The following is a 52500-nucleotide window of genomic DNA, read 5'->3' on the forward strand; positions in this document are numbered from 1 at the left end:
ATAAGAATACGTATAAATTGACGCGAATAGCAAATATACGCATCACAATCTCTTTCACCATTTAATAAAAAAGACGAAGCAGAAAAAACTCGAGAAAAGGACAAGAGCAAGAAGACACACAAAGAGAAAGATAAGAAAAAGATAAAGAATACAGTACATAACAAAAAAAGAGAAATATAAAAAGAAAAACCAAGAAGAATAAAGGGAAAAAGGACACGAAGAACATAACAACAAAAAAAAAAACAGACATACAAAAAGAAAGATAAGAAAAACATTAAGAATACAGTACATAACGACAAAAAAAAAAAGAGAAATATCAAAAAGACTACAAAGAATAAGGAAAAAAAAGAAAACGAAAAATATAATAACCTAAAATGAGGAAGAACCAGGAACCGGAGCAGCGTCTCAGCACAATTTCTTTCTCTCAAGCTCGTCCCCAAGTAAGCAAAACTGAATTATGAAAATGATACATCGTTGCATTTCGGGATTAATTTTTCGACATTAGTTTAGGGAAGTTGTTGTATAAAGTGAAGAGATAAATAATTAGTTTTTGAAAAGTTGATTCCGTCCCCAAACTTGCCACAGAGAGAGAGAGAGAGAGAGAGAGAGAGAGAGAGAGAGAGAGAGAGTAAATCACAAATCAAAATATATCGATAGAAATCAATATGCAAGTCGCTTCTTCATCGTAGCAAAGGAATCTTGTTAAAGGAAGAAGGGAGGAAGCGAGGGAAGGAAGGAAAGGGAGGAAGGGAAAGGGGAAAGGGAGTGAAGGATAAATGAATGCATAGAGGCAGGAAGGAGGGGGAGAGTAAAAGAAGAGAGAGATAGGAAGCAATAGAGAGAGAGAGAGAGAGAGAAAGAGAGAGAGAGAGAGAGAGAGAGAGAGAGAGAGAGAGAGAGAGAGAGAGAGAGAGAGAGAGAGACTTGTGGAATTTTACAATCCAAAAAATGGAAAATACGAGAAGAAAGAAGAAGGAAGAAAGAAATTCACTGTATAGGGAAGAGAGAAGGAAATGTAGGTCAAAAGAAAAGGAGATGAAATCTAAACTTAAAAAGAAAAGAAAATGGAAAATAAGTGATAAATAAGGAGAAAACAGTCAAATAAATTCAGGAAATAGAAAAAAATAAAATAGGAACTAGAGAGAGAGAGAGAGAGAGAGAGAGAGAGAGAGAGAGAGAGAGAGAGAGAGAAGAGGAAAAGGGGAAGGAGGGAAAAGTCATTTATTTCACGGGCGGCCTTGGTATTCATGTATTCCCAGAGGCCCTTTTGCTCCCATCACAGCCTTCATCTGTCTCACTCCAGGAGGCGAGTGTTTAGCCCCGACCATTGGCTGAGGCCCCGCTGACGTCACGCCGCTCCTCCACCAATCCATCACCTCCTTTGCTTCGTATTAGTGACGATCATGATCTTGTTACGCTGATTTGTTTTGAATGTTTATATTAGGTTTGATTTTTTTTTTTTCTTTTTTCTTCTTCGACTTCTTCTTTTTCTTCTTCTTCTCAGGTATTATGTTTTTACTAAGGAATCCGAGTTTTTTGTCTTTTTTCCTTACTTCTTTTTTCCTTTCTTCTTTTTTTTTATAAGTCTTTTTGGTTTTGATAAATTCCAAAGATGGTTTTCTACGATTAGTTTTATTATTCTTGTTGGGGAAATTGGGGAGTGCATTTTTATTTCTTTGGATTTCTTACAATTTTTTTCCCTTCTTTTTCTTTGTTTCACTTTAAGAATGCTCTGTATTAGGGGACCATTTTGTTTTTCGATGTGAACTTTTACTTTTCTCCTTCCTCTTCTTACTGAGTGCTTTTGCCTGGATGATCTGCTTTTCTTTTCCTTTCTTTCGTATTTTTTTCGTATTAATGGATTTTTCCCCCTTTTTATAGAGTCGTTCGTAAGGGATTGATTACTTAGTGTGGAATCTTTGCTTTTTCTTCACTTTTCCTTATTTTTTCATGTTATTCTGATATTTTTTCTTTTTTTTTTCGTTGATGGTGTTTTGATTTCATCCATTATTGATTAAATGAGGGTTAAATGCACACACACACACACACACACACACACACACACACACACATGAACCATTCCCTTTGTGTGTGTGTGTGTGTGTGTGTGTGTGTGTGTGTGTGTGTGTGTTAGCGAGGTGGACCATTACAAGGACCGGGACACAGGGTTCTCTTTTGACCATAAAAGGAGACGCCATTTTTGCCATGGTCCCAAGAGCCAATAGGAATGAAGAACAGCCACTTCCTGCTATTTCATTGGTTAAAGGAAGGTACGTTGCTGATTGCTTGTTATGTGTTTGTTTTTCCTCCTCCTCCTCCTCCTCTTCAACTTTTTCTTCCTTTCATCCTCTCCTCGTATGTTTCGTTCTATTTTTTCCCTTCCTTCTCTACCTTTTCTCACCTTTCGTTCCCCTCCTCCTCCTATTCCTCTTCTTCGTTCTTGTTCCCCTTCTCTTCCGTATCGTCCTTTCGTTTTTTTTATCTTCCTCCTTTTTGTTCTCCTTTCCTTCCTCCTTATTTTCCTCATTTGCTTCACTCCTGTTCTTTTCCTCCCGTTCCTTCTCATTCCTTTCCTTTTCCTCATAATTCTTTTCATTTTCCTCCTCTTCTTCCTTTTGGTTCTCCTCCTTTTTTCATCGTCCTCATTTCCTTTACTTTCTCCTTTTCCCTTTCCTTTTCCTCATCACCATTTTCGTTCCCCTTCTCCCCCCTCTTTCTCCTTTTCGTCCTCCTCCTCCTTATCTTCCTCATTTACATCACTCCCACCTTTCTCCTCTTGTTCGTCCTCCTCCTCTTGCTCCCCTTCTTGTAATTATCATCATCATCTCATTATCCTCGTGGTCCTGCTTCTATTTTGATTTTTATATGTTCCCATACAAATTACCCTGAAGAGGCGAGCAATTAGTCTAAATCCGTACGACCCAACAGCCCAACTCTTCCCTGCACACTGCTGGTTACCTTCTTCCCCGCGTCACTCGGCTGCACCTTGTCATTTCACGGGATAAAGAACACGTACGGCTCTTCAGAGGGGTGTTAACTATAGCTATTGTGCAACTTAGAGCTTCAGAATCAGTAATGAGGTGTTTTTTGTTATGAATATTCTGCTGATTTCTGTGATTATCTTAAGTTTAGTTTAGTTTTAGGTCTTACTTGGCTCTTCTCATACGTATTGTTTGTTTTGGTCTCTTTTCTTCCTCATTCTTCCACATTCCCGAGATAGTCTATGGAGTGTTCTTTGGTAAATGTTCTTAGTTTTCAATATGTTAAGTTTATCATCTCATTATTTCAAGTTAAGCTATCCTCTTTTTGGAAGTTATTCTTCTCTTTTATTCCATATTGGTTAACTTTGAATTTCTCTGGTGCTTACGAGGTGCTCTTGGGTAAATATTCTAAGACAGTTTTCATTATGTTTAGTTTACGATCTCATTCTATGAAGTTAAAGCCTCTTCTTGTATTTTTGTTTGTTTATTTGTTTTTTGTTTTTTTTCTGGTAGGTACATCTCCTTGCCTCTTTTCTTCCACAGTCAGTAGCATTATATATTTATCTGGTACTTATGAGGTGTCCTTGGGTAAATGTTCTCAAATACTCGTCATTATGTTCACCTTACCATCTCATTATGTTAAGTTTAGCTATCCTCTTTCTGTGTTTTTAGTTTAGTTCATGTCTTTCTCTCTCCTCTTTTCTTTTTGAACGGAGGACTTCACTAAAGCTATTCACCAACTTGTGCTGTAATGAGGAGCTATTAGTAAATATTCCAGTTCTGTGTGAAGGAAGGGAGTTGCCTATCTCATTCTGTTGATTTAAAGCCTCCCCATGTATTTTTTTTTTTTTCCACATTCAGTAACTATATGTTTCTCTGGCACTTATGAGGTGTTCCTGGATGAATGTTCTCAGATACTCGTTCACTATGTTCACTTTACCATCTAATTATGTCAAGTTAAGCTCTCGTTTTCTTGAATTTTTAGTTTAGTTCACGTCTTTGCCTCTCCTTCTCTTTTTCTTTTTAAACGGAGGACTTCACTAAAGCTATTCACTAACTCTTGTAGTAATGAGGAACTGATGGTGAATATTCTGTTGATTTCTGGTCTCCTTGTCTCCTTTTTTCGTTCAAAGAGAGAATTAACTAGAGCCACTGAGCAACTTGTGCATTTTTGAGGCAGTGATGAGGCGTTCTCGATAAGTCTTCTCAGTTTAGTTATTAAGTTGAATTCAAATATCTCTCTCCTCATCTTCTTCCCCAGACGCCCTCCTATGTTCTCAGTCTTCAGTCTCCCCACCTTCTTAATGAGGTCGCTACACTCAGCCATCTCCCTTCATTCTATTCTAAATATAATCATCTTTTTAGTTTTTTTTTTTTTTTTTTTTTTTCTACCATAGCTTATTTCATATACTCAATCCACAGTTTTTTTTTCTTTTTTTCTGCCTATTTCTTTCTTCTCCTTTTTTTCTCTCTTTTCTCTTCCTGTTCCTTTTTCCGTATTCTCTTTTCTTTTTCCTCTTTCCTCTTTCTCTGTTCCTGTGTTCCTCTTTCTCTCAGTTCCTGTCCTCTTCCTTTCCCCTTTTCCTCATCATTTTCTTTTTTACTTTTCCTCTTTCACTATACTCCTTTTCTCCCCCTTTCCTCTTTTCCTTATTATTTTCCTTTTTTCCTCTTCCTCTTTTCTCTTCCTATTCTTTCTCTTGTCTCTTTTCCTCATAATTTTCCTCTTTTCACCTTCCTCTTTCCCTGCAGCCATCTACCATGTTAGCACTTCGTAAATCTTGCTTTAACTTTCACCTCACTCGTCTGGTCCTCTTCTTAATCCTTGTCTCCCTCCTTCATCCCCTTCCCATCACTCGCATTCATAATCCTCCTCCTCCTCCTCCTCCTTCTTCAGGTGTCCCTCCTACAGGTGCAGCCTCGGTAATTAACGTGATTTACCTGGTCATAGCAAAGGCATTACCCTCATTTCCCTTTCATCTCTTTTTTTCACCTCATTATCCCCTTCAGTCTCTCTCTCTCTCTCTCTCTCTCTCTCTCTCTCTCTCTCTCTCTCTCTCTCTCTCTCTCTCTCTCTCTCGTTCGTTCGTTCGTTCGTTCGTTCGTTCTTGCTCTTTTCCCCTTCTTCTTTATCTTCCCATCTTCTTTCTCCTTGCATTCACTCCTACGTAATTCTCTGCTCCAATCCCTCATCTCATTGTTGTATCCTTCTCTTATTTTTCCAACTGTTTATTCATTTCATTCTTTCATCCTTATTCTTCTTTCCTTTATCCCTTCATCTACTTCTTTCGTCTTCCTCTAATCCTCTTTCCCTCTTATCTCCCTCCCGCTCATTATCCATCTCTTTATGCTCCTTTTATCCTGTCTCCCCTTTATCTCATCTTCTCGCCCTTGTACGAGCCTCAGAATACCTCACTCCTCTTTTCATCTTCCCGGTATCACTTATAAAAACGTCTCATTTTTTATATTTTTGAAAATGAAAACCGTTGGGAAAGTCGTAACGGTCCCTCCCTCCCTCGCGGCCAACCGTCCATTTTTCGTTTTGAATTCACCTCAAAAAAGAAGGAAGAATATAAGTGGGTATAATTTTCAGTCACTCTCTTCGTAGTAGTAGTAGTACTAGTAGTAGTAGTAGTAGTAGTAGTAATAGTAGTAGTAGTAGTAGTAGTAGAAGGTACAACGAAGAACCTTTTCCATAATCTTTGGTAGACGTAGTAGTAGTCGTAGTAGTAGTAGTAGTAGTAGTAGTAGTAGTAGTAGTAGTAGTAGTAGTAGTTGTTGTTGTTGTTGTTGTTGTTGTTGTTGTTGTTGTTGTTGTTGTTGTTGTTGTTGTTGTTGTTGTTGTTGTTGTAGCAGCATAATTAAAAGTAGAAATACTGAAAATAACAACGAAAACCATAAAAAAAAAACATCATAAACCCAAAAACCGCTAAAGAACTGGAAAAAAAAGAACGAGAGAAAAAAACACTCAAATCTATATTCCCAGTAACAAATAAATTAAAAAAAGAATCAGATAACCATACATCCAAAGATCGCAAAAGAACGAAATATGAAAAAAAAGAGAGAAAGGAAAGAGAAAAGAACATAATCTCACGAGAATACTCAAGAGCAAACATTTCTTATTCAGTAATCAAGACTGTCACAGTGAGACTCCCGCAGCAACCTGACTGACTCAGAGGCCGCACCCTGTCTCCTGCAGCGTCACAGATCCGTCCGTCACTTGTCACAGGGAGAGAGAGAGAGAGAGAGAGAGAGAGAGAGAGAGAGAGAGAGAGAGAGAGAGAGAGAGAGAGAGAGAGAGAGAGAGAGAGAGAGTCCGTGTTTTGAATCATTTGGCTTCTTGCAAGGAGTATTTCTAAGGCCACAGATAATCAGTCGGGTTTTATGAGTGTTTTTAGTGTTAATCCAGAATCTTTGTTAAACTTTCAACAGCATCATAAAAACATCCTTGAAAACCTTAATAACATTCAGTATTGCGTATAAGTGGTTGAGAATCGATTAAATGCTTGAAAATACTAATAGAGAGAGAGAGAGAGAGAGAGAGAGAGAGAGAGAGAGAGAGAGAGAGAGAGAGAGAGAGAGAGAGAGAGAGGAAAGGAGGTTACCAAGTGCAAAATAATAACAAAAGAATACAGTTTTACGAATTCCAATCACGTGTGTCAACTATCACTGGAACGTGCTGGAAAAGAGGGTGGGGGAGGACTGGGTAGATAAGGAGAGAGAGAGAGAGAGAGAGAGAGAGAGAGAGAGAGAGAGAGAGACGCGCGCCTTCACTATCAAAACGGCGTAGGTAACATGGAGGGTGGGAGGATGGAAGAGAAAAAAATGTTAAATGTCAGATACAGCAGTTGGCAAGATATATCACGTATTTCCACCACCATCACTACCATTATCAGCGACATTACTCTTACTGTCTATACATCACCGAGTAAAATTATGCTCTGTGTATATAGTAATAGAACTGTTCATTTGACGCATTACTGCCACAATGGAAACCCCAGTAGTCTTCACTATTTATTTATTCATTTATTTATCTATTTATTTATCTATTTACTTATTTTTTTATTTTTTTATTCTATTTCTTTAGTCTTTTTTCTCATTTCTTGGTCTTTTCTTCCAGTCATATGCTCCGTATTGAAAAATAATCCTGGTGCATTACTCGAGAAAATTGCTACAGGTGGCTGGGTTCCTTTCCCAGCAAGTGTGCCTTCAGTGCAGTTGTGAAAAGTTCAAAGGAAAGCAATTTCATGGAATAAGGAAATAAATGAAAAAGTAATCCCACATCAAAACCTTCAATAACGGAACTTTATTTTATGTTCCAGGAAGGTTTATTGTTGCTCTTCATGTATTTTTATATTGTGCCATCCTTCACGTGTGACTGTTCTGTCCCGTGTATAAATTTGTCCATGTACTTGAATCACCTTTTTATGAGTAACTCTCTATCTTTACTTCAGATCTGACACTATTCTCTTCTTCAGATAAGTTGATTATTTCTCCTTCTATGAATCACCTTAATAATTACGCAGCTATTCACTCATTATTAACTTCAGTTGACTCAGTTCTCCACTTCATGAAACTTAACTTGCCTTCCTTCTATTATTCATCTCAGTTTCATCTGACTATCCACTACCTCAAATTACTGTACGTACTTAAATCATCTTTTTTTTTTCTTTTTTCAGGTAACTTCATCTCAGACCTGACATTGGAGGACTTCCAGGGCTATGAGACTTCCCTGCAGACACTTGTGTTGGCTGAGAACTCCCTCACGCTGATCCCAGAGGGCATCTTTCGCACCCTGGACAACCTTCGCACTCTGAACCTGAGAGGCAACAACATTCTCACCATCAACGCCCAGGCTTTCCAGGTGAGACAGTGTGTACCAATAGGTAACAAATGCAGTGCTAGGGATGACTTCAAGGGGAACTCAATAACTGTTTGAGAGACTGATGTTTGAGGATTCAGATTAAGAATGTTTGAGAGTAGAATTTTCCAGGGTTTAGTTAAGAGCTCAGCAGTGTTCTTAAGATCATTCATAGGCAGCTGAGAGCACTTGATGAGGTCCAGGAAGTTTAATGATATTTAGAAGTTTCATTGAGTGCAAGAACTGTTTTTTTTTTAAGAAAGTAACAATTAAGATAGCTTTTTTAATAGTTCTTGGCCAGCATCCTTCATACATAATAAATAGAATAAAAGAAAAAGAGACCTGGGAGATGTTGATGTCTTTATATTCCTATTGACCTTCCATTGAGACAAACTTCTCCTTTCCCCTCCCCAGGGTGTCTCCAACCAGCTGGCCCACATCAACCTGGCCAACAACCTGCTGACCAACATCCCCTTCAAGGCCATCTCAGCTGTGCCCAACCTGCAGACACTCAACCTGGCCAGGAACCGCATCACCCTCATCTTTGATGTGCTCTATACCAGCTCAGTCTCTATGGATACCCTTGTCCTGGACTTCAACCAGATTGAGATGCTGCCACCATATGCCTTCCAGAACTTTGGGACCGTCAACCGCACATCACTGAGAGGCAACCCGCTCACTCACATCAGCGACGATGCCTTCAAGGATGCCAAGATCAAGGAGCTTTACCTGCATGACTCTGACTTGTGGAGCATTACTGACAATGCCTTCCGTGGCCTGGAGTCCACCCTGCAGACACTGGACCTCAGCTACAACAACCTCTCCTTCATCCCTGCCCAGGCCATCGACCACCTGGAGTCACTGCGTTCACTCTCCATCAGCAACAACAAGCTGTCTTTGGACCCAACTGAGGCCTTCAATGGCTTCCGCTATACCCTGCAGTACCTCAACCTCCTAGGAGACAACATGGGCTCAATTCCTATGGACAAACTGAAAGAGATGCGTAACGTGCGCACCCTTGGCCTCAGCACCCTCCCAGACACCTCGCTCTCTAAGAAAGACTTCAAGGGCTTCGGCCCAGCTGTGGAGAAGCTCTACCTTATGAAGAATGGCATCACTGGAGTGTCTGCCAATGCCTTTGAACATGTCCCTGGAGTAAAGATTCTGGACCTCTCCAACAACAGGATTAGTTCTATTGACAACGAGGCATTTGCTAACATTGGCGGTGGCCTTGAGGAGCTGCGACTGAGCTCTGGCCTGTCCATGAGTCAGCTTCCTCCTCAACCCATGCAGTACCTCATTAACCTGCGTGAGCTGGACCTGAGTAACAATGCCCTCACCACGGTCAGTGGGGAATGCTTCCGGTACATGCGCAGACTACGGACCCTCAACATGCAGGACAATAAGATTGACCGCCTGACTCGCAACCACTTCCAGGGCAACTACCATCCCTACCTTGAGTCCATCCAGCTCTCCTTCAACTCCATCACCAAGATCGAGCCCACTACTTTCCACGATTACAAGAACCTCAAGTATTTGTACCTTGATGACAACCAGATCACCAACATCGAGAGGTCTGGATTCTCAAACCTGGAGAAACTGGAACACCTGGACCTGGAGGGAAATAACATCCGTACGCTGGGCTATGAGGCATTCCAGAATATGCCAAAACTGCGCTATCTAGATCTGTCCTTCAATGAGATGGAGAATTTAAACCTGGATGCCTTTGATCAGGTAGGGACACTCACCACCCTCACCATTGATGCCAGCCACAACCGCATTCCCTTCCTCAAGCTTAACGGGTCCATGTGGAATTCCTACGCCAGTATTAAGATGATTGACTTCAGCCACAACAACATCTCTTGGATCTCCCGTGACTACTTTGAGTCTGTCCGCTCATCCATCATCCACCTCTGGTTCCATCACAACAACCTCAGGAATATCAGTGCCAGTGTGTTCTCCAACTTCCCTCAATTGCAGCTTCTTGATTTCTCCCATAATATTATTAATGAGATTGATCATGAGGCATTCAGAGAGACGCGCCGCCTCCACTATGTCAACTTCCGCCACAATAATCTTGCTGACCTCCCTCCCTCGCTGTTTGAGAACCACAATCGTCTCCGCCACTTCGATGTTTCCTTCAATGAGCTCCGAGGCATTCCCGATGGACTCTTCAAGGCTTCACCGTTAGAAATTTTCCATGCACGCAACAACCGCTTCTCCAAATTCCCGGATTCCAGCCTGGAGAGATGTGCTGACTCCATCCGCGTCATCGATGTGGCGTACAATGAGATCGACTCCCTCACTGATGCAATGATGGGCCGCTTTGACAACCTGGTGTCCCTTGACGTCTCCCACAACCACATCAAGACCATTGAGTCCCGCTCCTTCCGTGGCACTTGGCATCTTCTGGTTCTTGATGTCTCCCATAATCCAGTTAAGGTATGATGTCTTTGTCTCTTGTTTATCCTTACTTTTCTCTTTGTTATGTTTTTTTTTTCCACAAGAGTTCTGCTTTCTCCAATCTTTTTAATCTTTATATTTTAATCCACAACTGAGTCTTTCCTCATTATTTTTTGTGGCTATATTCTCATTGTTTTCTCAACAATGATATACTAGTTCTAATCTTCTTTATCTTTTCTGCTAATGCTTTATCTTCTGATTTTCCTATCCATTCATCTTCTACTGAATCTAATCTTCTTAGTCTTTTTACACTAACCTACTCATTGATCCTCTAACCACTCTATTTTTGTAGTCTAATCCTTTACCTTCTCATTCTCCTCTACTTTGACACTTTACTTCCTCTAACCTTCCTAATCTTACTTTCTAATCCTTTATCTTCACATTCTCATCTCCATTAACACTCTACTTCCTCTAATCTTCCTAATCTTACATTCTAATCCTTTATCTATGCATTCCTCTTTCTACTGATGTTGTACTTCCTTTAATCCTCCTAATATAACACTCTAATCCTTTATCTTCTCATACTTCTTTCCACTGATGCTCTACTTCCTCTAATCTTCCTAATCTTACGCTCTAATCCTTTATCTTCATATTCTTCTTTCCATTGATGCTCTACTTCCTTTAATCCTCCTAATATAACACTCTAATCTACCTCACTACTTGCAGGATCTCCAGAGCTACACCTTTGATGGACTGCAGGACTCCCTCATGAACCTCAGTGTGGCCAACACCTCACTCAGTGCTGTGCCAGACTTTGACCTTCCCCGGCTCATGTACCTCAATGTCTCCCATAACATCATCTCTTTCCTGCCCTCCATCACCATGGCAAATCTCACCTCCATCAGGTAACTTTCTTCCAGTGAATTCTTTTTAAGATCTTTAATTTGATGACCTTTGCTTCTGGTTCTTTGTTTACTTCATTGTCTCTCCTTCCAGTTTTTTTTGTGATGTCTTGTTTTGCTTCTTAACACATTTTTTTCCTAATTTTGAACTTGTGATCTTTCTTCTCTCTTTTGTGCTAGCCTTGTCATTCCATTTTCCTACTAATCAATCACTATTTACCTTCTTTTATCTACAAAGTAATATGCATGCTCATACATCTACTTTTTTCTCTTCATATATCTTTAATCTACTCCTGCACACATACATTTCCATCACTTATTGTTTCCTCTCATTGTCATTATCTAACAATCAGAAATAGAATCACTTTTCATTTCTCTTCCTCCCATAATAGAAATCATATTACCTTTTTATTCTCCTGTCATCCCTATCACCACAGCAGCTAACATTGAGTTGTACCACTTATTGCAACTTTTCCTTATTATTATTTAGCAACCAGGAATAGGATCCCTCCTCATCCTTCTTTCCATACCAGAAAATTTACTACCTTTCTGTCCAACTCTCATCCCTGCTATCATCCCTTATCTTCAGTATATCCATTCATAAAAAGCTAAAGAAGGAAATTAAAAGTATCATTATTAATTCCCACTTTCCTCTCTCTCAGGGTCCTAGACATCTCCTACAATGAGCTCCCAGTGCCCTCAAACAGTGCTTGGCAGATGCTTCCCCGCCTCAGAGAGCTGTACATGCAGAAGAACCCCATCCGCTCCCTCACCAATGACTCCTTCATGGGGCTGGAGAGGCTGGAGGTTCTGGACATCCGTGACTTCCCTCTGCAAGGCTTTGAGGTGAGAGAGAGAGAGAGAGAGATAGAGAGAGAGAGAGAGAGAGAGAGAGAGAGAGAGAGAGAGAGAGAGAGAGAGAGAGAGAGAGAGAGAGAGAGAGAGAGAGAGAGAGAGCATTAATTAGGTCTTGCATGAATAGACAAAAGATATTGATTAATTCCTTAAGTCTATTGGGAAATGAAGAAGGAAGAAAGGCAGAAAAGCAAAGAAGGAAGAGAAAATGGAAATCTTTAGTGTTTGAAAAATCTATAAGAATTTGACAAATATTCATAGAGACACCTATGAACTCTTTTCCCATCATTATAATTTTATACAGATCTCTGTTTCTTCCTTTACTACCTCCTTGTCTTTATCCTGTTCATATCATTTACTTTTCTTCATTTCCGTTACCTTTCCTTGATTTGGTATACATTTGTTTGTGTCCTCCCTTCTCTCTCTTAATTTATCACCTAACTCTTCAAGTACTTTTCTCATCCTTTTTCATTCCCCTCTTTTCCTTTTACAATATTTATACTCCATCACCCTTTACCTCCCCACCAATATTTATACCCAATAGTCTCCTTTCTTTTCCCTGCATGACTTTCTTATCCTTACTTTCCAACTATGTTCTTTATCACCACTCTTATATCTTTCCAATCTCAGACTGGGTATGTAGCCTCTATTCTCTCCATGTTATCATTCACTTAAGCATTTTTTTTTTTTTTCATCTTATGATTAACTTCCTCACCATTGTTCCTTTTCAACTCATGTCTTTTTAATGTGTCTCCTGCCTTAGGATGGGCATCTGGCCTATTTTTCCTTACACATAATCTGCACTCTTTTATAACTCTTTCAGCCTGTGATTAACTCTCTTCCCAACCACTGTTCCTTCTCCGTTCTTAGGGTTTTTCAGTGTTGTAATGTATTTTGTTCCCTCAGGCTGGGTGTCTGGCATCCATGCCCTCACTGCAGCGCCTCTACATAACAACACATCCCACCATTGCCAAGTTCAACCTAGCCAAGGCACTCCATAATGTGCCTTCACTCCAGCAGCTCAACCTTGAGGTCAGTCCTGCATTCCTCATAGGATGACTTCCCTTGCATTGTTTCCTTACTTTGAGCATAGCCCTGCTGATTAATCTTTCCAAGTTGTTAGAAAAATGTTTATTTATGTGTGAGATTAAAACCTAGTTACTTGAGTTTAAATCTTTTAAGATGATAGTGCTTTTCCAGTGGTTTTCCTGTGTGTGCCTGAGTGAATTCAAACTTTCAGGTCGATGGAACACTTGGCAAGGAGCTCCTGAAGTACAAGTTGCCTTACCGCCTCACCAACATCACACTCATGGGGCCTCGCATGCGTCAAATCAACCCCACAGCTCTCCAGGTGAGTCTGAAACCTACATCTTTTCTTCTAGCATCTCCAACACTTGAACATTTTCTGTTCTGTCTAAACTTCCCATTTCTGTACAGAAGTCCTCTACTGTCCCAGCATCCAAACTCTCCCTCTCCTACCAGCATCCCTGCACTCAAACTCTTCACTTTGTTCAAACTTTCTTCAAACTGTCTCTGTTCTGTCAATATCCCCAGCATCCATACTGGTATATACTATTGGGAGAAGATATCAAGTTGGAATAAGTAATATACAATAATGACAATTATCTGAATTGATTAATATACTGCAGGAAATGTAGAATTCCATATTTGATACAATACTTTAGGTGTGCTCTGAAGCTGGAAGATAAAAAGATTAACAAATAAATAGTTGGACAAAAATATTTGATGTCAGTCATAGAAATTCACCTGGTGAAGGTAATAAATCTGCCCCTAACAGGAACTGAGGGCCAGGGAACTGCAGCTGACCTTCTACCACACCAGGATGGAGGAGGTGCCCCGGGATGTCTTCAAGAACCTGGGTCGTGTCAAGTGAGTCTGCCCTCCAGTCTCCCTTGGTCTGAATAGCCTGTGTTAAATGGACTCAGGCCGGCATCAGCCCTTATTCCTTGCATAGCTGTAGTCTACACTCTTTTATAACTTTCTCAGACTTTGATTAACTTTCTTTTCTAGCACTTGCATTTTGAGTCTCCTAAGCTAAAAATTCCATTTCATTTCACCTAAGATGCTTTAATTTTTCATCACTCAGCAACATTTAAACACAGCCTGTGTTATACTACATAGATAAGTAAATTTCATCCTTTCCTGCAGAGTATCATAAACTTAGATTCTATTGCATCACTTGAAACATTTGAATTTTCCATCATTTAACTTACAAAGCCATCTATTTGCTATACACTTTCTTGATTACTTTATCCCTAATAGTTTATTCTCCAAATCACCCCTACTCTAATTACTCTCCTTCAGGTATGTGTCAGTGGCCGCAGTCAACAACAGCATGAAGAAGCTGGGTGAGCCATCCACCACTGGCTACCCTGGCACTCCCAACTCTGTCTTCCTCACAGACCTGCGGATGCACAACAATGACTGGAGCTGTGACTGTGGCATTGGGTGAGTCCTGGTGTAGTAGGAGGACTGGGAGAGTGACTTGTTTAGAGAGTGAAAAGATTTATTTGTCTAATATTTACTTAGGTTTGATATGTAAAAGCTTAAGAAAACTTGTGTGTATATATATATATATATATATATATATATATATATATATATATATATGTTTATTAATCAATGAATAGTATATACAGTAGCTTATTCACTTCCTAAATTGACATGATTCATATTTATCTAATTGTTTTGTTATTTAAGGTTGTTTTTAATATTTCTGTGATCTGTGTTAGTATCTTTTCCACTATGATTCAAAATTAAATTCATGAGCAATTTATTTATGGTGCACAATTTGATCTTCTTTTATCCTGAATGTAAATAAGAGAAAATATGATGATGAGGTGAAAGAATAAGGAAGAAGAGAATAAACAAGTATAGCAGCAACAGGAGCAAAAAGCATCCTCCTTCACTTGGCTGTTTCTCCTGCAGGTGGATTGAGCCATGGCTGAAGAAGTGGCGTCAGTCAGTGTGTGTGGACCGAGGGCACCTGGAGGAGTACCTGCGCTGCCAGGACACCGTACAGCGCCTGAGGGAGACACCCTGCAGCAACAAGAAGAAGTCCATCATGGAGGCCCTCAAGACAGACTTAGAATGTAGCTCTACTGCTGATGCTTCCCTCCTCAAACCCTCCTCTCCTGTCCTTCACTCTCTCCTGCTGCCCCTCCTCTTCTTCTTCAGGGCACCCTAACTACTGTGTGGGGCAGCGACACACAGCCACACCTGAGTTGGCTGTCGTCCAGAGGATTTTGTAATGTAGAGTATGTAGATGTTGAGTCCTTCTGTACCATTCACATATTCAGGACACCCACAGGACATGGGTTGGGTTAGTGCCTGAGGAAAACCCCGAGCTCTCCTCTTCCCCAGAACTTGAGGAATATTGCCCAATGAGTGTGAAGAGAAATACAAAATATAACCAATTGCAAGGAGAGTTTGTGGATATATTACTGTGAGAAATACTATCCATATACATGTAGATATAAGACAGGATTATTCCAACAAGATGCTTATAGTAGTATGACAGTTGCCCACTTGATAAAAGACTGACCTCTTTGTGATGCTCATACAAGTTAAAGAATCAACAGCTTCCTCTATCAGGCTACTACTTCTCCATCAGTTACATATCCTACTAGACTTTCCAAACTGAACAGGATGAATCATGAACCATAATACTAATGACAGAAGCATTAATATCTTTGGGGAAAACACAGAGGCTCCAATAAACACCAGTAGACAAAAATAGTTTAGTGTCCCCACTAAGGATGAAAAAGTAGGTGATGACCCGAGGAGTGTTCAGTGTTTACATGCAAAGTCTCCTCAGATTGTGGAAGCTAGAGAGGAGAGGAGAAGCTTCTGATATTTCTTTAGTCTCTGGGGAAGAAGCAGCCTGAGGTGTGCTTTGAGTGAGAGCGAGAAAGATGTTTGAACTATGTGTACTTTGGGTTTCCTATTCCTTCATCTCCTCTTCCTGTTCCTCTTTCTCCTCCTCCTTTTCCTCCTCCTCCTTATTCCTTTGTGTATTTGTTTGTTCACTTGTTTTTCTCTCAGTATTAATTCTGCCATGACCATTAAAGTTTTCTGTCTGGTCTAGTGAAAATTTAAATACCTCCTCTACCTCTTTTCTCCTGCAGTCAACAATTGCATTGCTATAAAAATGTTTTACAAGTTTTGTTTTTACTCTCATGATGCCGTGTTGTTTTCCTGTTGTCTCTCTTATTCTTACTATCACTACAACTACTACTACTACTACTATTTCCTCTACTACTATTAATGCAACTACCACCACCACCACCACCACCACTACTACAACTTCTACTACTACTACTACTACTACTACTACTACTACTACTACTACTACTACTACTACTACTATTACTACTACTACTACTACTACTACTACTACTACTTAAGTTACATATAGTTGATGAAGATAAGATATTTTCCTGCCATACTATTTTGTATTTAACTATTATAGTGTGTATGGTGGCAGTTGGCCCTGGTCGTGATATACATGCATATATATAGTATATTTATTTTTCAGTTCTGAAGTGGGTTTGAACCTCTTCCTACACCCTAAACCTTTTGTAAATACCTTTTTTAAAAATTGTTGTTGTTCTGGTCTCAATATGTAGAAACTCAGTCCTTACAGGGGAAGAATTTCAAAGTGTATAGTGAAAGGGAAGATGCAAAGCTTTCCTTAGTCTGTGTTGTGTGTTGGTGTGTGTCAGTGAGGCAATGGCTGAGTCTTCCTGAGCCAGTTTATAGAAGAAAGTATCCCTTCCAGCCGCCTCCTTTAAAATCTTCCCCCTTCAGAGCAAAGTTATCAAGGGAGAGACATTCTGCTTCGCATCTCCAAATTTACTTTCTTTTTCACTTTGTCTTCTTTCCTGCAATGAAGAGGGGATGTTTCTTTTACTGGTATTTTTCTCCTTTCTGCCAGTCTCCCAAAAGTCTTTCCTGTCAGACTACTTTCCTCTTCAAATTCTACATTCTTCTTTATACTATTTCTTCTCACTCTTGAATGATGTATGTCACTTCTACTGGTATTTTCTTTCCTTTCCTCCAGCTTCCCAAAGAATCTTTCCCATCATACTTGAGATCAAAAAGGGAGAGACATTTCCATATTTCCCTTCTGATTCTGTACTCCTTTTCCACTTTACATTCCTCTCATTACCAAACATGTCTCTTTCACTGATCTTTCTTCCAAACAACCTCAAAAAACATGTAAGTCTTCTGCATCAGAGTGAATGATATGAAGGGAGAGATCATTTTTTTCCCTTTTCTTTTTCACTCAGTTATTTTTCTTAATGTTTCTCCCACACACAAAAGAACTAGTCTCATATCCCCTGTTAAAACTGAACCCTGCGGTGTCTGTTGTTGCCCCCTCTGTATAATAACCAATATGTGTAGGGTTTGTATAAGCTGTTGTCAGGATGTTATGTGAGGAGTGATTCACTATATTCTATTGCTCTAAGTCTATAGGCATTCCATAGGTATATTTATATTGTTGTTCAGCACAGTTATTGCAGGTCTTGAGTGTCCCAGGAGACAGATTGGGTTTTTATTTTGTAATGATGCCAAGGTGCTCTCTCTCTCTCTCTCTCTCTCTCTCTCTCTCTCTCTCTCTCTCTCTCTCTCTCTCTCTCTCTCTCTCTCTCTCTCTCTCTCTCTCTCTCTCTCTCTCTCTCTCTCTCTCTCTCTCAATCATAATGTCTCTTGTTCTCTTCCTCATTCTTTATAATATAACACTTCCTCATTTCCAAAAGAACTTGCTTTATTCTCTTCATACTCTTCCCTCCAAGATAACAAACTCTTTCTCTTGTTCTTCCTAATGTGACAGTCTGTTATTCCTATGGCTGCTTGCACCTCTTGTTTACACTCTTCCCACCAAGATAACACAATACCATGATACCACATAAGTAATACCGCCTGCCACACAGCAACACATCTCTCAGAAAAGCACTTTATCTACCCCAGAATACTGGTAACTGTCTCCCAATTTATCCTAATTTTATGTAGCTTTTTTCTTTCTCCCTGAAAAGTAACACTCTCTCTCCTCACATGAGACCTTTCTCTCTCCCATTTAGTAACACAGCATTCCTCCATGCAGTAATATACTTTCTTTCATTCCAGGGTAACACTTTTCTCCCCCAGGGTAACTCACTCCCAGGGTAACAACACCTTTTGGCATTTGATGATACCTGAGACATTTTATTGTTAGTACCTAATCTTTTTACTTCATTCACTGCGTGTATAGAAATAAAAAGATTAATATGTCTGATATTTGTTTCATTCTACATTTTGTGAGAGGAATGAATGGCTGAGAATACTGGTTAGCTCTTGGATTAGGGAAATGGACAAAATAGGGATGAAAGATTGAGAATACTGGTTAATTCTTGCATTAGGGAGGTGGACAGAATAGGGGCAAAAGAATGTAAGAGCCTTGTGCAGTGAATCTGCGGGAGGAGGGAAGGGATACAGTTAGCAAAATTAGAGTAGTGGTTAATCTCAAATAGAGTGGTTGATGAATGAAACGCTCTACAGTAAGGTTGGAAGTGCTGCGTCATTAGAGAGCTTTAAAAGAAGATTAGATAAATTTATGGATGAGGATGACTGGTGGAAATAGACAACGCGCGCGCGCGTTATCCAACACACTAATACCACACGCACACAATGCCTGCCTTGACATTTTAGCAAAAGTAAGTGCTTTTCATGTTTCAGGTATGATTTTTGAGTCCATTAGGAGTTGTGGAAGAGTGTCTGGGAGTGTGTGAATACGATAGAAAGAAGAAGAAACCGCGATAGTGTGGAAAAGATTGCGGTGGGAATGTCTGAGTGAGGATAAAATAAATAAATTAAAGAAATAAGTAGACAAATATATATAAAAAAAAGTGTACAGTTTCCTCGCTCGTCACTGTACAGGGCGTACACTATTTTTTGTAATCGGTTCATGGCTTGGGTAAGAGGTAATAGAGGTATTGCCTCGCTCACGGCTCGCGCAACGTGGTAAACAAGGATGAGAGACGTGTATGTCTCTCATCCTTGGTGGTAACTACAACAGAAATTCAGAATTATCGCGGGCTGATGACGTGCCTGACACAAGCCAGCTGAACTGAATGAAAAAAAAAAAAAAGTTACGGAAACCGATATAATAGTGTCTGAAATGTAGAAGAAACGGGAGAAATCTGAAAATCTGACAGAAATCTGCGTCCGGGGGTATTTTTGAAAATAGCTCAAATGTCCGGAATTTCACCTTCCATCAATACTAACTGTTAAAAAATCACATTTATTAAATTTCCTTGGGTTGAGAGAGAGAGAGAGAGAGAGAGAGAGAGAGAGAGAGAGAGAGAGAGAGAGAGAGAGAGAGAGAGAGAGAGAGAGGTTCACCGAGTGGCGGCTGCTTTGGTTTGGTTTCGGTCAAGACTCTGAGGTGTATGGGTCCTGTATGAAGTCGGTGCTCGCAGCCTTCCCAACGCCGCCTCACTTGACGTCGCGCTGGCGCTCGTCTTTCACCAGCTCTGATAGGGGTCAGTTTGGATTACTGTTTGCGGCCTTGTGACCTCGTCATTACAACTATTACTTGTTCTTGTTAAGATGCCCAAACGAAAGTGTAAATTCAATGCAGAGATGCAGAACAAACTCCCGTACTTCAAAAAAGGCAGGGATGAGTGGGAAGCCGAGTGTTTGGTGTGTAAACCAGGAACATTTGTCTTACTGGCACATAAAGACATTAATGACTTACATTCACATGTGAGCTCTGAGAAACATAAGAGAGCAGTGCAAGAAGAGGGTTCATCAATGAAGATGACACATTATTTTGTTAAACCAGGAAGTGAAGCTGAAGATGTTAGTGCTGCAGAAGGTGTTTATGCATTTCGCACTGTCAAACATCACGGTAGTTTCTTATCCATGGATTGTTCATCTGTTTTGCTGAAAAAAAAAAATTTCCTGATTCTGAGGTGGCAAGAAAGTTTTCTAGTGCTCGAACAAAGACAGCAGCTATTATAAAAGCTGTGCTTGCACCTCATTCTGTTGATGTTGCCTTAAAAAGCCTAAAAGAAAATGAAGTAGTATACTGTGGAATTGCTACAGATGGTAGTAATCACGATGCATTAAAGCTGTTTCCTGTAATTATTCAGTACTTTGGAAGAATGGTGGTTTACAGTCAAAACTGATTGAATTTAAGAACACCCCAAATGAGACTGCAGGCACTATTGCCAAATATGTGAAAGAAACGCTAGATAAACATGGGCTTACTAAAAAGTGTGTGGCATTTACAGGTGACAACTGCAATACAATGTTTGGAGGACTCAAGCGTAACGAAGAAGGGAATAATGTGTTTGCAAATCTGAAGATGTTGGAAAAGTCATTGGTTGGAGTAGGTTGCCCAGCACATATTCTGATTAACTGTGTTCATGGAGCAGAAAGAATGGATATTGATATTGAAAATATTATCAATAAGATTTATCAGTATTTTCATATCTACACAGTTCGCTCTGAAAAACTAAAGGAGTATTGTGAATTTGCTGAGGTTGAGTACAGGAAACTTCTCTCTCATAGTAAGAGTCGTTGGCTGTCACTATTTCCTGGCATCACAAGGCTGATAGAGATGTTTCCCGTTCCTAAGTCCTTCTTTCTTTCACAAGAGCAACCACCAACAGTAATAAAAAAATTCTTTGAAAATTAAATGAGTGAGATTTACCTCTGGTACATGCACTCTTTAATGGCTGTATTTCACACAGACATTCAAACAACTGAAAAGGAAAGTAACTCTGTTGTAGAAGTGCTGACAAATTTGGAGTCTGTGTGTAAAGTACTTGCAGAAAGAAAGAACCAGCATTTCATGTCTTTAAAAGTTAAAGGACTAATTGCTCAGAAGCGCACAGAAGGAAAAGAAGAAAAGTGTAACAGGCTCTGTGTTGAAGTAGTTAACCTGTACAACAGATGCTCAGAGTACTTAGCTAAGTGGATGAAACCACTGGAAGAGTTCTCTTGTTTCAAGTGGCTGGTCTTGAGTGAAATGCCAAACTGGACTGATGTGGAACCTTGTGTTGTATACTTGATAGACAAGGGAATAAAGCTTGATGATGTAAAGTGCTTTGACCAAGTTTGTAACTTGAGGCAGTTTGTAGAAAGGAACAAGAATGATGAAGACTTCAGTAAATTACCAGCACATAAAAAATGGACCAGATACTTTGAAGCATCAAAGAATATTGAATGCCACTCAGAACTGCTCAGAATTGCACAAATTTTTTTTGCTGTAACATCCCACAATGCTAATGTGGACCGAGTCTTTTCGCTGATGCAAAGTCAGTGGACGAAGGAAAGGAACAAGCTGAGTGTTGATACAATGAAAGGTATTCTGACTGTACAGTACAACTACCGAGAGACCTCTTGCGTTGACTTCTTCAACTTTTTTAAGTCCAACAAGGAACTACTTAAAAATATAAGATCTACAGAAAAATATGCATCGGCACATCAAGCAACACACGCAGTGGTTGAAGAAGAGTTAGAAGACAGCAACTAAGCTAAGTGGAAAAACGGAATTCAAGATTATCAGCCATATGCAAAGGTAAATAAGTTGAGTTTCTTTAAATTAATTTACATGTTTTCCAGTATCATATCAGGACCATAATCAGGTGTTAGTGAAGGTGTCCGGAATTTTGATAGTTCATATATGGCAACCCTACCTAATAGCAACCGAGTGGGAGCTTTAACTTCAAGTGGAAATTTCCACTCTTATCACGCACAATATCAATGCATTATTGGTTTGTGTTGTGATTTGTATATAAGTTGTAAAGTTATATTAAGGAGTAATTAAGGTTAATCAAGTACAAACTAAGTATTAGTTATTAAATCAAATAAAAACATGGTAAAAGTGTATGAAAGGCGTATAGCTTTTGTTTCTGACCAATGCTAGCTATGTACCGTTGGCTGTTATGTACCGGCTCCTATGTACCACTACCTTGGCTTATATGTATCATTGAAGGGCTGCTATGTACCGCCTATGCACCATCGCTTTGGCTTGTATGTACCAAACAAGGCTGCTATATACCAGCTACCAAGTAGGGAGATAAAAATTAATATTGTAAGAAAAAAAACGTAATACAAAAGTAATAAAACTAAATCAAAAGAACACAAAAGCATAAAAAAAAATAAAATGTATTTTCAACCAATAAAATCAATAAATTTCAGCATACAATAACAGACTTGCTCTTCAGCATAATCCATCAGTTCAGCGCACAGGCTTAGAAATGCATTGGTTTGTATGTGTTCTCTCTCTCTCTCTCTCTCTCTCTCTCTCATTTGTTGCACGGGTTTTCAAGGGTGTTTTTTTTTACGGTTCTAGTGACAGATTAACATAATTTCTACATTACTAACAGGAGAAACACGCTCTTAAAAGGCTGTAATTGAAGTGACACGGTTTTTTAAGTGTTTTTACAGTTCTAGTGACAGATTTACAACGTTTCTACAATATTAACAAGAGAAACACCCTTGAAAAGCCTGGTAATCATCTCTGTGGCTTTGAGAAAGTCATGAGAAGAGGGAGAGGGAGAGGAGCATTTTTAGTTGAGCCTATCCTGCGCTCGTTCGTGTTTGCCGCGGTGACCGGTGCAGCAGTACGTGAAATTTTCGTTCATAATCACGTAGCGGGTGTGGAGTGGGGAAAGGGAAGTAAGGATATTATTTGACATATAATTTGATAACATGTCAACTTTTGTGTGTGTTAGTATGTGTCTTTGTGGATGTGGTTGAAGGAGCAGTGACAGGTGGCGCTGGGGAGGGTGACTGGCTGGCTATCTGGCTGGTTACAGTGTTTTGGTCAGCACTGGTTAGTCTTGCCCCACACGTTCTATTAACCAGTGTTTCCGTATTCCTGGTAGCTTCTCCCTGCACCAAGCACCGCCAAGCTCTGAACCATTGGATAAACACATGGAAGCTGCCTTTAGCTATGAAAACATGACCAGCCATTGGTTTGGGACACCAGTTTAGGAAGATGTTAGGTTTAGGAAGGAGATAGGAAAATATTGGTTCTCAAATAGAGTGGTAGATGAATGGAACGGAGTCAGTAATCATGTTGTTAGTGCTAGGACACTAGAGAGCTTTAAGAGAAGATTAGGCAAGTTTGTGGATGGGGATAATAGATGGAAATAGGTATATTTTATGCAGGGACTGCCACGTGTAAGCCTGGTCGCTTCTTGCAGCTTCCCTTATTTCTTATGTTCTTATGTTCAACTCACAATCCCAGCCACAGCTAAGTTATTAGTTATTTGTAATTATATTTAGTGATCCTTTTCTGTGATGATGTGTTAGCTGGGAGATTCCTGAGTGACCCATAAGGTTTAATAGTTGCCACAACATTCAGACCTAAGGAAAGTGAATTATTGTTTCTGGCGTGGGGGCTAGCGGATGTAGGCTTTTAAGGATGCTTTCATGACTTTAGTAATACAGTAAAATCCCTCATATCCGGCATCAACGGGACCGCCGACATGCCGGATACTTGAATAGAAGTGAAATTATGTCCACAATCACCACCCTACATTCATGCATCTTACCATAACAAAGATGAGCTGATCGCCGTGCCGCGCGTCGCCACCCGCGCTGCCACCTCACACTCACCAACACACAGTTGTAGCATTGGGCCTGTAATTGTGACTCCTGATCTTTTCAAGCTGAACCACTCGTATAATACTTTGTCCATCATTTCACCACGATGATACTGCAGTGTGTGACAATTTTCCGCTGCCTTTGGGGTGTCGGTGGCTTTCATGTAATCCGGCTTTTCGTTTGGGATTTAATGTCATAAATAGTTGATGAGTCCACACCATATTCCGCCATTAGTTGCTGTCTGCTTTCACCTCTCTCTAATCGTCAACAAATGTCTACCTTCTGCTTAAGTGTAAGCACAACACGCTTCCTCTTTTCTACAACTTTAGGCATGATGAAGGCGCCAGGCGATAAACAGTGCACACGCGGGACCGAGTCACTGAGTAGACACAGTGCACTGGGCCGCGGGTGGCGCGAAGCAGTGCGCTCTGGTATGCCTCGCGCGGGAATTTTAATCGATTTTATGAGTACACATTGATTTTTATTGATTTTAAGGCTCGGGGAAAAATGTGCCGGATACTCGAATGCCAGATGAGAGGGATTTTACTGTACTTCAACAAGAATTTCAACCATGTAAGCAAAAACAACCAGGTAAACAGAATATGACGTTCCCTTGTTAACCCACACCAAGCCTTTCATTCCTGGCCATTCAGTATCTCACTATCACAAGTGCTGTGTAGTTGGAAGAGTTATTGTTGTAGGTATAACAAATTTTACACACAGCTTAGTTCTCTCCTCTCTCCCCAGCAATGGTCAGCGGGGGACGAGACTACTCAGGCCACATAGAGGCCAATGTTCACCTGGGCCTCGCCACTCCTGAAGATGCAAAGATTGTGATGGTGCGTGGCGACAACCTGTACTAGCACTACGGCTGTGACGGCTTCGATAACTGGGTGAGAGGTGATGCAGGTGATGACGGGGTCAGTATGGCAGGGTGGATGGTGGCAGGGAAGGGTGAATTTTTACTCTTTCACCAGTCTCTATTCTGGACAAAACTGTTTTTTTGGGGGGGTAATTTTCGGTATGTTTTGAATGAATCTGCATGTTTTTCCCACAAATCATTAGTTTTTATTCTTTTCCTCCGACCCCACATCCCCTCAGAAACTGACGTTTTTTAGTAAAAAAGAAAAGTAGATTAATACAAAGCAGACTGAAATCTACCAGAAAAAAATAGTTTCGTCCTCACAAATAAATACCACAGTAGTAACTCTCACAGTGTTCCCCCTGAGAGGACTGGCTGCCACTTGCCTGTAGCTGCCAAACAGCTGTCACACACCACCACCTAATCCAACCTAACCAAACTAACCTAACATCTGGCAAGGCTAAGAAATGCATATGAAGTCATTACCTTATTTATCTTCATAAAATCTGGCGATGCACTGGAATTAATTGAGGCAACACCCACTGTAGACAGATGTCTTCCTCAGACTAATTCAAATATTTCAAATTGAGCTGCTTCTCCCTCCTCAGGATGAAATAAAATGCTATGATTGGCTAAATTAATTCTATATTTTTAGCTGGCCAGCAGTTGCATTCTTAAAGAAAAGAACCAGTCACCATGGCTAATTTCGTGCTTGCACAACAAATGTGATACATGCACACAAACGAACTGTGTGCATGTGGAACTTTATTTATTTTATCTTTTTCTTTTTAGATTAGGTTAGCTTAGGTTAGATGGGAGATTTATGGATGCAGGATTCTTAGCTATATTCTTACCTAGATGAGGAATGTCACCCTCATCTAGACACAAATGAAGCCTCAGACTTTATGCCACCAAGGTCAGCTAGTGTGGCTTCACCAGAATGGCAGTGAACACTTCAATCAAACTCGTATAGGATGTGACCACAAGGAGATTTATGGATGGAGTGAAAGAAAATATGAAAGTGGTTGTGTGATAAAGGAAGACACAGAAAACTACTCGTAAGTGTATTGGAGAAGGATGATCTGTGCAACCTCTAATGGCAGCAGTCGAAAGGAGAAGGTTGATAGGATCAAGTTTGTGATCTACACGGGACTCTGGGGGGACTGGGAGAGAATTAATTTTCATTTAGTGTAATTAAGTATCATCCTATCTCATTCTTTATACCATGTCTCATCTCATTGCATATCCTCTCTGAGTGTATTAGGATGTGGAATTGTGTAAGGATTACAGGGCTTTGGATTAGAGTAAGGAAGGTATTGACTGGTGATCCTACTTAGGCTATTTACAATGAAATGGAAAGACTCCACACTTGGATGCTGCTGAGAAAATGTTTATTAGGGTATATTACCAGTTGTTAAGGCAAGTCTCCAGAACAACTTGAGACTGTTGTTTAAAATTTTTCCCCCTTGTCCAACTAACTTAGGCTCATAAAGATGCCTTGGTCTGTACAGTGACAGAATTGCTGTTCTTTTGGTGTGGCTCCCTTCCCAGCAACCATGACAGGTGGTAAAGATGATGAGACACCAATATGTACTATATGGTTTTTGGATGGGAGAAGCAAATATGGCAGTGGATTGCCTTGTGTGGGTCTTGGCCATGTAGCAATGAGGGACTTTATAAAACCAAAGTTGATTTTAATATCATAATCCCCAAAGTCACACCAGCTGCCCAGTCTCTTGATCACATAACCTTGACAAAGTTAATCACTAAACATTATAACCTAATAGTTACCAGGACGACTCTCTCCCCTGGACCCTCAAAATTGCACTTGGTGTCATGCATCAGTCTTGGCTTCATAAAAGTGTATGTCTGTTTAAAACTACTACTAACCAAAGCTCCAGGGGCTCCACAATGCTTCCAAAGTTGTTAACTGCCTTGTGGCAATTTTGCCAGATATTAATGAGTTTTTTTTTAACTAAATCTTGCCTACTGTTTGTCAATTTTGCCAGATATTAATGAGGTGTTTTTTTAACTAAATCTTGCCTACTGTTATGACCTAATACTAAGCAAGGTCTTCATAGATGCCTCAGGACTGTGCTATCATGCATCTCTCTTGGTTATATAGAAATGAATATTGTATTAGTTATGAATCAAACTTTATATTCTAATGCTAATAAGAGCACCCATAGAAAGCCCCCTGGTCATGCTGTCATGTATCCGTCACATAGCTCTCAGGGGCATTTCGATACTAAATTCAACCAAAACCATACATACTAACCCTAATTGGGTCAGGAAGTGGTCAGTAGAAGAAGAGAGATTAGATGCTACAGTGATGGATCACAACCCACCTGAATGGCAGCCAGGTGATGCTCAAAATCAAAGAACCACTTGTCCTTGCATAATGACTTGTGGTCTTGTACAACCCAAAAATATTACCAAAAGCTAATTTTTATGAATAGCTTCAAGTATGGGCAAGCTAAATTTCAAATGATTTAGTGTGTGTTGTCTGGAATTGTCATTATGTACACAATCTTTAGTACATGATCTTTAGTACACGAAGAAAGAATTGTGACAATAGCTTTGGCATCTTAAATGCATTTTAGGCTGAACCTGCCAAGGGAGAACTGGTATACACACATACCAGATACTGGTACCTAGACTAGAATTCCCAGCTATCTAGAATAATTCATGTTGCACTGCTAATATAATTTGTTGATCCATTGTAGGCAGATAGCAACAAGATCAGAAAATTAATCAGAAATTCACTGAGCAACAAGCTCTAAAAATGAATCAGAAAATTAGAAATCCACTTTTTCTGATTAATCAGAAATCCACTTTCAAAAATTATAATCATAAATCTTCTATCTGCAGGTTTCCCCACTCCTGGGATATCTCCCAGAACATAGGGTAAGGATAGCAAGACTACTACTACATTAATTAGAATTAAAGTACTTTATTTTAGGGTAATGTAGGGGTAAGGATAGTATTTTGGACATGGGGACCCTGACCTAATGTACTGTATATTATACTAAATACAGTATGTATGTATGATGGTGGTGCTACACATGTGTATAGCTTATGTAAACAAGGTTAATAAAGTGTAAAAAACATGGTTTTACAAAAAAAAACATACAAAACCATGGGTTTACAAAATAAAACCATATTTTTTTTTTATTTAATAAATTCTTATATAAAATTAAAAATTATTGATATTTTTTTATTTATAGATCACCACCAGGTTAGTTTTATTTATAAATCACTAGGCACCATTATTGCAGAGCATGTTAGGCCATGATGGGAGTGGATAGAGATATATTGAATTCAATGAGTAGGGTGTAGTACAAGATGCAGCAAGGGTTATGAAACACTTGTATACATGGTTTACTACTGGAAGTGATACCTCAAAGACTTCGGAGAACAACCAAAACAATACCTCGAAGACTCTTCAGAGAACAACCAAAACGATACCTCGAAGACTCTTCGGAGAACAACCAAGACAGGTTTCAAACAAATGGAATTTATAAAAAAAAATCAAAACTAATAATAGTCACTGTATTGGGGAGTCCTAAGACTTAGCACATACTGGGAAGCTCGTTACTCACAACACTGCAAGTCCACAGAGTCTGACACACTAAGTACATATTTAATTATTTTACATCAAACATTAAGATTCTCGATGGAGATTTTCTGGAGTTGCCACAGTAGTGTAGTTAAGGCTTGGTAGTGGTAGCAACTGCAGCAGCAGCACCACCACCAGAGATGCCACCAGTGTGGAGGGGGTTAGAAGACCTGGGGGAGAGCAAGGGTTGAAATGTCAGTTTTCATATTCAAAACGAAAGAAGTCACTCAAAATAGTTTGCTGAAATATCATTCCTAGAGGTCACAGACTTGCAAGATAATTTTATCATCTGAGAATCTGCAGTCATGGTAACACATTCACTGACCTGAACACTGATTTGTGCAATCATTATAGGTATACGAGTCACGTTTAGTATTCATCTGTGTTAATAAATTTCAATACATTTCTGCGAGTTTGAGTTCTTGTAGTTTAATCAGTATAATCATAAATTTATTATAAATGAAAAAATATTACAAGCCTTTAAGATGAACTTGGTCAAGATTTTGCTCCTAAATCTCAATACCAAACTGAAGACCATTCCAATGTTCCCAAGACTTGCCATGTAATATTTAATCTGGAAAAATACCTCTCCCAGTAACAAAATATGGAGACTTCTTATAATGTATGTGTGCACCACAGACCAGGTAATCCACCCACATTATTCCTTGCTGCTTGCTCCTGTGCACAGAACAGGTGATTACCATGACATTCCAGACAATGAGTTGGATGTGCAGTTACATTCCATCTGAAAGTGAATAAAGACATGTTGGAACAAAAAATCTATACACCTTCATAAAGGGAGGGAGTTGAGGCCGATTCTATGCACACATCCATGTTCACAAAGTACTGAAGTATTGAAGTGCATGGAAGTTAAACACAGCTAAACAAATTACGAGCGATGAAAAAAAAATCAAGGGTAAAGATTAAAAAAAAAAAAAAAAAAAAAAATTGGTAAGAGGCTGCCACTAGAAAAGCACTACAATGCCTGGCCAGGAATCAAGGGTACCAGCATGGAGAAATGTTCTGCTATGGTCTCCCCTTAAGTGACTTTGTGAACAGGTGTCCTAACAGGTCCATGAACATGCATGAAGTCTGTATTAAATTGAGCTGGGAGAGGATTTTTCTCTCGTATTAAATTGAGCTGGGAGAGTTTCTCTCTCTCTCTCTCTCTCTCTCTCTCTCTCTCTCTCTCTCTCTCTCTCGCAAGGACATTCAGTTGCAAGAAGGCAGTACAAAGACATTCTATTGGGTGAGGTCCAGTGATGGCATGGATAATGTGAATGCAATGCAATGCAATTTATTATGTGACAAGGACGCCGTGAGCTTTTGATGTGCAATTTCATGTAAATCTGTGCTGTGAATCTACGTATACGAACGAGACTGACAGTGGGAGGTGAACTAGGTAGTGTGTGAGGTGCCCATGGCGGCCACACATGGACGCCCGCACTGACAAAACCTCGCCCTTGAGGGAGCGAGACTCAATAAATGTCATGGTAACTCGGTAACGCGTGGTGACGAGCGACACGCGAGACAGAGCGGGGCTAGCGGGACTGAAGCTGGGTAGCGGGGCCGGGAAGGCAGTGTGTGGCTTGCCGTGCGTGGGAAAGGAAGCAGCCTCGCACGTGCTCAAGTTACGTGAGCGCGTGACTCCAAAGAAGCGATAATTTCTTACTAAAACGCGCTCATTTTATAACAAGTATTTCAAGTGTTCTAAGGAAAATTCTCAAACTGTCTATTTACTTGAAGCTGGATTCTACTCCCCCCCTACATCTTTAGCTACTAACGTATTATACTTGCGTGTGACGATCATCTTAGTTTTGACTCGTCGCCGCCACTATGTCTTCGTCCCCTCAGGAAGACCGATGAGTGCGTCGTGAAGGCCTCGTCAGGAAGCGAAACCTGAAAATTTACGGTGCTGTCATCAGGCCTAACTACACACACAAAATTTGACAACCCTGTACAAATAACACTCGAGAAAACAAACATTCTTAAATACATTCCTAAAAATAAACATTCTTCAACACATTCTTGATAGATCTTAGGCCAATCCAGTAATAGATAACAATTAAGTAAACACACACACACACACACACACACACACACACACACACAGGACCACCACCACCACCACCATGGGTCGTCGCTGCCGTGCCTGGGTGCTGGCCGCCACACTGCTCATTCAAGGTACTACTATTACATTCTGCTCATATTACTGTGATAGATGGCTTCCCACACCCCTTCCCCCTTACCAATGCATGTCATGGGCGAGATACGTGATGGATGAGTCCCGCTCCTCTCACCCCGTTTTCCCAACCCACTTGTTCCTCCCCCCCATCCCTACACACAAGTCCCTCCCCTTTCCCCTACCCCTTCTTGATTCCCCTCTCTCTCTCTCTCTCTCTCTCTCTCTCTCTCTCTCTCTCTCTCTCTCTCTCTCTCTCTCTCTCTCTCTCTCTCTCTCTCTCTCCTTCCTTCCTTGTCCTCACTTCCTTACTCCCTCCCCATTGCTCTTCCCCTTCCTCATATCCATACTTCCTCCCTCCCTCCCTCCCTCCCTCCCCTTCCCTGTCCTCACTTCCCTACTCCCTCCCCTTCCTCTTCCCTGGCCTCACTTCCCTACTCCCTCCCTCTTCCCCTCCTTTCCTTCCTTCCTTCCTTCCTTATCCCTGTCCTCACTAATTAAGCTACTCCCTTCCTTCCTTCCTTCCTTCCTTCCTTCCTTCCTTTCTTATTTGAATTTCCCAACTTCCTCCCTCCCTCCCTCCCTCCCTCCCTCCCCTGGCTCTTTCCCTTCCTCACTTCCCACGTACGAGTAAGTGGCAAGTAATTGTTTGTACCGTGTTGGCTTGCCGTCAACGGGAGTGGATGGATGGGCCTACGTAGGGCTGTACATAATAGATAATCCACAGGAAGTTAAGAGGAATACCTAGGAAGAACAAATCCCCAGGTAACTTCTTGTGGTGTAACGGGGAGTGACTTTCCTTAACTTCATCTTCTTACGAGTAACTTTTATGCGTGAATTAATAAAGCGACAGATCGGTGAAATAATTATACATACTCGCACATGAATCAACTAATATTCGAGAGAGAGAGAGAGAGAGAGAGAGAGAGGGGGGGGGGCCAAGTTCAACACCTACAGTACAAAAAAAAAGTTACACCACAAAGACTGTCGCCAAATTTTACACTACGTAATAAGTCGTTGTCTGAGAATTATTGCTCAATTAGTGTAACTTCTGCCGGTAAATCGAAGCGGATCATCAATCGTGGCTGAATTATGAAGCTCTCCAGGACATGACTCGGCTGGGGACAGGGAGAGGAGGGGCGAGGAGAAGACAGGCAAGGAGAGGTGGCTGAGATTTATGAAGACAACGCTTGCATTAAGTTTACACGAAGGAAATCAATGAAAATAATAGTATACGCTTAATGTTGTGCAGGGAATCACAGAAGCAGGGGCGGGTGTCGAGTGTCGCTGTTTCAGGGTCAACTGTGTGGTAACTATGACGTACTTCCTAGATAAAGAAGTACGATAATTTACGTTTTTATATGCAGAAAAAGGTAAAAGTGTTAATCCAAAGTATTTTTTAGAGAAGTACAATTACTGCAGTTTTTATATGGAAAAACGGCTAAAAAATAATAATGATCCAAAGTATGATGTACCTCTAAGATTCTTTAAGAGAAGTAGGCTAATTAAGTTAGGTACACAAAAAAAAGCGTGAAAACTATTAATCTTAATCCTAAGTACGAATGTTACACCCTCCTCTGTCAGCAGATTTGTGAGCACGGTCACCTGTGTGAAGCATTACGTACGCGTAGCGTGAGTAATCGTTACCTGTTGAATCCTTAGCCTGTAATAAAATGTCACCTGTACACTAATATAACTCACAAAGCCTTTTGAATAGCAGTCTTACCCGGAATAGATTTTAATCACGCGAGAAAACACGTAAAATATTTTAATCAGGAAAAAATCAAAGAACGTTTTTTTTTTTTTCTCCCTCTCTCTCGTCCTTTCCAGAACTTTTAGAAATTAAGCGGGCATAGAAAACGCGTGAAAACAGAATACTTTACCATGCATTTCCTCTCCATTATGAAACATGTCAGAACAGAAACGCTGCAAAATTTTACCTCACACGCACGAGTCACCTCCGTGTTAAAACATTAATTTGAAAAAGTTTAACATTTTGTTTCCTGCGCGTTTTAATCAGACACTCAGTGAGTCACAGATACGGAAACGTTTTAAAAATAGACCACGTTTCATTTGCTTAATTTCATAATGTTAATTTCTTCGCAGAAAGCTAGTAAAGAATCCGGATGTAATATCGACATTAAAGATTACAGTACATGAATGTTAAAAGGAAAGCGACACATACTATATCAAGAATAAAAAAAAAAATACTGTAATCTTTGTTTATTTTCAGACAGGAAACCTAGAACTTCAACTGGCGGAAACTTGTGCATCACTAACACGAGAATAATTAAACCATGACGCAAAGAGAAAGAAAAACACGGTACAAAGAATGGAAAAAAAGAATCTGTGCAGCCTTTCCTTCCGCATTAAGTTTACCTGCGGCGGGATCCACAACAGGGTTATCGAGATACCTGGTAAATTGCTTGAGTTACGCCGCCGCAACAACAAGACCATACGGCGCTGACCACGGTTACTTCTGGCCTTTACTCCTCTCGCTTCTTCCCACCACAGCCTTCCTCTAATCGCCTCGCCGTGCGTTACCCTGCCGCTCTCCATCCCACATGCGTCCGTAAACATCTTGATGGTAAAACACGAACTCAAACCCATGGGTTTCTATTTCGTAAAGCAGTTAATGACTTACTTTATAGAGTGATTATTGGATTCCCTATACTGAACCGCACGTGTATGCAAAATACTATACATATGCTACATAATATACAATTTAAGAATATGATAATGTGGTTCTAAAAAAAAGATACGAGGCCCCGAAACCGATCTTGACAAAGTACACAAATCTTACCATCATACGGTCAAAATTAAAAGGGAAATGATACTGCATAACATACACAAATTTAAGACGTAGATAATGTAGTTCTAAAATGTAATGTAGTTCTAAAATACGAAACATTATGAATTTAAATCCATCCTGAAAGAATAAGGTCCGCATCCAAACTTACACACGGCAAGAATTAATAGCGAAATATGATATGAACCTTATATTTACTACGGTCGGAAGCTTACAGTGAAAAAGCTTCCTTAATCGCGCGCCCCTATGAATGGCGGGCGCTGGGAGGGCGTTAAATCCCCTTAGGACAACTTAAGCTACTAGACTCGAACCAGCGACAAACTGTTTAACGAGGTAATTAACTAAATGGATGAAAAAAAAAAAAAAAACGAAAAGAATACACACAGTAACTCATTTTGAATCACTTGCATATATTTAAGCCATTTCCAGATTAAACTATTTCCAGGGAGAGGGCTTTTCGTACACACACACACACACACACACACACATCATAAGGGAGGACGAGTAGATTAAGTGTTTAAGGCGCTTTTCCAAGGCATATAAATTACCGAGCGTGGTTTGTACAAAAACTTATTCTCTCAATTAACGCGTGGAGAGATTGAATTCTGACTCTTAAATATTATTAAAGTCTTTTGTTATTTCTGAATTCAAGTACAAAAAATATTTATATATACTGGAGGCAAGAGTTACTAATTTATTGCTCGTATTCTGAAGAGACAAATTATAATAACAGCTGCTGGTTATAAAGACGAACAATCATAAATGCAAGTAGTACAATTAGTTAAAACATAGGCAGTTAAATAATAGCACACACACATTTTACCATAGATACTTTAAAGAGTAGAGTTAAAGAAATGCAGTGAAAAAGGACTAATTATGTAGGTATAATTAGACAGGTGACTGCAAACACCATTTCAGGCCTAAAATTCCGGACCATAATAATTTCTTGCCCCCGAAAACTTCTTATCTTTAACTTTTGAATAGAATACGAAGACTCTGGTTGCCTTCAGTCCCCTAAAGACACTGTTCCTTGCTCTTCCTAGACTCAAATCCCGATACAATCCTAACCTTTCGTAACACTCAGCCGGTCTCTTCTCCATTGCCTGTACCCCTTTAATAATACCTAATTGGAGATCCCGCATCGTAATTCCAGCTAAACGACCCCATATGAAATTAGCTGTTTTGTGTCCTCTGCGCAACAAGAGTTATTCCTCCTACACATCAGTATTTTCCTTCCATCCTTTCTTACTTCCTACGTTCGTTCCGTTCTTCCTTGTCTTGACTTCAAATTCCTATCTCCCACCCCTTCTTTCTCTTTCTTTTTCCTTCCTTCCCTTACTTTAATTCCTTCCTCCCATCCTCCTGTCCCTTCCTCCCTCCCTCCCTCCCTCCCTCCCTCCCTCCTTCCTTCCTTCCTTCCTTCCTTCCTTCCTTCCTTCCTTCCTTCCTTTTTCTTCCCTCCCTCCCTCCCTCCCTTTTCTTACTTAACATTGCTTCCTCCCATCTTTCTTCCTTTATTAGATAAATACTTTGGGTAAAATTTCGAATAAAAAACCTAACACAAAATCTAAGCAATATCAAAACACGTAAAAACAAAGAACCAAACCTAACAAATAAAACAGGAAAACCTCACCTATACGATAAAACTGCTCATACTACATTACAAAATCTCAATAAAAAAATAATAAAATTAAAAGCATAAACTCCCCCCAAAAAAATTCAAAACAACCTCCATCATTACACCCTCTATAGCAAAACCACTCATCCATCCACCAACCCACCACACACACACACACACACACACACATCGACAAAACATTATAAAACCACCCCACGTATACAACACCATGCAGAATCTTCATAAAATCTTGTCGGCAGCGTGTCTAAGGAAATTACACGCCATCCATCAGGGCTTAAAAGATAACACGGAGGACGCGACAAGCCCGTGCAAGCCATCCATGGTTTTTACTTTACTTTGATTAATATCCTTCGAAAAACAGTTGGCGGGGAGGGAATATACGAGGGGCGCGCCGTGGGAAGGGAAGGGAAGGGAAGGGAAGGGAAGGGAAGGAGAGAGAGAGAGAGAGAGAGAGAGAGAGAGAGAGAGAGAGAGAGAGAGAGAGAGAGAGAGAGAGAGAGAGAGACCAAAAGAATCCGTAATAAAGATTAAAAAACACTCAATATACACCACTACGGACATCGAAATAAGAGCAAAAACGAAACTTTAATAAGAAGAGAGAACACAAACAAGAGTAAAGATCATTAAAGGAAAGAAAAAAAGAAAGAGGCAGCTGCATACAAGGGGAAACTAAACTAAAGGTACTTGAAGAAACAAGCAGACAAGGCAATGCGAGGAATATCTTAATAGCGCAAGGGTGGAAGAAAACGAGAAGGAAGCCGAGAAGGAAAACAGGAATCTACGAACTGTGCATGGAAGTGAAGGGGAGACTCGCAGAAAGGATTGTGTGTAGGGAGAGGGCACGGAGACTAAGGAAATTATGTAAAGTGGGACACAAGAATAAGGTAGAAGGAGGAGGTGGAATACTCAAGGTTAAATGGGACAGGAGAAGGAAGCAAAGGCAGGTTAAGTAGATAAGAGGAGGGAGGGAGTAAGATGCGTGTTTAGGTGAGAGTTCAAGATTCCCTTGTTGTCGTTTTAGCAGGACACGTTCATGAAATTGAGTTACTTGATAAATGTGAAGTGTAAGGGTGTATGAATGGAAATGAATGAATTAAATAAGGCTGAAAATGAATAAGCGAGTCAATAGTAGTGAAATTAGATAGAAAAAAGTACGCATGGAAAAAAGTACGCGTGAAAAAAAAAAAAGGTAGATTTTCCGCGGTTTGACTTTGATTCCATTTGTCTCCGTTTCTTATGTGGAATTTTATTTATTCATTTATTTCATTAATGTTCACTAGGTTCATCTCTCTCATCACAATCCATCACACACCACAAAATATCAACCTCATCACCTCAGCCACCACCCAACACCCCATCTCCACCCCAAGTATAACCTGCGTATCATTCAAGTTGACACCGCCACAATATATACACCGCCACCATCACCACCAACACAGCAGGCTTAGAAACTACCACAACCAGGACGCTCTTATCAATGCAATCTTATCGGGAACACGTGGTAGGCTAGCTGAAGATACGATAGCCAGTATACTGAAGCTACATGCAGGCTACACGAAGGCTACATGCAGGCAGAGAGAGAACAGATTCAATTTGTTCCCAGTTTCGTCCCAAGAAAAACGAATACCGCGTTCATATCAATACACTTCCCTGCGATTCAACATTTTTTTTCTTCCCTCAAAGGTATCCACAATGCGAGGTTATCACTCAGATGCATTCAATTTTAATCTGGACACAAAAGAGAAATTTCAATGGGACAAATACAAGCAAAGCCTTTAATCGGATTGGAAGTTTCACAAAAAATTTCCCGACTTGATGCAACAGTAAAACCTCTGTGCGTCCTCCGAGTAACACCAGAACCGTTATAGACTCACACTAGGACAATTATATATAGACGTTAGAACTCAACAAACAATACTGGAATTCTTACGTGAACAGCTAAAATAAGTTACTATATAAAAATTTAGTCTCGATGCAACAGTAAAACTTCTGCCCGTTCTCCGAGTAACACCAGAACCATTATAGACTCGCTAGGACAATTACTGTAGAACTATAGACGTTAGAACTCCCCGCAATACTGGAATATACGTGAACTCAACTATAATAAAAGTTACTAGATAAAAATTTAGACTCGGTGGAACAGTAAAACCTTTGTCCTACCACTGAAGCAACACCAAAACCATTATAGACTCGCACTAGGACAATCATAACTATAGACGCTAGAACTCCAAGCAATACTGGAATCTTAACGTGGACTCAACTAGATTAAAGGATCTGAAAAAAGTTACTAAAAAGATTCGTGAACTTTACTAAACTAGAATAAAGCCTACAAAAAAGTTACAAGATTCGTGAAATATTTAAAATAAAGGTTACTGGATGAAAATGGAAAATATGTCGATAAAAAAAAATCCGCAAGTGAAAAGATTAACACCGGTCAATATTAAAAAAAAATGAAAAAAAAATAACCTAAAAATAAAACAAACCAGTAAATAAACAAAAATAAATCAAATGCAAGGTAAAACTGGTCAAAATACAAAATTACCGATACATGAACAGCACGTCAACAATTATTAGCAGCAGGCCAGTTAGTCAGTAATTGGAGTATTGATATTATGAACAGGAAGGCCAATATTATGAACACACAGGACGCGGACGATACAAGTTATTAACACTTGTACCGTAACACTACACAACGTCATTATATTATAGACGAGGCGATGGAAAAAGCAATATGCCGTCTGTTATGAATGGAACGGGTATTAGTGAAGATTATAAACATTTGAATGCCGGTAATTAGAGAAGAGGTGGGGAAAAAATACCTGTAATTATTAGGGGTATTGAAGACTGACGCCGCTTTCACAATGCTACCTTCTATGACACTGCTTTCACAATGCTACCTAACTACTACATTACTACTACTACCATACTACTATTACTACTACTAACTGAACATTATTAGGATATAGAAGACAACTAAACTGCTACTACACTGCTGCTGCTACATTGCTACGATTACTACTGCTACTAACTGATTATTAGGACATAAAAGACAAACACCATTACTACCACCATCACTGCTAGTATTATGATCACTATTTACCACTACTTCATTGCTAGTATTACTACTACAAGCTGCTGCTGCTACTAGTGCTGCTAAAAATTATTAGGCTATAAAAGAGATACATCACCACTACTACGATTACTGCTAGTATTATAACCACCAAGAACAAGCTAAGTAGTACCTTAACTAGTACTTTAACTACCTAATTACAATGACGTGACAATTACCACCATAACTATCATTAACTCCTACTACATCTAACGACCACTTCTACCATTATGACCATTACCAAACTATCTTCAAATCAGTGGCTGACTATCATGCCTATCGTGAACCATTGGCAAGTCCTCCCGATGACGAACGTTCACAAAAATAACAACCACATATGAACATCTATAGAAACACTTGCAGAAAATGCGAGATATGAATGAAGAAAAAAAAAAATATCCACACAAACATCGCAATACGAGAATTAGAAAAAAAAAAAGCGAGGAAAAGGGTAACGAAAAAAGCTACAGAGAAAAAGTGAGAAAAGAATGAAAATAAAGCAATCCAAACACGAGGACTAGAACCACAAAGGAAAAGAATAAGAAATGAAAGACACTATGCAACCCACAGACAAAAATACAGGAAAGACCTACATTGAAAAAAAAAACACGAAAATCTAAACGCAGGAACTAGAAACACTTCATTATGAAAAAATAAAAGATTGCATTTAAAACAGGAACAAACCAAGAAAAATCGAAAAAAACAAAAATATCAAAAAACCCGAAAACTAGAAAGACACAAAGCACTGTATTGAAGCCATATAGGGACAGACAGAACGAGGGAGGTGACGAGAACACGTGTCGGAGTGAATTGGAAGGTTTGTTTCATTAAAGAAGACTACCTTGGAGGAGCGAGGGAGCGGTGAGGCGGAGCGGAATGCCAGCGGGGAGGAACGTGTGAAGGAGAGGAAGTGATTAAGGCGGAGGGCGAGACTTTTTCAGCTTGTGGGAGTCAGACGAGAGAAGGAAAGGAAGGCGAGGAGGAAACAATGTTGAAATTGAAGCACATGCAGGCAGGAAAAATAGCCAGAGAGAGAGAGAGAGAGAGAGAGAGAGAGAGACAGTCAGCCAAACAACGAAGCAAAAATGTATAATCATGAATACACACACACACACACACACACACACACACACACACACACAGGCAGAGCAAATAAACAAGACACGGCCGCAGGAATGCCAAATCAACACTGTAATAAAAAATAGCAACCAGGTTATGTTATGTTATGCAGGTGAGAATTCCACTCTAATAAGTGCCGAGCAGGTGCGCGGCGGCGGCTTGGCAGGTGTCACTGAATCGGGCGGGAAATATTGCGAAGCGAAGCAGAGAGAAAGGGAGAGAGAGAGAGAGAGAGAGAGAGAGAGAGAGAGAGAGAGAGAGAGAGAGAGAGAGAGGGAAAATATCACAAGCCTGGCAGGAAAACACCAATGGGGAAAAGATACAAAAAAAAAAAAGGCGCCCCGAACATCAGTCTTGCACCGCTTCAAACACATTTCCGGAGCTTACGTAATAAATCATGCGTGAATAATTTTCAAAAGTATCTAAGAGTGTGTCATAAATTACCGCAACCAGGCACTTAGGGAGCCATCAGTGAGTCGTGACGGTGTGTGTGTGTGTGTGTGTGTGTGTGTGTGTGTGTGTGTGTGTGTGTGTGTGTGTGTGTCTGTGATACGAGGAAATGAAGAAGAAAGGGAGGCGAAGAGGATGGCAGGTGAAAAAATAAAGAAAGGAAGGGAAGGAAAATATAAGGACGCAAAGTGAAAATTAGGTGAATACGAGGAAGGAGAAATGAAGATGCCACGTGCGAACAAAAAAAAAAAAAAAAATAAGGGAGAAAAGCAAGAAATATAATAAGGACGGAAAGTGAAAATTACATGGATACGAGGAAGTGAGAAAGGAAGATGAAGAGGAAGGCACCTGAAAAAAAAAATAATAATAAAATAAAGGAAGGAACGAAGGTGGGGAAGAAGATATAATAAGGACGAAAAGGAAAGGTTTAATCAAGCAAGGATATAATTAGTGGACGAAGGAAACAATCGAGGAAGAAAAAAAGAAACAAACAAGAACCAGAATAACTACATACATGAAAAGAAGCATGGGAGAAAGGACGAAAACAAAACACGGAAAACAAAACACGGTGCAAACGAGGAGAAAAGAATGGAAGAGAAGAAATATGATTAAATTCTGACGTCAAGCATTATGCAAAGAAGGAGGCAAAAAAAAATAAGGAAGGAAGGAAGGAAAGAAGAAAGGAATGAAGAATGAAGGGAGATAGAGGAAAGGAAGTTCAAAAGCTAATGAATTGAAGCAAACCGAAGGGACTGAAGAAAATAAGGTAATAAAAAAGAGAGGAGAGGGAAGAAGTAAATAGAACAAGAGAAGGGGGAAGCAGTGCATGTAATGAAAAATAAGATCTAAAAAACTAATAAGGGGTAAGGAAGGAAGGAAAGGAAGAAAAAGGACATAAGAAATCTTGGACAACTTATGAGGTAAACGAGAGGTGTAAACTGAATCTAATAAACAATATAAAAAATAAACTTGAAAAATACGAATTGTTAAAAGAATAAGATTACTACATGAACTATAATTACACTACTTATATTCAACATGTAAGCAAGCCTAAGGGGGAAATAGGCCTAAGAGGGAATATTTTAACACTTGTAATAATAAAGTGACCAAAAAAGTCTTAAACTCTTGAAATGATAGTCTTTAAAAGTGCTTATATTCACAATAAATGCGTCCCACTTAACTAATAAATTCTGCAGCCGGTTTCAACACAACGCCAAGCAGCAAGACGAACAGCAGGACGAGACAACAGCAACACAACCCGCTTCTTCTAGCCGACTGAACGCTCGCCACTAGCAGAGACGAATACAAGAAATGAAGCAGTGAAACCTGTCTCAGTTTGGTGCTCGAATTCCGCGCAGTGACATCTAGTGATCAGAAACATAAGCATAGAAAATGGGTGATCTTTGTTTACACAAGAAGTGATGCTCGATACTACTTATTTAGGTAATTTATGTAAAAGATGGAAGCGTAATTCAGGTTGAAACAAAAGTACTGTGTTCTCTGATATTTTTCTAAATTTTTGTGTTGAAACGTTAGGAAGTATCCCTGCTTCTTTCCGTTTCTCTACCACCATGAAGAGAACAGTAGTGAGAAATTACGATGATCTGATTGCTGTAAGTTCACATGATCCTTACTGCAAGTCAGTCTTTCCCATAATCGTCTACAACTCCTAAAGGCATTGCTTGTATTTGACTTACTTGACTCCAGCTCCACATGGTTCGTTTTGTATCTCCTCCACTCCTCCCTGTCCCCGGCCAACGTCACCACCTCCCTCATCGTGTGGTCTCCCGCTGAGTCTGCTCTCATGAACTCGTCCATATAGAAATATCTTCAGCCATCTCTCCTCGCTCATTCTCTCTTTGTGTCCCAACCATCTTTGTCCGACTTCTGTGATATCCATTATTCCTCTCCTTTCACCTGTTTGTGCTGCAGTCTCTTAAAAAAGTGTACTGTTGTAGCTTAGCAAAGACAAAATCAACCTCATTTGTTTCTTTTTTATATCCATCCAAAGAATTTTTTTACAGTGATCTCAATGTTAACAGAAGACGATCATAGCAATAAAAGGGTTAAGAGCACCGTAACTCAATAATAAACAAGACAACACAAACTCAACCCCAAATGCTGTACACTACAACTAGGCAAACACAGCTAAGTAAATACACGTATTTATGCACACGGTAAACAAATAAGTCTCTCTCTCTCTCTCTCTCTCTCTCTCTCTCTCTCTCTCTCTCTCTCTCTCTCTCTCTCTCTCTCTCTCTCTCTCACACACACACACACACACACATACTTTTTTTTCTTTTTTTTGGGGGGGAGGGAACTATTTCATGCTTTATTATCTTCATTCTCTCTCTCTCTCTCTCTCTCTCTCTCTCTCTCTCTCTCTCTCTCTCTCTCTCTCTCTCTCTCTCTCTCTCAGGGGCTGTGGGCATACGCATCACCCGTGTGTCCGTGCCTCCGCTGGTAAAGGCGGGCGGCGAGGCGGAGCTTGCGTGCGAGTGGGAGTCTGAGAGTGACCAGATGTACTCCGTCAAGTGGTACCAGGGGTCGCATGAGTTCTACCGTTACACTCCCACCGCCAGCCGCCCCATCCAGATATTCGACCCCACGACCCTTGATGTTGAGGTGAGAGACAGATAAGGTAGATAAGAATAGATAAATGTGAATAAAAAAAATAGATCAGATAAATAAGAATAAACTAACTGAATAAAATGTATGAAATTAACCCTTTGACAGTACACTTTTCCCTAATTACCAGTCAGTCTGGGGAATCTTTGCTTGTTCTACAGCCACATCCAGTCTTTGAACTGGGAAGAAATTGCAAAATGTATCCTTTTTCATCGCTAACTTTCTTATAGATGCTTGTAAAGACTTCACGCATTGCTTCCGGTGCTGCTAATTGTTTCGTGTCGCAGTGAAAGGGTTAAAGAGGAAATAAAAATAAAGAATAAGATAAATGAAAAAGCTGGACATATATAAGTAATTGTTTTTTCAGTGTGTTTCACTTTGTGTGTGTGTGTGTGTGTGTGTGTGTGTGTGTGTGTGTGTGTGTGTGTGTGTGAGATTGTCTGTCTTCCTCTTCTTCTTCGGCGGATTGTTGTTCTTACGATGGTTTGCTGTATGGATGTTGTACAGAAGATGCTTTCTTGTACAACGCTTTAAATATATGATGTTTATCTACCGGTGTTTAAGTCGTTCTCTATGGTTTGCTTCATCAAATTTTCAATACGCTAAGTTTACCAATAGGAGTTTTATATTTTTCAAATTTACCTATATTAATTTTATAAGTTTAGATTTTTCTTTTATAAGCTTTAACTCTTTCACTGCTAATCAGTCTTTCTCATAATCAACTACAGCTCACTTTTTTGTACTACAGTCTCAAAAATACGTGCTTCTGTAGTCTGGCAAAAATAAAATGGTTATTCATATTCACTTTTCTTGATGCCCGTCTAAATAATTTATTACAGTGACCTCAATATTAACAAGAGGCGACCATAGCATAAAAGTGTTAAATATACGAGGGTTACCAAAGTACCGTCTTATCCATCCTCTCTCCTTTCCTCACCTATGTAACACTTCTCATTACTTTTTCCTACTCTTTCCTTATCTTCCCTCCAAATAAAACTCTCTCTTTCCCCCTCGAGTAAAACACACACACACACACACACACACACACACACACACACACCTACTCACTCCTCACTCCTCCCTTCCTCCTCCCTTGTAAAACTGATACTCATTTGCATATAACACTACGAATGCTACTTCTCATTCCTCCCTCGCGAAGATAATCCCTAGCTATGTCTCCCTCACACCTTCCCTCAGAGTGGCGGGTCCTGGGCAGGCACGGTGAGGGTTGCTAACGTGACTGCGGCTGCTGAGGGTCCCTTCCACTGTGAGGTGTCCGCCGAGGGCCCGACCTTCCACACAGCGTCTGAGATGGCCAACATGAAGGTGGTGGGTGAGTGAAGAGAGAGGGTGAGGGAGGGTGAGATTAAAGACGTACATATTAGAGGAAGAGGATAATGATAAGTAAAAACAGACAAATAATAGATTAGTAAATACGCTTCGATAAAGGAAAGAAGAAAGATGTAAAGAAATCAAGTAAATGATGGATGGATTATTGAACTAATGAATTTCGCTATTTTCACCTCCCCTATACACACACACACACACACACACACACTTCCATATACACACCATCTTCCCCTCCGTGGCAAACTGTATGCACTCACACATTCACATACACAAACACACACACGCTTCACTCCCCCGACACTTGTACATATGCGCGTGGGTGTGTATCTTAATTAGTCAATGTTCCGTGGTACTTGTTTCAACACTCCGATTCCCCGAGCGAAGCGCCAAAGTTGGTGAAGTGTTCTCATGGGGAAAAAATTGGGAAAAACTCCAGCGGGAATCAGTGAACTCGGCGCAAACACGTGCGGAGACTGGCAGTTTAGCAGACTTATCGCCGTAATTTATGCCGCGGTGGCTGGCGAGCGAGCGGGAGGGCGGCGGGGAGCAGAGTGGCAGACCGCGCTTAAAAAACAAAACATTATATGCTCGAATAATTTACCTTCGACAGCCGCCACTGGAAATAACAGCCTGCACCGAGCAACGAGATGAGCACGTAACACTAACCGAGGATTTTGTCACGAGAATAACGATGAACACGGAGATGCAGAGCCGCGGGGAGCAGCGTGTCACGAGCACTGGATGACGGGAGAATGATGACTGGAGTTACATGTCGGGGCGAGATGAGATGACCGCCTGGACAAGTGAAGGATGTATGTGGATAGTCAAGGGAGGGTATGGGGAGCTGGGATTGAGTTTAGGGTGGATTGTATCGGTAGAAATTATTCCCTTGAAGATATTTCCCTTTCACCTTGTCGTAACTTTTAGAGACGCAAAAAGATCGTGCAATAAATAGAAGCACAACCTCCTCTTTATCTTTCCTTACATTGCTCCCTTTTCTATCATTATATTCTCTCTTTTTTTTACCCTTTCACTGCTATTTGTCACAGCTTTCATTAATCACCAGCTACTTTGTGGCACCTTTCCTTGTGCTACAGCCATTTTCAAACATTGTACTGCCTAGAAATTGCATTATCCATTCTTTTTTATCCCTTTCTTGTAGATGCTTATAAAGAATCCATGTATTGGTTTTAGTGCTGTGGATTGTTACATACCGCACTGAAAGGGTTAAATCTCTAATACTCCCTTCCCTTTCACTCATGTCTACTCTTTGCAGTTCCTACCACTCTCTTACACATTAATGCTTACGAGGGAATTATGATACTTTCCCAGCGCACTTTCCAGTTCCTCCTCCCTTAACTCAATCAATTTCCTCCCTTACACAGCATACCATGAGCAGCGCCCTTACCCCGCCCCTCTCAGCGCCCACTTCGCCCTCTCCGCCCCCTCGTAGGGTGTCTCATACTTTAGAGCGGTTCAGTGCTTCTGTGAAAGTTAAAGTTGAGTCAAAGGCAATTCGTCTCATTATCTCATCTCGTCTCATTGACTCCCTCCAACTTGTCTTGTCTCTCCCCTGCCGCATTACTTTATCATCACTAATCTTCTATTGTTATTCCTGCAGGTACTCGCTCAGCGTCACTATCAACAGCTTATCTTCATCAAACTCTCCATGGCTTTCCGCTAGTTTAGTTTTTGCATTAATTTCTTGCTATTATTCCGAAGGTCATTCACTCAATCTGGTTCGATGTTACTAACAAAGCGTCGTTCCCCGAAAGTGTGTCAAACTGTTTCGTGAAGTAGAATGACAAGGATTACGTAGTCTTTGTGTTGTAAAAACATGAGAAAATAAGGGAAGCTGCAAGAAATCATGAGGTCTCCACGTGGCAGTCTCTTATTTCCATTTACTGTAGTATGTGTTTTGATATTAAATAGTTACTTTCGTCTACGTTCAATAATTCGTTAAAGGTTACGACAAAATCACTGTACATGCCAATTTAACGAAACATCTAAAGAGAAAAATTTTGTCCTTGTACACCATTAAGTAAAACGTTATAAACCTTCACACCTTCCTTTAATTCTTTTATAAAAAAGGAATTTGTATCTTTCAATAAAGTCTAGATCTTTATACACTTTCAGTTTACTCTCTAGGCCTTAATAGTTTTTCTCCCCTTCTCTTCTTTTAGTCAGTTCTACGTACACTTGTATTTTCAATAAACTGCGTCTTTAAAAACCTTGAATTTAACTCTCAAGGTCTTAATATTCTTCCACCCCTTCTCTCCCTTTGGCCAGATCTATATGTATTTACACCTCTCAATAAACTTTAGACCTTTATACACCTTAAATTTGATCTCAACGTCTTAATATTCTTTTTCCCCTCCTCTCCCTTTAACCAGATTTACATATACTTGCATTTTTAACAATCTACAACTTTAAAAATCCTTCTATTCAGGTCTCTAGGTCTTGACATTCTTTCCCCCTTCTCTCAACATATACTTGCGTCTTCCAATAAAGACGTGATCACACGAGCATTTTTTTTTTTCGGCAATATTAAGTGTCAATATTCTACTAAGCCAGTACAATTTTTATTCATCCCTATAGTCCTTAACATTATAGTTCTTAACTATAACTAACAACAGTTCTCGACACTGAAAAACAATGTATCAAATCTTCATAAGCGTCTACAAGAGATAAAGGGACTAATGAATAGATTCTGCAGTTTCTAGGTATAATGTTTGAAAGTGGCCTTAGAAAAAGAAAAAAATATATCTCAGATTCGTTAGTGATTAAGGAAGGATGTATTAAATAGAAGTGAAAGGGTTAATATTCTCTCTCCCTCTCTCTCCCTGTGGCCAGACCTTCCTGAGGGCGGGCCAGAGGTGACGGGGGCCAGACAGCAGTACCAGGTGGGGGACATGGTAGAGCTCACGTGTACCTCAAGAAGATCACGCCCCGCAGCCTCCCTCTCCTTTACCATCAACTCCATGCCGGTGTGTGTGTGTGTGTGTGTGTGTGTGTGTGTGTGTGTGTGTGGGAGGGTTTAGTGTGTGCTTATCTTATAATTTTGTTGTATCTTTTTTTATGTTGGTGAAAATAATAAATGAATCAACGACAGGATCTAATGACAATACCTAATAATGACAGTGGTGGTAGTGGTGGTGGTGGTGGTGGTAGTAGTAGTAGTAGTAGTAGTAGTAGTAGTAGTAGTAGTAGTAGTAGTAGTAGTAGTAGTAGCAGTAGTAGTAGTAGTAGTAGTAGTAGTAGTAGCAGCAGAGTAGTAGTAGTATTAGTAGTAGTAGTAGTAGTAGTAGTAGTAGTAGTAGTAGTAGTAGTAGTAGTAGTAGTAGTAGTAGTAAAGCTATAGTAACAACAAACACAACAACAACAACAACAACAACAACAACAACAACAACAACAAGCAAAAACAACAACAACAACAACAACAACAACAACAACAACAAGATCAACAACAACAACAACAACAACAACAACAACAACAACAACAACAACAACAACAAGATCAACAACAACAAACAAACAAACAAACAAACAAACAACAACAAAAACAACAACCACACGAATACATCAATAACGTTTTGCATTCACCGTTACGTTACGGAGAGCTAAGTTACGCCTTCGTGTGCCGCACTGGAGCTGAATCTGAATCCATTTCCCGCCGCTAGGACAAAGTTATGCTGGACAGAATAATATTACACTACATCGCGGGAGTACGCCTCAGTAATCCTGCCAGCTGGTCCACTCCATACATGATCACTGCGAGAACTAAACTCACGAGGTTATTGCGGGGAATGACTCGACTAAAACTATCACTTCGCAGACTTCCTGTTGGGTTTAAAGCGGCGTCTAGAAGCATCGACATTCCAGCGTTGTGGTTGGTGGGAAGACTGCCTTGTGTATAGGGGAAATTTGACATGACTCTTAGGTTTTCAAATGTCAAAACTTTCACTTCGCAGACTTACTATTGGGATTAAAACAGCGCTTCTAAACATCGATATTTCAACGTAATGATTGGTGGAAAGACTTTTTGTAAGATATTGTATTTTTTTTATGAGTTAATGCAAAGGAAATGTTGGCTCTGTTCCAAGGTTATTAAATGTCAAAACTGTCACTTCGCAGATTTACTCTTGGCATTAAAACAGCGCCTCTAAACATCGACATTTCAGTGTCACGGTCTGGCGAGAAGATTGTTCGGTGGTTGTGAAAGATACTGGCTCTAGTTTCTTTTTAATATTTTTTCTTTTTTTTTATGAGTTATGCATCGGAAATTTTGACGCGGTTCCAAAGTTCTTAAATGCTCTTAAATATGCGGATGTGAAAAAAGTTATTGTTTATGTGTGTTTTGAGGATTTTTGTTTATTTTGTTCTATTTTAGTTTAGTTTATTTTCATTTTTATTTATTTATTTTTTTTTTTTTCATTTCATCATTAGTGTGTGTGTGTGTGTGTGTGTGTGTGTGTGTGTGTGTCACCTCCCTCTCCTCCCTCAGGCTGCCCCGGACTGGCTCTAGCAGACACAGCGGGGCGAGGGAGCGGGGGCGCGCCTCACCACCACCTCCCTGCGGCTCAGATTCCCCCTCCAGCCGGAGTTCCTGCAGGGGGACGAGGCCCGCGTCACCTGCACCTCCCGCATCCCGGGCATATACGAGAAAGAGGTGCAGACGGTGCTATCCACTCGCCCCCCTCACCACGCCTCTGTAATGGCCGCCGCCCCCGTAACAGGTAAGATAAAAGAAATAATAATAATAATAAATAAAAAATAAAAATAAATAAATAAATAAAAAATAAATAAGTAAGTAAAATAGACAAAATAAGTAAATGTATAAATAAATAAGTAAAAACGAATAAAAACTCATATGTAAGCGTCATAATTATATTTTACGTGATGTTATGAATAAAAAAAAAAGAAAAACGAAAAGGAAAAGAAGAAAATACTCTTATATTAATTAATGTCACTATTATATCTTGTGTGATGTTAGTGTCTAAATATAACTGTCTTAATTCCACTTAATTAACTCATAGCGCCTCTAGTAATTCATCTCGTGTATGTAAGCAATATATTAAGTCTTATTTCAATGCTATTTTTCTTCTTTAACGGTCTTTTTCTCCCCCCCCATTTTCACGCGGGCATCACTTAACTTAATTAGCCTCCTGCACTCATTTCTGCTCAAAACTTCGCCCTCTTCTATGCTCCTCTTCACTTCCTAACACGGTGACTGACATGGGGTTTTCCTTAAGCTTATTGGTATGGGTTTTCCTCAAGCTTATTGGTATGTGTTTCCTCAAGCTTATTACACTGGTGCGGGTTTTTCTCAAGCTTATTACACTAGTGCGGGTTTTACTCAAGCTTATTACAACAATCCCATGCGATTCTAGAGTGCAGTGCCAGTCAGAACACAAATTCAAACCTTTGTAATGGATCTAGTTATGTTTTTGGCACGGTTAAATTGTCTCCGGTTACTCAGATGAGATAAAAAAAAAACTTTAAAGGATAACATTCAACTACTGACAATCTTACAACCGACACCTTCCTTACCAACTCATAAAAACACCTTACTTTTTTTCTCCCCACAGACTCCAGGCTCACCATGACTGCAGTAACCTTAGCTTCCATCCTACACTCCCTGCTCGCTACGCTCTGAGACCGCTCCCTCCCAGCATCAGTTCCTTCCCCCGCTACCATCGTGTTACTTCGAGCACCCCAGCAGACTCAGCGCTACAGTGACTCCCCCAGCTCCGCAGTATCGTTCAGCCCGTGTCGTTATCAGTGTAAATAGGTGTACAAGTAGTGGGTTCTTTGGCATTGTTAAGAGATGGAGGTGTTGGCCGGGTGTTGTGTTGGTGATGACGGTGATGACTCGAGTAGCTTGTGCTGTGTTTGTACCATTCGCTGTGTATAAATGTTGCTGCTTGTGACATGTGTTTTCTTTGTCCTTTTTTTTTTTCTTTCCTTCTCTCTCTCTCTCTCTCTTATTGTTAGTTTGTTTGTCTATCTGCTTGTGTGCTTTTTATATCTAGGGTGTGTGTGTGTCTCTCTCTCTCTCTCTCTCTCTCTCTCTCTCTCTCTCTCTCTCTCTCTCTCTCTCTCTCTCTCTCTCTCTCTCCCGCGTCCTTAGAGTGGAAGAGGCACGAAAAACGGAGGAATTTTCTATTTTGCTAATGGATGAAACGTGAAAAGAACGCATCTGGCATATTGAAAGTCTCAAATGAATTAAATATTTTTTTTTCACTACTGATCCCCGGTGAGCGCAAAGCCATCTCGAATATTATGAGATGCAAAGCAAATGCAACACACACACACACACACAAACACACACACACACACACACAACGTAAGTTTCTCCATCTCTTTAACCAATAACCTCTAACACCCCGAAGACTTGCCTCAGATCACAAATATATACTGTTCTCCATCTTAATTAATGTGTTTCCGTTAATCTTCTTACATTATTCTCAAAAATTTTCTGACCCAATCAATTTTTTTCAATAATGCGTGTTTCACCATCTGTTTACAAATAAGTTCTAACACCCTGAAGACCTGCCTAAGATCACATATATATATATATATATATATATATATATATATATATATATATATATATATATATATATATATATATATATATATATATATATATATATATATATATATATATATATATATATATATATATATATATATATATATATATATATATATATATATATATATATATATCCAAATTAACGTATTTCATTTAATCTTCTAAAACCATTCTGAAAAAAAATATCTATAATTTTTCAAGCTTCTCACAAAATAAATCTTTAAGACCTACTACAACACCACATGTTATATAGTGTATTTAATACCAATATGTGCTTGTAATCTGTGCCCGTTCTCTGTACCTACTCCGGATTGGCGCCTGTATGCGTAATAAATTAAATCAAATCAAATACTTCGCCACAAACACTTGTAACTCTTCTCCCGTTCATATAAATCGGTCCACCATCCAATAAACTAATTCTCTATAACTTTCTTCACCCATTCCACACATGCCGCTCTTTTAGACGGGGTAGAATCAAAACCTTGTCGTCTTATCATCTCCTCTCCTATAACTGACTGTCTTCAGCCTTTCTTGCATCACAGCAATGTTACATCTCTTACTATCTTCTACAGCTATTTTCATGGGAACTGTTCTTCTGATCTTGCTGACTGCATGACTCCCCTCCTCTCTTTTTTCTTTATAATTTTGTTGGCTTTGGCCAGTGACCCACTTGCATGAAAAAAAAAAAACTATCAACCCTAAGGTCTATTAGTAACAAGGCTAAAAATGCCAAGTTTTCTTTACTTATCATTTATATATTTGAGTTCGCCATCTTCTAACACCATTTTCTATTACTTTCCTCATCTTATTCTCACTCATCTTGATTAGTTTTCTGTCGCCTCAAAGCGCCACCTACATACGCTAAAAGGAACCTTACATTTATATTCTCGTTTTCTGTATAACTTTCATTCGAATTAACGCAGTCACTCCTACATGTTGTCTGGCAAAGTTAATAATCTCAGTCTCGAGTGAGTCAATGAGAGAGAGAGAGAGAGAGAGAGAGAGAGAGAGAGAGAGAGAGAGAGAGAGTAATAATGAGTTCTTCCCTATTTTTTTCCTTCTCTTCCCCTTCTCACGTTCTTTTTCGTCCTTGTTTTCTTTTGATCTGTTTCTTACTTATGTGTATCTCTCACTTTCTCCTCTCGTCTTCCTCCTTCTCCTCCTCTCCTCTTTTTCTTCTCACTTCTCTCTTAATGTCTTTCTTTTCATTACTTTTCTTTTCTGCAAACTTTCCTTTTGCACTCACATATTCTCTCTCTCTCTCTCTCTCTCTCTCTCTCTCTCTCTCTCTCTCTCTCTCTCTCTCTCTCTCTCTCTCTCTCTCTCTCTCTCTCTCTCTCTCTCTCTCTCTCTCTCTCTACTAAAGTTTGTGTGTTCACTTCTACTTCCATCAACAAAAGGATGCGCTAAATATAGACATGAAGGTTGTGCACAGCCTGAAGTTTTGCGTCGAAAATTCTCCATACTTTTCCTCGTCAACAGTTGCTTTCATTCAGTGTGTATGTGATGGATTCCGTGCCTAGTTATACATGCAGCAGTGAAAGTAGGGTTTGAATATTCCTTCTTACTTTTATCTTATTTTATTATTTTTTTTTTTTTTCATTCTGTATCTTTTTTTTTTTTTTTTTGCTGCGTTCCTCTCGAAAATTTATCATGATCTGCAATTCTTGCCCCGCCGTGCGCATCCATTTCAATCCTTGAGTACTCGCTCGCTCGTGTCTCTTCTAAATTGTATTCCATAACTAATATTTCCTCTCACCTTCTTCCATTGCTAATTGTGCTGATTTCTTGTTTTTATCAATTATATGACGTTTTTCCCCTTTTCTATTTTATTACATATTTTTTTTGTTCGTTCTAATTAAAATACATTGTTTTTTTCTTTTTTTATCACTATTTTCTTCTCTATCTCCCTCTTTTCTTGTTTTGATTTCGATTTTTACACATTTATTGCTCTAAGACTTCCATTTTTATCATTATTTCCACCGTTATTTCTTTTTCCTTACTATCTTTTCTCTCGCACATCACGTACATCCTTATCTTTAATCTATTTCTCCATCTTCCTTTATGCAGCATCCAATTAATCAACTTCAATCAGGCAAACGACGTCCTTCACTGCCTATGGATCAAGTAATAACACAGCCACCTACATTTTCTATTCGTGACAAAAAGAACCTTAATTTTCAAATGCACGTTTTCTTTTTCTGTGTGGAAGTGTGCGCGTTCATTATTTAACCAAATGTAACCCCACCTTGCGAGTCTGTCACGCTTCACCTGCAGCCGCGAAAGTTTGAGACGTAGCATAAAGCCTTGTTCAGAGAGAGAGAGAGAGAGAGAGAGAGAGAGAGAGAGAGAGAGAGAGAGAGAGAGAGAGAGAGAGAGAGAGAGAGAGAGAGAGAGATTGTGTGCCTGTGATTTTACTGAATACTGATAAGGTTCAAATCTCTCTCTCTCTCTCTCTCTCTCTCTCTCTCTCTCTCTCTCTCTCTCTCTCTCTCTCTCTCTCTCTCT

General features: G+C 39.8%; 2 protein-coding genes and 2 long non-coding RNA genes across 8 annotated transcripts in view; 3 read left to right on the plus strand and 1 right to left on the minus strand.

The window, feature by feature from the left end:
- LOC135113513 (chaoptin-like) overlaps positions 1-18297 on the plus strand; it is a 34256-nt gene extending 15959 nt beyond the window's left edge. The window contains exons 7-15 of the mRNA XM_064028752.1: positions 7661-7845; positions 8257-10284; positions 10972-11150; positions 11810-11993; positions 12909-13034; positions 13243-13353; positions 13801-13892; positions 14328-14471; positions 14952-18297. Coding sequence (XP_063884822.1) covers positions 7661-7845; positions 8257-10284; positions 10972-11150; positions 11810-11993; positions 12909-13034; positions 13243-13353; positions 13801-13892; positions 14328-14471; positions 14952-15210 — 3308 coding nt within the window. The 3' untranslated portion in view covers positions 15211-18297. The remainder of the gene's footprint in view (positions 1-7660; positions 7846-8256; positions 10285-10971; positions 11151-11809; positions 11994-12908; positions 13035-13242; positions 13354-13800; positions 13893-14327; positions 14472-14951) is intronic.
- A 4080-nt stretch (positions 18298-22377) lies between these two features.
- LOC135113697 (uncharacterized) lies at positions 22378-28033 on the plus strand. Of its 2 annotated transcripts, none has more exons than XR_010274942.1 (3): positions 22378-22851; positions 24375-24520; positions 27361-28033. It is a non-coding gene; the product is annotated as an uncharacterized LOC135113697 (long non-coding RNA). The 2 variants fall into 2 exon arrangements; XR_010274941.1 differs by lacking the exon at positions 22378-22851 and adding an exon at positions 22924-24218.
- Positions 28028-41650, minus strand: LOC135113696 (uncharacterized). 4 transcript variants are annotated; one of them, XR_010274940.1, is made up of 5 exons: positions 41114-41650; positions 40598-40705; positions 29893-30007; positions 28766-28853; positions 28028-28278 (listed from the first exon to the last, which is right to left on the minus strand). It is a non-coding gene; the product is annotated as an uncharacterized LOC135113696 (long non-coding RNA). The 4 variants fall into 4 exon arrangements; XR_010274939.1 differs by having other exon boundaries at positions 40598-41598; XR_010274937.1 differs by lacking the exons at positions 40598-40705; positions 41114-41650 and having other exon boundaries at positions 29893-30290.
- Positions 41651-41835: 185 nt separating this feature from the next.
- Positions 41836-49324, plus strand: LOC135113694 (uncharacterized). Its single transcript, XM_064029194.1, has 5 exons — positions 41836-42041; positions 43242-43377; positions 46248-46381; positions 47899-48130; positions 48983-49324. The coding sequence occupies exons 1-4, from the start codon at positions 41937-41939 to the stop codon at positions 47917-47919; spliced, it is 396 nt and encodes a 131-aa protein (XP_063885264.1). The 5' UTR covers positions 41836-41936; the 3' UTR covers positions 47920-48130; positions 48983-49324.
- The last annotated feature ends 3176 nt before the right edge of the window (positions 49325-52500 follow it).

Source organism: Scylla paramamosain, chromosome 26 (genome assembly GCF_035594125.1).
Source record: "Scylla paramamosain isolate STU-SP2022 chromosome 26, ASM3559412v1, whole genome shotgun sequence".
Classification (NCBI taxonomy): Eukaryota; Metazoa; Arthropoda; class Malacostraca; order Decapoda; family Portunidae; genus Scylla; species Scylla paramamosain.

Bases quoted from the DNA above. Each gene is read 5' to 3' on its own strand.
- LOC135113694 (XM_064029194.1), top strand. From the start codon at position 41,937: ATGTACTCCGTCAAGTGGTACCAGGGGTCGCATGAGTTCTACCGTTAC. The intron at 42,042-43,241 runs GTGAGAGACAGA...ACCTTCCCTCAG, and splicing joins CCACGACCCTTGATGTTGAG to AGTGGCGGGTCCTGGGCAGG. The intron at 46,382-47,898 runs GTGTGTGTGTGT...CTCCTCCCTCAG, and splicing joins TTACCATCAACTCCATGCCG to GCTGCCCCGGACTGGCTCTA.